The 72,089-nt window shown below is 41.5% G+C and overlaps 1 protein-coding gene across 5 annotated transcripts; it reads right to left on the bottom strand.

Moving 5' to 3' along the window:
- Positions 1–18,271: 18,271 nt before the first annotated feature.
- Positions 18,272–71,212, bottom strand: LOC127568176 (MAP kinase-interacting serine/threonine-protein kinase 1-like). 5 transcript variants are annotated; one of them, XM_052011616.1, is made up of 13 exons: positions 70,556–71,212; positions 57,092–57,203; positions 55,775–55,876; positions 47,958–48,055; positions 41,645–41,724; positions 37,011–37,084; positions 31,350–31,454; positions 29,808–29,863; positions 26,779–26,874; positions 25,059–25,253; positions 22,812–22,976; positions 21,660–21,703; positions 18,272–19,933 (listed from the first exon to the last, which is right to left on the bottom strand). In XM_052011616.1, exons 1-13 carry the CDS (start codon positions 70,604–70,606, stop codon positions 19,687–19,689), a joined length of 1,425 nt encoding a protein of 474 aa, XP_051867576.1. In that variant the 5' UTR covers positions 70,607–71,212; the 3' UTR covers positions 18,272–19,686. The 5 variants fall into 5 exon arrangements, with proteins under 5 accessions (XP_051867576.1, XP_051867577.1, XP_051867578.1 ...); XM_052011617.1 differs by having other exon boundaries at positions 22,875–22,976; XM_052011618.1 differs by lacking the exon at positions 70,556–71,212 and adding an exon at positions 69,830–69,948.
- Between the last annotated feature and the right edge of the window lie 877 nt (positions 71,213–72,089).

Raw genomic sequence — 72,089 nt, 5'->3', positions numbered from 1 at the left:
AAGGATATCTGCAGTGTCCTCTATGGTGAAGACTGATAGAACAAAATGATCTAAAATACCTCCATTTCTTTGTTTCCCATTATTAATTCACCAGCCTCTTTCTCATGCACACCAACATGAGGTTCCCACACTAACCTTATCTGCCTTCTTCCTGTTTACATATACATAGAAAGTTTTGCTGTTTGTTTTGACATCACACACAAGTTTTCCCTCAAAATCAATTTTCTCCTTTCTTATGAGGTTTTTAGTCTTTTGCTGCAGGATCCTAAGAACTTTCCAGTCCACTGGATTACCACTCATCCTTGTCACTTTGCATGCCTACTTTTCAATTTAACATTATCCTTGACTTCCTTTGTTAACCACAGATTGTGCCTTTTTCTCATGGAATCCCTCATTCTACATGGGATAAATTCCTGCGAACTGTTATGGACCAGCTGTTTGAATATCTACCACTATTAATGACACTGCTACCAACCTGTCTCTTAGCTTATTTTCCTAGTCCACCTTCGATAACTCTACCTTCCTACCATTATAATTGCTCTTATTTAAGTTGAAGACAGTCACTATGGTCCTGTGGTGTTTACCCGCAAACTGGAATCTGGAAATCTATCACATTGTGGTCACTACCTTCTCGGGGATCTTTAACCACAAGATCTATTAATCTTTCCTCATTACTCATGACCAAATCTGAAATAGCCTGTTCCTGGGTAGGCTCCATAACATACTAAGAAGCCATCCCAGACACACTCCACAAATTCTTCTTCTAAGATACCCTTGCCAGTTTGTTTCATCCAGTCAGTATGTAGATTAAGATCTGCCATGACCATTGCAGTTCCCTTCAAAAATGCTCTAGATATTTCCCCATTTATGCTCCACCCTATCAAGAGTTTTGGGGGCCTACAGACAACTCCTATCTGTATCTTTTTTCCCATGCTGATCATGATTTCAACTGAAAACGAATCTCTATTGCTATCCACTGCCTCTATATTATGACTCAACACTGATCTGATACCTTCCTTAATTAACAAGGCTACCCCGCCTCCTTTCCCTTTTGGCTTGTTCTTTTGGAACATCATATAACCTGGAATATTGAGCACCTAGTCCTGGTCACCCTGTAATTAAATCTGTAAGAGTTATTAGATCATACTCATATCTTGCTATCTGTTCCTCTATTTTATTGCAAATGCTATGTGCATACAAATAAATACCATTAAGCTTTGATTTTTTACAGTTTTTGCCAACTCTGGATTTGGTCTATCTACTTTTGTTTACATCTTCTGCCCCAGCCTGTCACCCTTTGCTTATAAATTTCCACCTCATTATCTCATGCCTCCGCTCTCTCATTTTCTCTTAATTTATTAAGCATCCGGTTTTTGGAGCTCTCTCCCCTACTAATGAAAGTGACTGAATGGCAATATTGGCAAAATAGATACAGACAATAAGGGGCACAATAAGTGTCAATAGTGTAATGGCTCAAAGATAATGTTGTATCAGTAAGAGAATATAACAGGAGTGCAGAACAACTGTAGAATCTTTTTAAATCAAGATGCAAAAGTACAGACTTCTGTTAAAGATGAGGTAAATAAACGACAAAAAGCTTCAAACTGGCATTAAGAGAAAACAGAAGTATACTAAAATATTAAATAATGCAAAGAATTTTCAAAACAAAAGAACATTAGAATTATCAATCACACAAATTATTTCCCTTCAGTGATGATCTAATTTCTTTCTGAAAGTCCTGATTGACTCTGTTTCCATCACCCTTACAGGCTGTGATTTCCAGATCACATCCAACATGAGAAGATAAAATAACTCTTCAAGGAGCACAGGAAAAACTAAGAGAGAGTGCTAGTAAAATATTCAAAGAACATCAAAAAGTATGGTGAAGTATTTTACAAGTGCATCAGTAAAAAACAGAATTGCTCTATGAAAGGAGAGAATTATCAACTTGAGCAAAATGATCAAAAAATACCAGATGTATTTGATAAGCATGTTACCAAAAAAGGTGTCAGAAGTGAATGCTGGAATGGCTAAAAGTGAGATGAGTAGCATTATGAATAAATTGAACATTTTACTTTCTGAAGTTGGGCAAAAAGGATTTAACAGTGTCAGAGTGGCAGAATATATGCTAGGTTCACAAGGGAAGAAATTGTCAAAGAGCTCGCAATTATGTTTATTGGTTCTACTGAGGGTTTATATGTGCCAGAGAAATGCAGAATGGCTATTGTAGTCCCCAGTTTTAGAAAGGATGTCAGAGGTTATTGACTGTTTAAATCAACTTCTGTGCTAGGGAACATATTCAAATCTTTAAAAAAGATGACATTTCCACATATTTGTACAAGGAGAAAATATAAGTGAATGGCAGAGATTGAGGTTGGTAAGCTGATGTCAATGGTTTCTTCAGATATTTGTGATCACATATTTTGGATGATGCAAGCAGACCACCACCTGCCAGGTTTGTTGCCTTGGTAATTTTTGCAGACATAGTCATCAGAACTAAAGGGATAAGTTCCCCTTTTCTTCACACCATGCATTTCCAGGGCAGCAGCAGCAAACCTGGTGATGTGATCATTGTTCAGACAGTTTGCAGCCCAACTTTTCTGCCCTATTGCTCCACTCAAAAGCCAACCATTTAATTGCTGCTAAAACTCTTTACTGGAGCCTTTACTGCTTGTCTTGCGTGAACATCCCCTTATACACATACTGCTGCAATTAATAGATAAAATATGCTAATATCAGCTATCAGAGGCAAATGCATTTGAATATGAGATTTTTTTCAGTTGATTCATTTTCTGGGCATTACTGGAAAGGCCAGTATTTATTGTCCACCCCTAATCGCTTTGAGAAGATGGTGGTGAATCACCTTCTTGAATTGCTCTAATCCTTCTAGTAAAGATGCAAGGAGAACAACCACCACCTCCCCAGTAAACACCTCTTGCCTCACCTGTAACAAAACCTACATAATGTGCCAGGGTCAGAGACATCTCAGATCCAGTCTACAGCATTCTTAAGGGGGACGGTGAGCAGCCAGAAGTCGTGGTACATTACATATATTACATATACATGACGTATAGGAAAAGGGTCCTGAAGAGGGAATATAGGGAGTTAGGAAGGAAGCTAAAAAGCAGGACCTCAAGGGTGGTAATCTCTGGATTGCTGCCTGTGCCATGTACCAGTGAGGGCAAGAATAGTAAGATATGGCAGATGAATGCATGGCTGAAGAGTTGGTGCAGAGGGCAGGATTTCAGATTTGTGGATCACTGGGATCCCTTCTGGGGAAGGGATGACCTGTACAAAAGGGATGGGTCACACCTGAACTTGAGAGGGACCAATGTCTTTGCAGGTAGGTTTGCTAGAGCTATTGGGGAGGGTTTAAACTAGGTAGGCCTGGGGATAGGAAGCAGAGTGTTAGGTCAGATGATGGACCAGTTGGTGTAAAGGTAGACGCATTATGCAGAGAGACTGTGAGGAAGAATAGACAGTGGATAGGTCATAAACGCAGTCAGTTGGTTGGGTTGAAATGTCTTTACTTTAATGCAAGAAGTATTAAGAATAAGGGGGATGAATTCAGAGCACGGATCGGTACGTGGAATTACGACGCTGTGGCCATTACAGAGACTTGGCTGTCACAAGGGCAGGATTGGCTGCTTGATGTTCCGGGGTTTAGATTTTTCAAAAGAGGTAGGGAAGGAGGTAATAGAGGTCAGAGGGAGTGACATTGCTAATCAGGGATAGTATCACAGTTGCAGAAAGGGAGGATGTCATGGAGGGATCGTCTACTGAGTCAGTGTGAGTGGAGGTTAGAAACAAGAAGGGAGCGACCACTCTATTGGGAGTATTATATAGGCCCCCCAAAAGCCACCGGGACACTGAGGAGCAGATGAGTAGGCAGATTTTGGAAAGGTGCAAAAATAAGAGGGTTGTTGTCTTGGGAGACTTCAACTTCCCTAATATTGATTGGCACCTCCTTAGTGCAAAAAGGTTTAGATGTGGGTAGAATTTGTTAGGTGTGTCCAGGATGGATTCCTGACACAGTATGTGGACAGGTCGACTAGAGGAGAGACCATACTGGACCTAGTACTAGGCAATGCACCTGGTCAGGTGACAGACCTCTCAGTGGGCAAACATTTTGGAGGTGGTGACCACAACTCCCTGATTTTTAGCATAGCCATGGACAGGAATAGGAGCAGACAATATAGGAAAGTTTTTAATTGGGCGAGGGCTAATTATGACGGTATTAGGCAGGATCTTGGGAGAATAAATTGAGAACAAATGTTCTCAGGGAAATGCACAGAAGAAATGTGGAGGCTGTTTAGGAAACACATGGTTTCTGGATAGGTTTATCCCACTGAGACAGGGAAAGGATGGTAGAGTAAAGGAACCATGGTTGACAAGAGAGGTGAGATATTTAGTCAAGAGGAAGAAGGAAGTATACTTAAGCTTTAGGAAGCAAAAATCTGGCAGGGCTCTGAATTATAAAGTAGCCAGGAAGTAGCTTAAGAAGGTTCTTAGGAGAGCTAGAAGGGGACAGGAGAAGGCCTTGGTGAGTAGAATTAAGGAAAACCCTAAGGTGTTCGACACATATGTGAGGAACAGGAGGATGACTAGACTTTGGTAGGACTGCTCAGGGATAAAGGGGAAAACATGTGTCTGGAGGCGGAGGAGGTAGGGGAGGTCCTTAATGAATACTTTGCTTCAGTGTTCACTAGGGAGAGGGATTTTGACAAATGTTAGGTCAGTGTAGAACAGGCTAATGTGCTGGAGCATGTTGAGGTCAAGAAAGAGGTAATGTTGGAGCTTCTGAAAAACATTAGGATAGATAAGTCCCTCAGTCCAGATGTAATGTACCTCAGGTTACTACGGGAGGCAAGGGAAGAGATTGCTGGGGCATTGATGATGATATTTGCATCCTTCCTGGCAACAGAAGTGGTACCTGAGGATGGAGGATGGCAAATGTTGTTCCCTTGTTCAAGAAAGGTAATAAGGATAATCCTGGGAATTATAGACCAGTGAATCTTATGTCAATGGTGGGAAAGATATTGGAGGGGATTCTTAGGGAAAGGATTTACAAATAGTTGGCGAAGCATAGTCTTATTAGGGATAGTCAGCGTGGCTTTGTGAGGGGTAGGTTGTGCCTCATGGGCCTAATTGAGTTTTTTGAGGAGGTGACAAAACAAATAGATGAAGGTAGAGCAGTGGATGTGGTGTTTATGGACTTCAGTAAAGTGTTTGACAAGGTAGGTTCATCCCCATGGTAGGCTCATCCAGAAAGTCATGAGGCATGGGATCCATGGAGACTTGGCTGCGTAGATTCAGAATTGGCTTGCCCACAGAAGGCAGAGGGTGCCAGTAGATGGGGAATATTCTGCCTGGAGGTCAGTGACCAGTGGTGTTCTGCAGGGATCTGTTCTAGGACTCCCTGCTCTTTATGAGTTTTATGAGTGACTTGGATAAGGAATTGGGGGGACGGGTTAGTAAGTCTGCAGATGACAAGAAAGTCAGAGATGTTGTGGATAGCGTAGAAGGTTGTCATAGATTACAACAGGATATAGTCAGGATGCAGAGTTGGGCGGAGAACTGGCAGGTGACTTTCATTCGGAAAAGTGTGAAGTGATACACTTTGGAAGAACAAACATGAAGGCAGAGTACAACATTAATGCAGGATTCAGAGCAGTGTGGAGGAACAGAGGGATCATGGGATCCAAGCCCATAGATCCCTCAGAGTTGCCATGCAAGTTGATAGGGTGGTTAAGAAGGTGTGTGGTGCGCTGACCTTCATTAATTGGAGGATTGAGTTCAAGAGTCGCGAGGTAATGTTGCAGCTCTATAAAACTCTGGTTAGACCACACTTAGAGTACTGTGTTCAGTTCTGGTCACCTCATTATAGGAAGTATGTGGAAGCTTTAGAGAAGGTGCAGAGGAGATTTACCAGGATACTGCCTGGATTAGAGAACATGTCTTATGAGGAAATGTTGAGCGAGCTAGGGCTTTTCTCTTTGGAGTAATGCAGGATGAGAGGTGGCTTCATAGAGGTGTATAAGATTATGAGATTATTAGAGTGGACAGCCAGCACCTTTTCCCCAGTGTGGTAATGGCCAATACCACAGGACATCCATTTAAGGTCGGAAGAGGAACGTTCAGAGGAGATGTCAGAGTTAGGTTCTTTACACAGTGAGTGGCGGGTGCCTGGAATGCACTGCCTTGGGTGTTGGTGGAGGCTGATACAATGGGGACATTTAGAAGGCTCTTCGATAGGCACATGGAAGTAAGAAAACTGGAGGGTTATTGGCTGTGCAGGTTGTAAGGGTTAGGTTGATCATGGAGTAGGTTTAAATAGGTTGGCACAACGTCGCCCAATGGGGCCTGTACTGTGCTGTGCTGTTCTATGCTCTATAATGACCTCATCAGTCAGCTCAGAATGCACAGAACTGGAGTGAAAACAAATCATCCTTGATCCTGCCTAAGAGGGAAAAAATAAAGATATTCCAACATTGCTGTTGGAAAAGGAGTTTCAGGATATTTATCCAGTGATAATGACGGAATGACAATATGTTTCCAAATCAAGATTTTCTGCAGCTTGGAGAGGAACCTGCAAGTGCTGGTGTTTCCAAGCACTTGTCTTTGTATTTCGTGGTGGTAGAGATCGTGGGCTTGGGAGGTGCTGCTGCAGTAGCCTGGGCAAGTAAATGCAGTGCGTTTTGTAGATAGTCATTACGTACTGGTGAGGAAGAGAATAAATATTCAGGGTGCTGGCTGGTGTGACAGTTAAGCAGGTTGCCCTGTCCTGGATAGAGTTGAGGCTCTTGAGCTGATCGAGCTCCAAGTATAGAGTATTCCATCATGTACTTCATTCATGTCTTATAGATGGCAGAAAAGACTTGGGGTGTCCTGAGTTAGTCAATCATTGCAGGAAACCCAAGTTCTATAGCATTGCCATTTATGAGGCTGGCCCATTTGAGTTTCTGGTCAATGGCACGTCTGTCTGAACATGGTTGAGAATCCATTGGCACTCATATACCATGCCTGGCCAGCACTGAGGATGGGAATGTTAAAGTCTCCTGTTCTTATAATTGTCCACCACTACTAGGTATGCTGGGCTGTGGAGCTTTGATCTGATTGGATGGTTGTGAGATTGCTCAGCTCCATCCATTGCATTCTGTTCTTTCTGTTTAGCACTGTGTCGCAGCCTCACCAGGCTGCCCTCAGTTTTAGAGATGCATGGTGCTGCTCCCTGCATGCCCTTCAGCACTCCTCATTGAACCAGCTTGATTATATGGCTTGATAATGATGGTAGAGGGAGGGATGTAGCAGTTTGTGCCATTACAATTTGCTGTAGTGTGCACATCTGTTGCGGTGGATGATCAACAGCACCTCACTGATGTCCAGTTTTGAGTTGGCAGCTCTGTTCTGAGTCTATCCCATTCACCATGATCATAGTTTCACGCAATATGATGCAGGGCATCCTTCAATGTAAAGGTGGGACTTTATCAGCTCCTCAGACAGTGGTGTCACCAATAGACACTTACTCCCCCTACACCCCTCCCCCTATAGTATATTTTATCCACTGCTGTCAGCTGAGAAAGGACGTTGATGGTAATTAGAAAGAGACTTCTTTGTCCACTTTTGAACTAATGCCATGCAACTTCCTAGGGTCTGAAATTAATGTTGAGTGTAGATGGACAAAAAGGTTAGCATGGACGTGGTGGGTCACAGAGTCAGTTTCTGTGCTGGACAACTCTATGACTCTAAGACTATGACTTCCAAGCCCACCCACAGGTAGTTAATCTTTGGAATTCTCCACCCAACAGGGCTGTAAAGAATCAGTCACAGAATGCATTCAGAACAAAGATATTCAGGACTGTTAGATATTAGAAGAATCAAGGGATATGAGCATAGTGCTGAGGTAAACGATCAGCCATGATCTTATTGAATGGTGGAGCAGGTGCGAGGAACCAAATGGTTTACTCCTGCTTCTATTTCATATGTTCTTAAATAAAGTTTATATCCATGTTGCCATTCATCTGAATTAATCCCCAAGTGACTCATAGAACAGGTATTGGAAACAGATTTCCTGACATCTGTCTGATTTTATAACATATCTCAAACATTATTTACAGCTTTTCTCAATTAATTTTATCATTTCTAATGTATCAAAACTATTGTCCCTCAACTAATATATTTATGGAGTTTAACTGGATGTCCCATCACTGTCTCCTACGAATTCTAATCTCTGCTCACTCATTTTCTAGGCAATTTTACAGCAGAGATCAATGGATAAATGAAATTCTCAATGGACTGAGCAATGAATGTACTGAGAAGGTATGTAGAAATATTAAAGCCCACTGTGTGATACATTTGCCTCAGTTCCTGATCTCCCCTTCTCTAAGTTATTTCATTTTCCTTCCTTAAAAACATCAACATAAACTGTTTTTCCAGAAAATATAATTATTTCTCCATCTTACAATTTTAAATTGAACTGGGAGGGATGACTAAGGAATGAGCAAGTACCTCCCTATTTTGATTGAATTTCTGAAAATATGAATTGGAGATCTAGTCCATAGTTTATGTAAATTTTTAAAAATTTATTCTTTGCTTTTGCAATAGTTTAAAAGATATAGTTTTATTATTTAAGCTTCTGTTGGCTCGAATAATAACAGTGTCATATATTGTGTGATTTGCACAGTGTTAAAAGAACAGACAGTTACCCAATTGGTTGCCATGGCAATGGGTTACCATAGCAATCAACTTAGCAGGCCATTGGGGGATGATGGTGTTGTTCTGCAAATAAACACAGTGGTATGCCTCTTGGAACATTTCACCAATCTCCTCTAAATGTCCATGGGGAGAAAAGAGAAAAATAAATACAATTCCTCTAATTTAAAATATTATCCATACAGAAGGCTGCACTAATAAAATCAAAGGCTATGTTTTTGCCATGAAAAATGTTCAGTAGTTAATCAATGCTATTGCTGAAGTCTTGGGTTAAGCATGTAAACATTGTTTGAAGACTGACTGCACATCTATCCTTGCTCATTAAAAACAAACTTGTTGAATTCCAAGTCGAAAAGTCCATACAATTATAGAGAAAGACTCCAGAACCAGCCATGCATCTTGTCAAGCCGCACCAATACAATAGTGGCATCTACCCGACAGTATGGGAAATTGCCCAGTTTTGTCCTGTTCACAAAAAGGAGGATGAAGCCAATCTAGCTATTTACCATGTAATCATTTACTCTCAATCATTAACAAAATGAAGGTGCCATAAACAGTGCTGTGAAGCAGCACTTACGCACCAGTAACCTACTCCCTATGGCCCAGTTTACATTTCACCAAGATCATTCAGATAAGACAAGATAAGATATTTATTTATTAGTCACGTGTACATCAAAATACACAGTGAAATGTGTCTTTATGCATTACTGAGAATGTGCTGGGGCAGCCTGCAAGTGTCGCCACTTTCCGGCACCACCGTAGCATGCCCACAGCTCCTAACTTGTATGTCTTTGGAATGTGGGAGGAAACTGGAGCACCCAGAGGAAACCCATGCAGACACGGGGAGAACGTACAAACTCCTTACATTCAGCGGCAGGAATTGAACCCGGGTCGCTGATGCTGTAATAGCGTTACGCTAACCGCTACACTACCGATCCAGCCCTCATCTCATCCTTGGTGCAACCATGGACCAAAGAGATGAATTCCAGAGCTGAGGTGAGATTGACTGTGCTTGACATCAACACAGAATGGGATCAAGTGTGCAATCAAGAAGCCCTGGTAAAACTAAGGTCAATGGGTATCAAGAGGAAAACCTTGGAGCTAGGTATAGCAAGGCTGCACAGTGGCTGCAATATGTACTGTTTACAAAATGTACTTCAGCTACTTCTTCAGGCTACTCTACAGTACCTCCCAAAGCCACAATCCTCTGCTATTGAGAAAGATAAGGGCATCAGGGCACGTGGATACCCCACCGTATTCGTGGAGACACAAGAGGGTGCAGATGCTGGAATGTGGAGCAAAAAATAACTGCTTGAAGAACTCTGCAGGTCAAGTAGCATCTGTGGAAGGCAAAGGATTTTCAAGCAACACCACCATATTCAAGTTCCCCTCCAAGTCACACAATGTCTTGACTTGGAAATATATCACCTTACCTTTATTGTCATAGGGTCTAAATCCCAAACTCCCTACACAGCTTCAGAAGAAGGACTACAGCAGTTCAAAAACACAGTTCAACACCACCTTCTTGAGGATAATTAAAGATGATCAATAAATGCTGGCTTCACTGTGATGCCCAGATTCAGAAAGATGAATAAATAAATCAAAATATGGAACTAAAGCTCTGAAATCCTCTAAAACATTGAAACCGCTTATGCACAATTGAACACTGCTTATACTTTGCCATGCTCTCCAAAGCACGTTATATAAAGTTGAAGAGGGAGACAAATAAGGAGTGCACTGCTTGAAAATGAATCTCATTCCAATGCTTTAAGGATTCTATGTATTGTACACCAAATATGGGCTGCTTCAACTCACCTTCCAGAGTGCTGTGCTCTTACTGTTGTAAGGCACGATATAAAGAGGAGCAAGCAGTGGTCTGGCAAATCCTTACTCCTCAACATTTTGTTACTTATCTTGTTGAAGATAATGGGATCTTGCTGTGTGCACATTGGCTGCAGCAATACCCTATATCACAACAACAACTAAATTTCAAAATATTCCACTGGCCCCGAATCACATTTTGATGCCCTGAGTTTTTAGAAGTCTCAAGAGAAATTTTAAGTTATTTTTTAAAATAACTCTTGCTTCACTGAGCTCTTCATTTTTTTAAATGAAAGCAGAAAATGCTCGAAACACTCAGCAGGTCAGGAGACATCTGTGGAGTTATTTATAACAAAAGACTTCAGCAAGGCATTTGACAAGGTTCTGCATGGTTGGCTGGTCCGGAAAGTTAGATCACATGGGATTCAAGGCGAGATCGCCAGTTGAATACAAAATTCTCTTGGTGGAAGGAGTCAGAGAGCGGTAGTGGGGAGTTGTTTTTCAGACTGGATGCCTGTGACCAGTGGTGTGTCACAGGATGGTGCTGGGTCCTCTGTTGTTTGTCATATATAGAAATGATTTGGATGAGAATGTAGGTGGCATGATTAGTAGGTTTATGGATGACACCAAAAGTGGTGGTGAGGTGGACAGTGAAGAAAGTTGTCTAAGGTTTCAACAGGATCTAGATCAACTGGGAAAAGGGCAAAGGAATGACAGATTGAACTTAACTCAGACAACTGCAAAGTGATGCATTTTGGGAAGTTATACAAGGGCAGAACATCTGAAGTGAATGGCCCAGGCCCTGGGGAGTGGTGTAAAACAGAGAGACCGAAGGAGTGAAAGCACATAGTTCCCTGAAAGTATTGACACAAGGTGGTGAAGGAGTATGGCACACTTGCCTTCATTGGACTGGATTTGCGATATCATGTTACAGTTGTGCAAGACTTTGGTGACACCACGCCTGGGATATTGTGTGCAGTTCTGGTCACCACACTATAGGAACTATGTTATTAAGCTAGAGATGGTGCAGAAAAGATATTGCCGGGACTGGAGGAGTTGAGTTATAAGGAGAGACTGGATAGGCTAGGACTGTTTTCTCTGGAGCGATGCAGGCTGAGGGATGACAGTAGGGGCAGGCACAGGAGTGCAGGAGCAGGCACGGTAGTGTAACGGTTAGCATAAAACTATTACAGCACCAGCAACCCGGGTTCAATTCCAGCCGCTGTCTGTAAGCAGTTTGTATGTTCTCCCCATGACTGCATGGGTTTCCTCCAGGTGCTCTGGTTTCCTCCCACATTCCAAAGACGTATGGGTTAGGAAGGTGTGGACATGCTATGTTGGTGCCGGAAGCGTGGCGACACTTGCGGGATGCCCCCAGAACATTCTACGCAAAGATGTATTTCACTGTGTGTTTCGATGTACATGTGACTAGTAAACAAATCTTATCTATCTTAAGTATTGAGGTATATAAAATCATGAGGGGCATAGGTAAGGTAGGTGGTCATATTTTTTCCCAGAGTAGGAGTGTCTAAAACTAGAGCACATAAGTTTAAAGTGACAGGGGAAAGATTGAAAGAGAATCTGAGGGACAAGTTTTTCGCACAAGGTGGTGGGTATATGAAATGAGCTGAAATGCTTAAAAGACATTTGATAGGTACATGGATAGGAAAGGTTTAGAGGGATATGAGCCAAACATAGATAAATATGACCAGCTCAGGAAGGCATCTGGGCTAACAAGGACGAGTTGGACCAAAGTGCTTGTTCTGTGGTGTGTAACTCTATGACTAAGAGGAACAAAGTTAATGTTTCAGATTGAAGATCCTTCATTGGAACTAGGGTAAAGAAAAAAATAGAGTTAGCTTTAAATTACAGAGAGGGTGGGGATGGATGGATAGGAAAAAGGAAATATCTCTGATAGGGTGTCAGGGTTGCCAATAGGGATAAGCTGTTTGAAAGTTTGATAAGGTAAATTAGAGAGAGATAACCTGAACAAAGAAACTTAAAAGCTGTGAAATGAGGACAATTAGAGAGGGAAATCACAAACAAAGAATTCAAAACCTGCAAAGTGCAGACTTGTCAGGAATGTCAATCTACCTATCTGAGACTAATTTTAAGAAAGTGCGTTTTGGGTTTCACAGGAATTGATATATTTGGGAAGTTATGCTTACCTTTCACTTGCTTTCTTATCTAATACAGGTGAGGAGTCAAGCAGAATTGAACTGGAAATTGAGTTTGCGAATTGGGGGCAGCAATGAGGTAGACAGGGTTGGGGGTGGCAGGCGACAGATGATTGGAGATTGAGTGCCTAAGGTGGTTCACAGAGTTGAGTGATAGATGTGTTGGAGTATCAGGAGTAATATCACTGAATGGGTGGTGGAGATGGCAGTGTCAATTTAGTATGGCATTGGGAGGACCTAATTTCTGAGGAATGCCCTTCAGTGGCTGCATTTGGCACATCTTGGTGTAAGTTTCCCAATAATACTCCAAAAGTAACATTTGTGCAGGAAATGTCGTCACCTCATGTGTCCCTTACACAGAAATCATGCCATGGCCGTAAGCGTGACTCACAATTGGAAACATCTGGGCAAATGCCTGAGATAAACAACACAATGAAATTGAATTTCTCAGCCAGTATGTCAAGAGGTCTGGTTAAGACTAAGACAGCAGTTATGGTGGTGGTGGAATGATTGATTAGGATTAGTATCTGGCCTTTGTAGAGAGCATAGAGATAAGGTGGCAAATGGGGACTTAAGACACTTAATGGTTCACTAAGCAACCACTGAATGGCTTTCCTCAGAAATTAGGTCCCCCAAAATTATGAATGTCATCATAATTTGTTTCAAACTGAAAGAAAGTGAGTTTAAATTGCATGACGCTGAAAAACAAGACAATGAAATTGAATTGCTCAGCCAGTAGGTCAAGAGATCTGGTTCAGACTAATACAGCAGTTTTGGTGGGGGTGGAATGATTAATTAGGGTTAGTATCTGGCCTGTTTAGAGAGCATAGAGATAAGGTGGCAAATGGGGACTAAGACACCTAATGGTTCACAAAGTCTTCCGGTGAATTCGGAGGATTTTGTAGAAACACTACAGGTTATTTCTCCTCCATGCCACGGATACACAATACATGGTAAGGTATCAAGAAGTCTAGAGAAACAGAGGGATCTTGCATTGCAGATCACTGTTGGTAGAAAAACAGGTGGAAAGATGATTAAGCAGGTTTACAGGATACTTGCCTTCATTGGCCAAGGCATGGAACACAAGAGTAGGGATGTCACGCTCGAACTGTATGCAGCTGTACTTAGGCCATAGCCAGAGTACTGTGTACAGTTCTGGTCACCACATGATGGTAAGGTGTGATAGAAGACAAGACTTATGAGATTTAGCAAGATTGGAAAATTGTAGTTGTGAAGAGAGGATAGGCTGGGATAGCTTTCCCTGGAAATATGGAGCAGAGATTTATCTAAGTTGTTTAAATCATGAGAAGCCGAGACACGGTAAACAGAAAACATACTTCCCTTTGCAAAGAGGTCAGTAAATGGGAACTTAGATTTAAATTAATTGACAGAAGGATTAAAGGGAACTAAGATAGAATTACTTCACTCAATGAGTCAGTGGAGTGCATGGGGACTATTCCCGGGACTCACTCCCTAAAAGGACGGTGGAAGTAAATAACCTCACCACATTAAAATGTAGCTGCATGAACACATGGAGCCATGACTTGTAGGGCTATGGACTAAGAGTTGGGATGTGGAATTAACCAGAAGCCCCTTTTTGTTTGGTATGGACACAGTGTGCTGAATGATCTCCTTCTGTGCCATAAATTTCTAGAATTCTACAATTGACTTTGGTTTTCCCAATGTTTAATTAAAAGAGATTCCAGCTCTTTCGGTATGGATATTAAACAAGCCATCCACTGACCCAAAGAGTTTGTAGGAGTTAACAGAGGTGGAAGCACAAAATTCCACATATCTGTGAAAGTTAACATGTCAGGTGTCACCGAGGGCCTGCAGGTATGTGGACAAGGTAACTACCACAGTGCTAAGGATAGATCACTGGGGTCTCCAGAGTTAACTATTCAGGCGTAAAAAAAATGGAAATCTTCAGGCTGGGGAGATATTTAAGAATGGAGTGAAGGAAAGGAAGTCACACTGGCAATAGAAAAGAGAAGAGCAAGAAGGTATTGGTATTGGTTTATTATTGTCACTTGTACCGAGGTACAATGAAAAACTTGTCTTGCATACCGTTCGTACAGATCCATTCATTATATAGTGCTTTGAGGTAGTACAGGGTAAAACAGTAACAGAATACAGAGTAAAGTGTCACAGCTACAGAAGAAGTGCAGTGCAGGTAGCAAAGTCATAACAAGGTAGATTATGAGGTCAAAGGTCCATCTCATCTTATAAGGGAATAGTTCAATAGTCTTATAACAGTTGGATAGAGGCTGTTCCTGAGCTTGGTGGTATGTGCCCTCAGGCTCCTGTATCTTCTGCCTGATGGGAGAGGGGAGAAGAGAGAATGACCAGGGTGGGTGGGGTCTTTGATTATGCTGGCTGCTTCACCAAGGCAGCGAGAGGTATAGACAGAGTCCATGGAGGGCTGGTTTCCGTGATGTGCTGGGCTGTGTCCACAACTCTCTGCAGTTTCTTGCGGTCCAAGGCAGAACAGTTGCCTTACCAAGCTGTGATGAATCCAGATAGGATGCTTTCTATGGTGCATCAATAAAAGCTGGTGAGTGTCAAAGGGGATATGCCAAATTTTTTTTAGTCTCCTGAGGAAGTAGAGGTGCTGGTGAGCTTTCTTGGCCGTGGCATCTATGTGGTTGGACCAGGACAGGCTATTGGTGATGTTCATTCCTAGGAACTTGAGGCTCTCAACCTCAGCACCATTGATGTAGACAGGTGCATGTACATCGCCCCTTTCCTGAAGTCAATGACCAGCTCTTTTGTTTTGCTGACGTTGAGGGAAAGTTTATTGTCATGACACTATGTCACTAAGCTCTCCACCTCCTTCCTGTACTCCAACTCGTTATTTGAGATATGGCCCACTACGGTGGTATCATCTGCAAACTTGTAGATGGAGTTCGAGCAGAATCTGGCCACGTAGTCATGAGTATATAGGGAGTAGAGGGCTGAGGACGTTAATGGTGTGCTTTAATTACAGTCATGGTGGTTGACATTTGTTAAGTTTATTTGGGCTCTTTCAGTACTGTGGCAAGGAATAAAACCTTAATGGATCTGTTCAAACTTTGGGGAGAAACAGAATATTAAAAACGATACAATTATTTCTAGCCAGGTTTACACTTTGTAATGTCATTTTTGCTTGGAAGAGTTCTGCATGAAACCTTAAAAACTGGACACTCTATGCAAAAAAGATAGCTTCATCTGATACTGCCTTTGAGCAGCAGTTTCTAAATGCCACAGATCTAAACCACTTTCAAAAGGTTGATGAGCTCTCAAAGCTTTTCACTAACATATCGAAGTCAGCTGATATTGTTGTTTATGTCAGCTATAAAGTAGCAGGGCACACATCCCTCAAAGCTACACTAAATTAGAAAGCATTTTCTAAAGTTTAATCAGAATTATGGAACATACAAGTGGAGAATGCTAAATAACACAGACTGAAGTGGGTCAGAGTGATTATCTTATTCTATTGATCTGATACTATTAGGGGATTTGAGCACTTCATTTTGTAACTTCAATTAATTGATTTAATGAATTCCTGCAAAATTTCTGTAGCAAATTATATTTACTGAGGGCCTTATTGAGCCAAATCAAGCTGGCTCCCCCGAAGCCTCTTTACATCCTCCTCCCTACTCACAATCCCACTTAGTTTTGTTTCATCAGCAAACTTGAAAATATGACATCAGTATTCCTCAGCCAAATTGTTAATATAGATTGGGAATAGCTGGGGTCTGAACATCAATCCCTGTCGTACCCTACAGGTCACAATCTGCCAACCTAAGATAGACCCATATATTACGTCTCAAGATGGAGTCTGACCCATGCTTGATATATAATGGATTACTGAGGGTACTAACAATCTTAAAACAGTGGCCAAAGAAAGATGCTAACTCAATGGCCCAGTTTCTGAATCCCATAACTGGATCTGTACTATGCCCACCTTCCAGAAGAGGTACAGCATTAGAAAACAAGTCATTTTCTTGAACATATCAGGGCACTGAAAATAGCAGTACCATTTTAAATACCTCTGCCCAGAAATTGGATTGATCTTAGATGGGAGCGCAAATAGTCTGGTTAACCCAGGCCCATTCATGTCCGTGCAGCTCAAAGTTTTGAATTGCAATTGTGGTGAAAATGTGAAGGCTCATTTACAGTGCTCAATGCTTCCTTCAGTTGAAAACTGTGCACATTCCACCAATTATTCCTTTACTTTAGGAAAACTTCCAACATGTTCTAGTACCAGTTCATATTAAGATCCCAGCCTTTTAAAGGGCTAAACCACAGAACTGCTGCCGATGTTGTTGCTACTGGCTGCGCTAGTGGCTAGTAAAAGCAATGGAGAAAAGGGAATATGCACATATTTCAAGAACCATGACATGTCATCTTTCTTGATGCAGTGGAGCAGAGGAGGCATGTCCCCTGAGCCAGGGGCTACCAGGAAATCACCAAGAGCAGACGAAAGGAATTAGTAGGTATCAACTGAACTCTCTGTGTAGTGAGTCACCATGCACCCAGAAGCAATGTAGTGATTCCATGACCTGACAAATTAATCATGATTGGTGTTCTAACACTTGTAACTCTACCTTTCTTACATTGCCTCGGCTGGAACAATCACAGCCCTTGGACATCAACAGACATGATGGTATTGCTTCAGTAAAACCATTTTACTTCAACATTTTGTTTGCCATGAAAATTGTAATTGCAACATCTGGGAAGGTTTACAAGAGATGAAATAGTGCATATTGCAATGAGACCATCCTTCGGAAACTTTATTATTCCATTATTTGTCAAATGTACTTGAAAGGAGTCACACCATGTAATTAAATCTATTACTTAATTATGTGCCAAACATTTCAGCAGTTTTCCCATCTACTACTTGAATGAGCTAGAAGGGTTATGCAAGTTATCCAGCACGTGTAATAAAAGCGATTAATGATAAAGAAGTTGCACCAATACCAAGACTTTAAAAGTCTGGTAATAAAGGTCCATCTTCCCTCCAATCTACTACTGGCAGATTGTCTCACACTACTTTGGTGAAGCATGTGCTGCAAAGTCATCCCTTGGCCCTGACCTATTACTGAGGCTTCAACAGAAAGTTAGATATGGACTACGATTTCATGGAGAGAGAAATGAAGAATTGCGAAGCCTGGATGAGCTACCATAACTGAGTCAAATATGAATTTTGATGTTGCTTTTACAGGAAATTAACTTTGGCTTTTGAAGAGATGAATGCTGAGAAAGTGGATTGAGCAATGTTGCCCTGTTTGAGGGCATACAATGGAAAATTAATGTTTCTTAGAGTAAATTACAAAAATGCAGGTTTTCCTTCACAATCATTCAGTTCAGGAAATTTGTCCGATCATTTCCATTCAGAATGCCTGCTTAATGTATGACGTGTAGATTGCATTTTTCCAGGACTATCTACAGCAGACCCTCATATTTGACAAAGCTTTGCTGTAGGTATATGTTAAAAGACTCATTCTCCAAATCTACTCAGTTGGCAAGAGCTCATCCATCCCACATTTATTAGTGTTTAAATACAAGAGTGAGAACAGTCTCCTTAAACCTGGATGAATTTCTTTATTTTTAAAATCTTCACCGTAATTTATATTTCATTAGAAAAGCACATTTGGTTACATTTTAATACAAAGATGGTTGATGTCTTTAGTCTCAATAAACGAAGCCATAGAAATGGTTGTAGTTAATTGCCATGGCTGAAATGAATATATGATTGAACCTCCACAAACATTTCATTAAAAAGGTCCTTACTTCATCATCCTTTCATCAGACCAGTCAAGTGTGTCAGGGTTGCCACAAAATGGTAAATTATTGGCTTATACCCCCCAAATTCTGATTTCAGCCATGCTGTTATTTATTTCACAAGGCATGGGATGAAAGAAAGGCACGAGGAATTCCTGAGAAAACAAGAAATAGAAGTAGCTTGTTCTTCTATTCAATAAGATCACATGCTTCAACTTTGCTACCCATTGTCCATATCTCTGATTCCCTTGTCTAAAATTCTACTGATTTCAGCCTTGAAAATACACAAATGACTGAGCACGCAGAGTTTCATGAGGTAGAGAATTTTAAAGATTCACAACCATCTGCCTGAAGAAATTTTCCATCCATTGATGGCAGATCCATTAGCCTCAGATTCTGCATCCTTGGTCTGGGCTCTACTGCTAGAGTGAAGGGCCTCACAGCATCCTAATCTCTCTCATAATCTAGTATGTTTTAACTGAGACCACTTCCAATTCTTCCAAATCTTGTGCATCTATAGGACTAGCTTATTAGACCTATTTTCATAGGTCAATCCCTTTATCATGAAAATCAACCTCAAATCTACACAGCACCAAAAAGTCCTATATATCCTTCCTTTGGGAATGGAGACCAAAATGCACACATTACTCAAAATAAGTACTCACCAAAGCCCTGTGCTATCTCAGCAATACTTCCAACCCCTCGCAATAAACATCTTTAGATGTTTTAACCTGCACAGTGTTTTATTTAATTAAATGTGAAGAACTACAATTATGCAAATACGTACTTCACACTCACCTGAAGAGTTTACTCCTTCTTTCTGATAATGTACATACTTCATTCTAACTTAAGAGTTATCTCCTCCTTTCTGAACTGGCATCTATATTTACATTTATTAGGCAATTTATAAGATACAAAATATTTCAATATGATGCATATATGAAAAATAAATATATTATAAACCCCTTTCATAACAATCTGCATGCAGTTTAAAAATATAATCACACAAGGGTACCTTGTACAAAAGTATTAAAATTAACTGCAGGGTGCCACAAACTGAGCAGCATTATTGTGTTTTGTTTAAATAAATATTTCCACAGCCTGAAGTATAACAAACCCTGTGTCAAGTTCCATATTAACACAAGCATGGTTTTGATTCCTGCACTTGGTACATAATGTTATGGCAGCTCTATGTTAGATAAAACATAAATTATGAAGCACCATCAATGACACTCATTCCTGAAGTAGATAACTGCTGTTGGGGAGATTTTGCAGCCTGCGTCTTGGCCCTGCGTTTAGCAAGCCTGGAACTGGAGGGAGGAGAAAGTCTCATGGAACAAACAGTCTTGATGATGGCTTCCTGCTCTCCCTGCATCTCCTCATCCTGCTGTGAGAGCTGCCTGTTGAAGGCAATGGCTTCTGCAGCAAAATGAGTCAGGTCCTTTGTGCTGTTGTTCCTGGGGAAGAAACATGCCAATCACTTACATCTATAAACTGGTGAACAATACTACTAAAACTGCACAATGTGATCTTAAAACACATGTAAGAGGTTTATTAATTCAGTAAAGGATATAAACATAAATGACATTAGGAATACTGTCCCATCATAACAATCATTTGTATTAAGCCATGTCAATTTTCACATATGTTCAGAAAGTAAGAAATCTGCTTCAGTGAGCATGGAGTCAGAGAAGATACAAGTTCCAAAGCAAATGCAAACAGGTTTGAAGCAAAGACTAGGCAAAAACAAAAAGATCATTAATATTTCAAATTAATACATTTTTGATATTTACTCATTCATGGGATACAAATGCTGGAAAAGACTGCATTTATTATCCATTCCTAAATTCCTTGGAACTGATGAGGGAGTTAAGAGACCACTGTGCTCGGATACCCTACACAAGGGAGGGTGAGAACAACATCCTCTTGCTGCACAGAGATAAATCAAGCAACATTTAATGTAATTTAAATGAAATTTAGGGAAACCTTAGACAGACTAAGAGCTCCCAAACAAAAAAAAATCTCCAAACTAAACCTGCTAGTCTTCTTGGAAGAAAATTCATACAGCACTGTTGATAATTATATGGGGAACTGCTTAACGCTGGGAGGTTCCAGTGAATTGGAAGCATGCCTGCATAGATGGCCATTTTCACAAAGGCTGGAAAAAAATACAGTCAACTACAACTTTAGTTTTGCTGAAATACTATATGAAACATGGACATGTAAAATTAGATAAAGGAGCTCAGAAAATACTTATGCATTTTAAACAATTGGTTTTGTAAGTACAAAGTACAGCATGCAAGAAAAAATGCAAGACAAACATATATATGAATGGCATTAGGATAAAGATTTGGTTAAAAATGCTTGAAGCATGATGCATGTGATACAACACTCCATCTGCTGGGTGACTTGCATAACCCCTTTCAAAATTCCAATCAATTGGGAAGCTGCCTTAATGTTTGGCATGCAATCAAATAGTGGGTTTAACTTCCTATTATGTCTTCTAATAAAATATAGAACTACAGGCAGACCCCAGGTTACAAAAGGGTTTTGTTCCTGAGAACTGTTCGTAACACGAACTGTTCATAAGTCACAAATGAATAACGGCGTGTAAGAGAGGATCACATGACCATCTGTGATGGGAGAGCGAACAGGTGTGAGATGAGCAGCCACCAGGTGGCCTCACTGACTCAGTGAGTTAGCAAATGAGTCTGCTTAGCGCTCCCAGCTCTGCTCGACCCAGTCCCTGATTGTGCACCTCAAGTGGGGGTGGGGGAGGGGTTGTGGGGAGAGAAGGAACACAAATGCCCCATTCTGCTCCCACCTGGCAGACGATGCCTGCAGCCCTGCAGTAGCCAGCAAACCCATCCTGCTGGTCTCCCAAATGCTTGTTCATAAGTCCATAAGTCAGGCATTCATAACCTGGGGAGGATCTCCACATACAGTAAATTAAGTCAGAGAACATTACATCAAACTATATGGTGCTCTGGCTATTTCACACCTGGTTGTCTGTCTTATTTTTGTTCCAAGACAGACAGAACATAGAACAGTACAGCATAGCAACAGGCCCTTCGATCCACAATGTCCATGGCAGGCGACATGGATTCAAGTGATTGAAGCTGTGCAAAGGACCATAATGTTATTCCCATCTGAGTTAATGTGAAAGAATAGAACATTACTTGCCTCTGCAGAAGTTGTGGTGTGGGCAGACGTCTTTCTGGGGCATTCTACAAGGAAAAAGATAATTAACACTGGGATGAATAAAATTACAAAACTGTTTTAATTCCAAAAGCTTTTTTCAAAATAACAAAGAAATAACATTTTAAATAAAGCAATACAAAATTCTAGCAAAATTGAATGTAAGGATGTATTATATGAGTAAAATATTGGTTTTGATATGTTTTAATACTGAATAATGAGAGGGATACAGTTACAACAACAGCCTAAGGCGGTTTCTCAAATTATGTTAAGCTTAGGGGCAAGTACAGTAGAATAGAGCTGTAGTGATTAATTTGGTGATCACTGCAATCAAAAGCAGCAATTTGATTGTCTTGGGATCTCTGATGTATTTATGTGGCAAAAGATGTAAATGCTTCCTGACATCAACAAATGTTTCAGTTGTTAACTGACAAAATGATTTGTGATCTGTTTAGAAAAAAAGCATGCTGTTTAATAGCAAATGTTTTTGTTTCACTACAGGAATAGCTAAAGGATGGAAAGACTAGAATTTATATAGTGGCTCCCACAACTTCAGAACATGCCGAAGTGATTTATAGCCAATAGTCACTATAGTGATGTAGGACAGGCAGCAACCAAACTGCATAGCAAGTTTTCAGAAATAGCCGATCATCTGTTCTAGTGATGTTGATTGAGGGATATTGTTAGTCCAAAGACTAGGGATCCTTAATCTGTTCCGCTTTGAAATAATATAATGGGATCTTTTATGAACATTATCTTACCACTTATACATTCAATTACACAAAACTTGAGGAGCCTTAAACCAAAAATTATGGATGAAAAGATCATAATTTCACTGATTATTACCAATTATGGAATAACTTGGAAAATGCGATTTCAACAGCAAACAATGGCCTATATATTGAAATAATGTAGGATATGGTATGTTGTGAAATAGTAAATGTGAAACTTTGGTTATGGTTATTCACCTACTGGTCTTTAAATTGTCTTTAAATGTGGCATTAATAAAAATCACAATGAAACCAATTAAAATCATCTGACACATTTTTCTGACCAGATTCAAAAAGTTAAATGCAGTGTCCTAAACAATTATATCAAATAATCCCTTATAACATAATGTTATTCCTTTAAACTTACCCCCTGGACCCATGAATGTTGAAGAACTTGAGCAGCACTGAGTCTATCCTTAGCATCACGTACCAACAACTTGCAAATCAAATCCTTGGCGCCATTGGAAATATGTGCCCAGTCCTTTTCCGGGAAGTCATATTTGCCTTCCTGTATACTTTCAAACAGTATGTTCTGTTGGCAAGAAACATTCATCATAATACACCTTGGTATTATATACCAACAGCAAAACAAATGTTCTTCCAGTAGCTCAATTAATAATCTCTGAGTGACTAAGTCTCAGAAAATCAGTTCCTGCCAATATTGTTCCATCATCTTAAAGGGAAGTTGTCATAAGATATGACAGCTTCCTGCTAAGATCAGGCTAGTAAAGGCTCTGGAAGGGTGTTTTTTAGGGGTGTGGTACAGTTGGGTGGTGGAGGATGTGGGATCGAAGGACAGAAAAATCAGCTCCTTCTTTGTTCAATATCTAGTGATTCCTGCAGGGACTTGCATCATCAGCAACATCAGTAAGAATCCACTATGTAGTGGGTCTAGTACAATCTACTGAAAATACGACACAAACCTTCAATATTTAAGCACATGAACAAAAAAAAATGACCAGCTGGATGAAGTATGTAATTGCTCTGCTAAATAACACATCGAACAGAAAGTAGAGGAAATTGATAAAAGTATGCTTGCTTGAGATCCTTATATAAAACACGATACGTTGGTAAACATCTGCTATTGAACATGTGACTGGAGCTACAATTGAAATTTTACCAAGAATAACGCAGATATGAAAAAAATGCCTAATGCTTCTAAATAAAGGCAAGGTTTATTTTAGCAGTGCTCCTTGATTGGCAAAACATTCATATTTTCATTGCTCCTATCATCACTCTATTACTATTCATTGTATTTATTTATGGACTACATCAGGTCATGCTGGCATTGTTGCATTGATTTTTCCGTTACCGCACATTAATAATATCCTGCAAGTAACATTGAAAGCATACTTACCCAGTTAAATTGTAGGCAAGAGACCGAGTGTAACTGGGGAAATGGAATCCTGATAAATTCTAATCTCTACGAATTTCTTTAGGACTATTAATTTGTCCTAAACAATAGAACATAGAACAATTACAGCACAATTTAGGCCCTTCGGCCCACAAAGCTGTGCCGAACATGTCCCTACCCTAGAAATTACTAGGCTTACCCATAGCCCTCTATTTTACTCAGCTCCATATACCGATCTAACAGTCTCTTGAAAGACCCTAACGTATCAGCCACCACCACAATTTCCAGCAGCCCAATACTTTTAAAAGAAAATGTTTAAACCTGATAAAATATTTCTTGACTCAAGTTACAACCATGAAATCAATTTACAGGCCAGACATTCCTGAGAGTTGCACAAAAGCTTTGCAAATGTACTAAGTTTCTGGTTCCATAGGAAGTACTTGGTCTACATTTAAGGCTTGAATACCCAAGGAGACATCTACCTCCAAAGGATTCAATCTCAGATTGATTTCAATTTTTAATTTTACCAAGACTGTTACTATTTCTGGTATTGTTGCTGTGATTTTCTTAATTTTAGTCAATTTAGTTCAATATATTTTCTCATCTGTCTTTTCAGAATAAATGGTAAAACTGATGGGTTAAAACAAAGTTACAATCAAAGTCTCAGTGAGAAAATCAGTGAAAATCAAAGAGGCAAGCTAATGAATTTACACCAAAAATTATTGTGTGTTTATATGAGGTCTGTGGAAGTATCACTGGCAAACTAGTGAAGAACATGGTGGGAAATACAGGCTATTGTGAACTTGTTGTTAAAACAAGGACTCGCATCATGAAAAGAAAGGAGACTCTGCATCTATAACCAAATTAACAAAAAATTGGGAGAGCAAGTTGTCCAGTAGGTAAAAAGTGAGAGACGACAACCCCCTAGTGTGTGCAGAATGGTTGTTGAAGTAACTGAAAATGAGGAGGGGAAAAATATTTGCCACATTATCCAGTTAAAATGCACCTCAGCCATTGTCAATTCCTGGAAAACAAAGTACTACAGTTAAAAGTGTGGTATTGATCTGATTGAGAAGTGCTTACTGGAATACTGGGAAATCTGCACCATTGAACTCAAATGAGAATATTCACACCAGGCACAGCCCCATTCTGTTGTAATGACATTCTTCAGCTTCATCAACAATTTTCTCTTTTACAAATAAATCATGTTCTTAACAAATATGACAAATTATCACCTGCAGATTTAATGTACTGTCTTACCTGACAAGCCCTGCAGGCCTCTCCTCTGTCCCAGCCACAGTCTGTTCCACAATTCCCCACGAAGGGTGGGTTTCCACTCAGCATGATGTACAGAATTACTCCAAGACTCCACAAGTCACAACGCTTATCATAAAATGATGCTTCCTCTGTAAATGTCTCTACCACTTCAGGAGCCATGTATTCCACAGAACCACACTGGGGAGATTAGTATTGTCATTAGAAATTAAATGCCAAAATAATTAAGCATTTATTTCTAAATAAGACCAGGTTTGAGTAACTCTAAACTACATTAGTATTTTTGGTGTTTGAAACGATAGACCCCATGGATAATTTTTTACTCAACACACCTGTCATATAGATGATTAGGATTATATATAAATTTGTTTAATACTTTACAATATATCTAGTAAACTGAATTTGCAAAAACAATATCTTAACAGAGCTGTATTTAATTTATCAAAGGAATATGATTTCTCCCACAGTTGGCTCAATCATGCATGAATCAGCACCACAGGGTATTTTGACAGAATGAAGTCTGAGAGAAAAATCTAAAATTAGTTTTGCATCCAAAAGAAAACAGCATAAAGACAATGAACTTTATAACTAGTTACGAAATGCCATTGCATTGCAAAAACTGATTCTTCTACTGGAAGCCCTTAGATTAGGAGAAAGAGGTAACTGACCATGTTTTGTGGTCAGAGGTTGCATGAATGGCATTACCTGTTCATCACACTTTTACATAGACACATCCTGTAAACTTTTCTAGTAGAGATTGTGAGACACCCATAGCAGAGTGATTTTCTCTGAAGGGAATCTAAGATCCATGTGAACAATGACTTAACTAATTAAACTAAAGAATCCTAACTAACATGTATAGGGGGAAATGCAAACTAAAATAGTTAATGTAATGCCAAAGCATGTATGGAGAGAGTTGGAGAGAGAGGAGGAAAAAAACAGATTAAGAATATTAAAGAGACAGGAAAAAGTAAAACATTTGAGATAACTCTTTAAAAATCTCTATAATTAAATGTGAATGACTGAGATGCCACATATGTACAACATTCAGTGCCAGGGCAACTATTTGGAACTAATTAAGAATCAGCATATTAAAATTTCATTTGTACTCAAAGGCACAAGCAACAAATTGTCGGTATGTTCAGTGGTAAGTATCACAACTTCACACTGTTCTAACATAATTCAATGCCACGCCTTTGGGTGAGATAAAGTTATAGTAAAGTGTTTCTCAGAGAAGGGCATCAGATAACAACTACCTGATTTCCATGTACATGTATGCCTGCTGAAAGTTACTATCTGATTTACTTTTCATTTGAGGCTACCGACATTACTATTTTTCACCATAAAGTCTTGCCCACACCTCATTTCTGACAGCTCGTATAGTTACATTCTCTGCTTCATGATAGTCTCATTCATCTTAGTCACTGGACAATCCATTCAACATGACAGCACATACTTATTACAGATTTCCCCAGTTTCAAAGGTGAATGAGTCTTCAGCGCTTTTACAAGGAAATATTTGAAATAAAGTGTAATTACATAGCATCATTAAGGAAGTGCTGCATGTCCCTTCCTTGAATGGATTACAGAGAATGAGTCATTATTACTGTTGAAATAACAATGAAATGTCTACGCTGAAAGTCAGACAAAAGTTCAGGAAAATACTGCACACATTAAAAGTAGAAAATGTAATTATGTTTACGTACCGGAGTCATCAACTCAGGAGTGGTTATAGGAGAACATGCACTGCTTAGCTTCACCCCACTACCAAGATCAAAATCACAAATTTTCACTGGGGATATCTGTGGGAATGGAGGGAGAAGAAGATGGTATGGCAGTTTATTATTTAAAATTGTCAAAATGGCATAGTTCTCAGCAGGAGTTGAGAACGACATGCTTTTAAGTTCAAGCAGCAGCATCCAAAAGTTGACTATTATAGGAAAGACATTATTAAACTGGAAAGAGTGCAGAGAAGATTTAGGAGGATGCTGCCAGGACTCAAGGGCCTAAGCTACAGGGAGAGGTTGGGACGTTCCTCTTGGAACACAGGAGATTGAGGGATGACCTTATAGAGATGTATAAAATCATGAGGGGTACAGATAGGGTGAATGCACACAGTCTTTGTCCCAGCGATGGGGAACTAGAAACTAAAGGATATAGGTTTAAAGGCAAGAGGTGAAAGATTTAAAAGGGACCAGAGGAGCAACTTCCTCACGCAGAGGGTTGAGCGTATGTGGAATGAGCTGCCAGGGAAAGTGGTTGCAGTAGGTACAATAAAATCATCAAAAAGACATTTGGATAAGTACATGGATAGGAGGGGTTTACAGGGATACGGGCCAAATGAAGGCAAATGGGATTAGTTTGGGAGGGTGTCATGGTCAGTATGGATGAGTTGGGCCGAAGGGCCTGTTTCCATGGTGCATTACTCTATGACTATGCACAAAAGATGAAAATTCCAGCTCAGATTAAAGACAGCCCACCAGAAAGGGATATGGACAGGAGATCTCACACCAGTACCTCTCTTAATTCTCAGGATGTGTTCCCAGGAATGAAGGTGCCAATGGAATTAGTACTAAAATGGGTCAGAAATCTGGCTGAAGCTCTTGCCCTCCCCACTCTGCGCCAGAAACCTGGTTGAGAGCTCAGCCCTCCACTGATGCTCCCAAATCTATGAAATGGTTACAGTGATCTCATCACCGCATGGCTCAGTGTAGAATGCACCAACAAGGCAACGTCCATTGGCTATCAGCGAGGGCTGGTGTTAGGCAGGCTGGGGCCAGCAGTGAGATCAGACAGCAATTGTAATGTGGGGAGAAGGGCTGCATCCTGGCTGGCATGATGAGTAGAGGCATTGGTGAGAACTTTTAGTGGCTGCTTCATCTGTTCACAGACCATTGGATCCTACTGGGATTGTCATCAATGATAGAAGCTGGTTTAATCTCTCTCTGCTTGACTGCAAGGTTCTCTATGGTAACAAGCTCTTCTACCAAAGTTCACACTGTCTCAACCAATTCCCTTTTCACTCTTCCATTATAATTAAGTACTCAATGCTTAGGTATCAGTGCCAATTGAAATTTTATGCAAAAACTGATCCTTTGAGGCTAACGTAGCTAATTTATTCTCCCAAGAAAGACAAGATCTTAGAAAGAATTAAGCTTTCTTCAATAGCACAAAGTACTCACTAGACTAGAAAAGCAGTGATCTTGGATCCCCCGCAAAAGAAAATCTAGCTTTGAAGATATTTCAAAGTCACATTATTAAAAATGAGAAGCAATTCACATTTGCACATTCCTTACCCACCTGCATTCCCTCTGGCTTCTAAGCAAAAGCGGTGACAAAAATGAAGAGACCACAGAATACATGCAAAAAACAAACTGCTGGAGGGACTCAGCAGGTCAACAACGTCCTGTGGAGTCAAAGGGATGGTCGACACTGAATTGAGATCCAGCATCAGGACTGCTTGAGATTCCCATATGCACTCTCTTGCATTACCAAATACTGTACCTGATTTCTTGGAACAATGATGTAGGAAAAATCATGCTGGTTTTATTTGGAATGACATTTAAAGATGCCACATAACTCCAAATTGTCATGACATTCACTTAAACAAAGGCATTCATGCAAAGGCTAGCTAGTTTTAAATCATTGCAAACAAAATACTGTACAGATGTCCACCATTGCTGAATATTTTAGCTAATGTATTTTAGTAAATAACTTTAGTTAGACTGCATCTGGAGTACATTCAGTTCTGGTCGCCCTATTATAACAAGGATGTTGCGGCTTTGGAGAGGGTGCAGAAGAGGTTTACCAAGATGCTGCCTGGATTAGAGAGCATGTGTTATGAGGATTAGTTGGACAAACTTGGATTGTTCTCTCTGGAGCAGGGGAGGCTGAGGGGAGATCTGATAGATTTATAACATTATGAGAAGCATAGGTAGAGTAGGCAGCCAGTTATCTTTTCCCCAGGGTTGAAATATCTAATACCAGAGGAAATGCATTTAAGGTGATAAGAGGCAAGTTCAAAGGAGATGTGCAGGGCAAGCTTTTTTTGTTACACAGAGAACGGTGAGTGCCTGGAATGCGCTGCCTGGGGTGGTGGTGGAGGCAAATATGATAGGGGTGTTCAAGAAGCTCTTAGGTTGGCACATGAATGTGAGGGAAATGGTAGGATATGGACATTATATAGGCAGGAGGGATTAGTTTAGTTGGGCATTTTATTACTAACGTCATTCGTTCGGCACAACATTGTGGGCCGAAGGGCCTGTTCCTGTGCTATACTGTTCTATAGAAATTAATTTTATAGAAAATGGGTAAAAGATACCAATTAACTATCATCACTTTATTTAATCCAATACACCTGGAAGATCTGGTACAATGTTTCAGCTTGCTTTGAAATTGTTGCTATAAAGTCTGTCATGACCTGGCAACGCTGCAATTTTCCCGTCACTAGTTTCCTCACTTTTCCTTCAAAGTGGTCTGCCTCATTCAATATTACACAATCTTTTTTGCAATTCCTTCTGCCTAATTTTTTAACTAACCATATCTTCAGCAGATATCAGTCGTGAAAATGAGCAATAAGGAGCAGAATATTGATGCATTTCAGAATGCAAGCAACTGTCTCAGCCTTCCAGAAGCTCTCAGTGACGCAAATAAATAAGCAGCATAGACCTTATTAAAATGTACCTAGTATGATACTATGCCATACAGCTTAATATAGGTACAATAGACATTTTACCTTTTCTGCAAATTCACAAAGGATGTTCTCTGGCTTCAAATCCCTGTGTGCTATACCTTCACAAGAATAACAAGAAGTGGATTACATAAGAGGAAACCAGTCTCAGAAACGCAGTTAAAAATTTTCGAAGTTTTTACACTGCATGGCATATATTTCTCTACTGCAAGAGTGAAATCTGCAAAAGATCTGACCATAACCTTCCAATCCTCTCTGGATATTTTGAATGGTCCACCAATCTGCATTATTATGGTCAAACTCATCAATATTTTGAATTTTCCTCCAGCATTCTACAATTTAAAATAACCCTCCAGGGAAGAAAAAAAATACTTGTCACCATCAGTGTATTTTTCCATCTTGGTTTTAGAGGTTGTAGCTTTAGGAGGTGTTGTCAGAGTAGCTAAGGTGTGTAACTACAGAGCATATTTTATATGGCATACACCACAGCCACTGTACCAGTGACGGCAGGAATGATGTTTAGGGTGGTGGATGGCGTATCGATCAAGCAGGCTGATTTGTCCAGGACGATGTTAAACTTCTTGAGCATTGCTGGAACTGCACTCATTCAGGAAAGTGGAGATTGTTTCATCACACTTTGTACCCTTGTAGATGGTGAAAAGGCTTTGGGCTGTCAGGAGGTGTATCACTCCCCACAGATACCCAGCTCTTATAAGGTTCATGCTCTCATAGCCACAGTGTTTATCTGGATGGTCCAGTCAAGTTCGGTCAGTGGTGACCCCCGAATGTTGGTGGGGGACTTCATGAGGAATATTAAGGATGGTGATTGCACATTCTTATTAGAGAAGGTTAGTGCTTGGCACTTCTGTGGTGTGAATGTTATTTGCCACTGACTAAATGTTAGTTGGATCTTGTTGCATGCCACCATGAACTACATCATTTGGTCAGAGGAACTGGACAAGGCATAAATCCATGAATAGCCACATCTTTGAACTTAAGAATGAAAGAAAGTGACTGATGAAGCAGGTGAAGAGGGTTGGACATCAAACACTGGCCTGAGGAACTCTTACAGTGATATCCTGGGACCTACAATAACAATAACCATCTTCCTTTGTGTGAGTTATGACTCCCAACAAAAACAGCATGCAATAGCCAGAGTTATCACAACCAATAGATCAGATCAAAGCTCAGTTGCCCTTAACACCTCTGGTCATGGATGGTAGTGGTGAGTTAAACAGCTAACAGGAGGATGAGGCTCCAAGAACATCCTTTTCCTCCCCAATGATGGGACAGAGTATGTGAGTGCCAAAGGCAAGAATGACATATTTGCAACTCATGTTCAATCAGAGGTGCCAAGTTGATCATTCATCTCAGTTTCATAATGAGGTCCCTGCCATCATAGAAGCCAATCTTCAGCCAATTTGATTCAATCCTTCTGACATCAAGAAACAGTTGAGAGCACTGAACATAGTAAAGACTTGGGAGGTAGCCAATAACATGGCTGTAATACTGAAGGCTTGGGCTCAAGAAATTGATGCATCTCTAGCTTAACACTGGCAGCTCCCTGACAAAATTGGCATATCTTACCTTTGGTGTGCAGAAAATCCAAGGCAGTTGCAATCTCTTTCACAACAATACTTGCTTCTCTTTCATTAAAGTGCTTTCTTCTTTGAATGTGTGTCAGGATGGAGCCTAGGAGCCAGAGTTTATTTTTAAAGGTTAATTTTGCATGAATGCCACTTTTCAAAAAGCAAAATAGGCTGCACTTCAGTTTTAATTGCATGTAACACTAACTTCCCAGTCCAAACTCCAGCCCCCAATTCCCAGAAGTTGAACCTACTCATCTTCCTCACACCATCTTCCCGCACTGATCCTTAGCAACCAAACCCTCTACCAAACAAACCCTCTACCAACCCATGACAGACCAACACTTACAAACCGCCAGCAGCCAAACCCATTACCAATTCCTGGCAATCAAACTCTTACTGTCAGCAACAGCTAAACCATTTGTCTCCTTCTCACTTCCCACCACACCCCTTGCCCCTGAACAATGCAAGGGCTATTCATTAGAATATAATGCCTTAAGAAATAAAATTAGTTTCTTCCAGCCACTTGAACTCATTTATATTCATTTTACAATATACTTAAAAAGGATTAGTCAAAAGTATCATTAGATTCAGCAATATCACCTAAGATGGTGAACAACTTTCTGTTGTGTCTATCATTCTTTTGAGTTCTAGCTCAACTAGTGAGTAGTGCATCAAACCTTACATTCTGTCTGTGGAAAAACTGATCTTCTACATACAGATTGTTATCAAACATATATTCCAATACAGTAGCTGAATGACTTGCTTAGGAACAAGTTTGTTACTGCCATCACAAGACATTACTGGAAGAAGAAACAAATTACAATAATTACAAAAGCTATAAATCAGATAAGGGGACTAATGAATATGTTTAAATATACAGAACACTCCTCTACTGAAGCATTTGATTTATGTCATGAACCACAGTTGCAAAGCTGAGCAATTATCATCTAAAGCCCAAAATTACCCAGAAATAACTTGATGATCACATTTTTTTTCCCATATGTATAATGTAATTTTTATGTGGCTAAGCTACAGCATTTGGCTAATTTACTACCAGAGCTTTCAATCCATCTGCTGAAACCTTCTATAAGTAGGAGGGAGAAATTTATGAGTACTAATTTCTAAGGAGATACATGCCCATAAGCAAAGAAAAATAAGTCTTCATGTTTTATGTAAACAAGAGAGCAAAATGAAAGCTAGTTTATAACATTTTCTTCTCAACCAAACACCACCTCAATTCAGCCCAATACATCCTTTAGCCAACAGAGAACACACATTAGGTTTAGCAATGACTAGTGGGAGAGTCTTGAAGAAGGGGGCATAGTTTCAAGATAGAGGCCGATCAATAAAAACTGAGATCCATAGAAATTCCTTCTTGCAGTGGGTGGTGAACCTCTGGAATTATCTGCCCCAGAGAGTTGTGGAAGCCAGCACATTAGAAATTTTTAAAGTGGAGGTCACACAATGTTAAGAAAAGGCCATCAAAACAGATCAGACAAGCATCAATAGTGTGAGGCCCAAGGATTGCAGATTAAAAAGTATGAGAAGGGGTCATGTGATGCTTTGGGGGACTGTGGGAGACAGATCCCTTGGAGCTTTGGGGGAGCACAGGAGAGAGAGTGCCATGGAGCTTGGAGGGAGAATAGGAGAGGGACAATGGAGCAAGAGGGAAGTGTTGGAGAAGAGGGGTGGTGGGGTTGCAGATGAAGAGGGGGCTTTGGGGAATTATGGGTCTGCAGAACAGAGAACTCCATGTCCTGCCTCTGCCCTGTTTACTCTAACTTGCCCAGCTAAAAGTATAACAGCACGCAACAATGAAAGACACACACACCCCTTTCCCACTGCTACCTTCACTTCCCTCTCACCCACCTCCCCTTGACCCCTCGCACTTGCAGTCCTCCCTGTTCCCAAACCCTTATAAAGTTTCCATCCCAGTTCCCATCTGACACTCATCAGCACACTTGGCCCTGTTGAAGGCCATGCTTCATTCACACACCTGGACCCATTCCAGCCATGCTCCAACTGTACACCTGCCCAAGTTCTGGCACTTGGGAGCCACACTCTTGGTCCATAGGAGCTACCACTGGCTCACCAACTTTGTAAATGAAGAACAGTGTCTAGAGAATCTGAGGTTGCAAAGGAGGTTGAGAGAATATTAGGGAGAGATGTACAAACTCTTGATATGCTTAGATGGGTAAATAAAGAGAAAGTGTTCCAACTAATGGAGGGTCAAGTACTAGAAGACATAGATTTAAGGTGATTTCAAAAGCGATTTCAGGGATAAGGTGTCTTTATTAGTCACATGTACATTGAAATACACAGTGAAATGTATCTTTCCAATAGTGTTCTGGGGGCAGCCCGCACAGGTTGCCATTGCTTCTGGCGCCAACATAGCATGCCCACAACTTCCTAACCTGTACGTCTTTGGGATGTGGGAGAAAGTCAGAGTATCCGGAGGAAACCCACACAGACATGGGTGACAGGTGGAAAAACAAGGCCAGTCTTTATTGCACATCGCTTATTGCCCTAAGCTGGTGGTGAAGAGCGACCGTCTTGAACCACTGCAGTCCTTCTGGTGAAGGATTTTGCACTTTACTGTTGGGTAGTGACTTCCAGGATTTAGATCCAATGACAATGAAAGAATGACACCATATTTCTAACTTAGTGTGCAACCTGGAGTGGAACCAGCAGGTGGCAGTATTCCCATATGTCTGAAGTCCTTGTCTTTCCACTTGGTAGAGGTTACAGGATTGGGAGGTTCTCTCAAAGTAACCTAGGGAAGTAGAAGTTCAATTTGTAGATGGTACATACTACAGCCACTGTAAGTCAGTGGTGGAAGGAACAAACATACAGAATACCAGTTAAGTGGGTTGTTTTGACCTGGAAAGTATCGAATTTCTTGATGGTTTTCAGAATTACAGTCATCCAGACAACTGGAGAATATTCAATCATGTTCCTGACTGCTGTTTTACAAATGGTGTAAAGGCCTTGGGTTGCTAGAAGGTGAGTCTCCTATAGCCACAGTATTTACGTGTCTGGTTCAATCAAGTTTCTATTAATGGTGACCCCCACACCACCCCCCCCCCTCCCCCCGGATGCTGATGGTAGGAGACTCACTGATGTAATGCCACTGAATTTCAAGAAAAAGTTGATAGATTCTGTCTTGTTGGAAATGGTAAATGACGGACACTTTTGTGGCATGAATGTTACTTATTAGCCCATAATGTTCTCTTGGTCTTGCTGCCTTCAAATATGGTTTGATTCACTTGCTGAGGAATTACAACTAAAACTGATTATTGTGCAATCATCAGCAATGACTCCCACTTCTGAGACTTCCAAAAGTGATTGAAGAAGTTTGCAGCAGTGCCCAGGGACTGGAATGATGGACTTCCAACAACCTCACCTATCCTCCCTTTGTGTGAAGTATAACTCCAAGCATTGGACAGTTTTCCTCATGATGCCTACTGACTTTAGTTTTACTGGGGCTTCTTGATACCACAGTCCACGAAATGCTACCTTGATGATATCACAGTCACTTTCATCTCACCTCTGGAATTTATCTCTTTGGTCCATGTTTTGACCAAGATTGTGATCAGGTATGGAGCTAAGCAGTCCTGGCACACCCCAAAGTGGGCCATCAGTTAACAGGTCACTTGGGAAAAAGGTCACAGAAAAGAGCAGGAGTAGATGACTCAGCCCTGCTCTGCCACTTAATTTGACCATGGCTGATTACCTTTATATGGTATCCCACTCTTTCCCCATACCACCTGATACTTTTCTCATCTAGAAATCCATTCTCTTCTTCCATTTATTAAGCATCATTCCATGGTAGAGAATTCCATAGGTTCATGATCCTCTGCATGAAGAACTTTCTCTTCATCTCATTCCTCAGTGTCTTACCCCATAAGACACCATTCCAGATATCCAAGCCAGGGGAAACATACCATTTCTTTTCTTAACTGCTTGCTTAACCTGCAAGTTTGCTTTCGATGAGTAGTGTACAAGATTACCTGTCTCTTTGTATGTTAACATTTCCCAAAGTATCATCATTTAAATAATACTCTCTCCATTTCTATTTTCTTATCAAAGTGGGTAACATCACATTTATCTATCTTATACTGCACTGCCATCTATTTGCCTGTTCACATTCAATTTGTCTATATCATCTTAAAGCCTCTTTGCATCCTCCTTAGCTTTGACTCCAGGACTTTAAGGAAGTATGTGAGAAAATTGCAAATATCACAATCACAATTCTCTAAAATTCACTGATTCAGGAACTATTTCATTGAATCTGAGATGCGAGTAGGACACTCTGCTGTTTAAGAAAGCTCTTCTAATTAAGGGGGGGGGGGAAATCTGAAAATTGTTATTAAAATTATTAAATCAGTTATTGGAGTTTTCTATTAAGGAGAGAGTGACAGAAGAACATTTTCAGTTGATCAAGTTTTAAAGGATAGATCATGCCTGATACACTTGACTGAATACTTTGAAGATATGATTAAAGCAGCAGACAGTAGATTGTCAATGGATTATAAACAGGTTTTACAATTGACAAGAGATGATAAGCAGTGTACTATAAGAATCAGTGTTGGAGACACAAATATTCACCAGATTTATTAAAGACAGATGATGTGACAGAAAGGCACAGAGATTGTCAGTGACACAAGACCATCAGCATAATAAGTGAAGAAAGAAGCATTAAATTGCGAAATGAGTAAGCAAAAGGACAAAACTGTGCCAAACAGAGTTCAATGATAGATCAGAATATTCTCTAAATTATAAAACTAGCAGTGGAAGCCTAAAAAAACAATGTAAAAAGACTATTGAACCGTTCCCTTATACGATGAGATGGACTCTGACCTCATGATCTACCTTGTTGTGACCTTGCACCTTATTGCACTGCACTTTCTCTGTAGCTGTGACACTTTATTCTGTACTGTTATTGTTTTTACCTGTACTACCTCAATGCATTCTGTACTAACCCAATGTAACTGCACTGTGTCATGAATTGACCTGTACAATCGGTATGTAAGACAAGTTTTTCACTGTACCTCGGTACAAGTGACAATAATAAACCAATACCTCAATTATTCAAGTAAAATAGACCGGTACAGAAAATCATCAAAAAGGCTAATGGAATGACGGTCTAAAGGACTATACTACAAATGGTTAAAAATTAGGATGCAGACGTACAAAAACCTGGTCAGACCACATCTTCCACACTGTGAGCAGCTCCCTGTTATGACAAACATATTATGAAAGTCTTCACATACAATTGTTTTAAAGTGCAGTACAGAAAGAATGCAACAGTGAAGTTTTACAGTTTTTCCCCCAAGGAAAGGCATTGGTCAATCAAGAACATTTCTTATTCTTTCATTATTGCCTTGCAACTTCAATATCCACCCAACAAGTAAATGGGACAAGGGCAGAATAAATGGCTCTCTCCATTGCTTCCTGTAAAAACCACCAATCACTACTTTGAGTTTAACCTCTCCTTCAAAGGAGGTCCACAAATGGAAACTAGAATTGAGCAAATGGTGAAGTTCACAAAATAATGTTTTGCCCTACCATAAGATCTATTAATTCATCCACATTGCCACCAAGCAATAAGCAATAACATTTCACTGTACACTATTTTCTAGAGAAGTAACTGACCTACCTCCACGCATTTTTTCGAACACCAGATAAAACTGTGCTTCATCCTCAAAAAATTCAATCAGCTCTAAAATGTTCCTACAAAAAATGGGAAATAAACTTTAATCCAAAGAGGCCTTTGTACACAAGGTTTAAAAAAAGAAATCACTCCTATTGCACCTGGCCCCTAGTTTTAATCCAGCCACAGCAGGTGAATCCCGAAAGGTCTCATTCAGTTAAACAAAATATGCAGCTTAGGTGAGTTTTTGTTTATTTTTTCTTTATTTCAATTTATGGTTTTAAAAAATTACAGCAGTTTCATGCGCTTTCAACTATAAACTATTTTAATTTTTCTTTTAAATAATTTTAACCATTTTAACTATTTAGCTTCTCAATAGCTTTCAAATATCAGATTGATTTGGAAAGTGAAAAGGACTTCTGACAGCACAAACTAAGGGCTGGGCCTTTGATTCTGCGACTCGTTGCCTAATTGCTGCTTGTGGTCTGCATTACCACATGGAAAGCCACAGGCAGACATGTCAGCAGTGTGTAGGGAGCTGCACAGCCACATTAAATCCTTGAGGTATAGATCAGGATCAGTGCAAACATGCCAACATTTCATATTATAGTAATACTCAAGAATTAAAAATGATATAGCTTTTACTATATAAAATTTCCAAGAATAGTAAAATGCACTAATGATTAAACAAAGGAAAACGTCATTCTATCATTACAATAATTGCCAAAAGAAAAATGACATTATAGGAAACAGAACAACACTGTGGAAGTTAAAGTACTGAGCAACCAATCCTTTTATTTTAAATTCATGGACAAGAGGGTTTTTGACCCCTCTGCTAAAAGAAATGTGTCTTTCCTATTTACTCTATCTGGGCCCCACCTAACTTTATACACCTCCATAGTTTCCCTCAGCCTCCCAGTTTATCCAATCTTTCCTCATATCCAAAACTTTCCAACATTCTTGTAAACCTCCTCTGTACCTCTCCAATGCAATTGTATCTGTTTGTAAGAGGTAGCTTAAACAAATACAGCAGTAAAATGCTTTAAATGCCTTATTATAAATTGTCACTGATGTATCTTAATGTTGATACTATTGCTGCAATGGAAAGGTGCTGTAAAGATTGTTAACATTAAGATAAAGATCAAGTAAAACTCCAGTAATCCACTATCCCATTGTTCAGAAATCCCGATGGATTGGCATCTGGCTCAATGCTGCCCCATTCCCAGGCTTCTTGTATACTCACTGGAGACCTGTTCCCATGTTTCCCTAAAGTTCACCAAGATTTGTTTTTTGCATTTTATTTAAACTCAGCTGTTTATTTCAAAACATATTATGCTACAGGGTCACATCTAAAAAAAGGTGAATTAAAAGTGTGTTAGTGTATTAATAGGAGTAAAATCCAATAGTCCTGAAAATCTAGCACTAAAGTCCTGATGGTGTTAGATTACTGGAGTTTTACCATACAGTGTGTATTAACATTGTATTTAAATGGTGTAAGGTCAACAGCAAAGTACAATGATCAGATAAGTCAAAAATAGTATTAACTGCAAAGAATGTGCTGCAAAATAATTAGGTTTAAAACTTGCAGTATGTGGCAGTCAGAACACTAACTGAGACTTGTTGTTTGAAGCAGACAGATATCCTGGGACAGAACACATACATTAAATCTACTGGGCTCATGCCAACAAAGTGTGGGACTTGAAAAGATTAGGGCCAGAATATTGATCGAGTTAGGACAAAGGATGGGTTGAAATATCCAAAGGGCCTTATTTAAGTGATCTGAGCATTGAAGGAATAACTGAGTCTGTGAGATGAAACAAGGATATGACTCAATCTTCAAGAGACAAGATTAGTAACAAATAAAAATAAATGTATTTTCCAAGGATTAGTGTAAAATAGCACAGGAAAGTGATAGGATGCAAGATCAAAGAGAAAGCTTCTATTAAGGAGTGAGAGGGAGCACCAAACAGGTGTGTGAGAGAGAGAGAGAGACAGACAGAGAGAGGGATGGGGTGGGGGTGGTTGAGGAGCAGCAGGAAAATCACAAGGAAAAGAACCTGCAGTCAACAGGGCACAGCAGGAGGAAAAGAGACACATGCCACAGTCACTCAGAAGGCAAGCCACTGAGGTTCTGAGGAACAGACTGTGATCATTGTCTTTGATAAGTATTGTTCTTGATAAGTATGATTCTTTGTACTGGATTCAACTTACATCTATTGTGCTTATAACCAATCTATCTGTTCCACAGTGAATTGTTGTAACAAACAAACCCCCTGAGCTAACTTAAATTAAATCTTAAAAGTAAAAAATTATGAATCCTGCAATATGGTGACCAGAATGTCTGCAGAATTCAACTGTAATCTAGTTATTGCTGCATTAAGTTTTAGCATAACATCCATGCTCTCATTTTCTGTGCTTCAGCTAATGGAAAGCATCTCACATGCCTTTTTAACCACCATAATCAACCCCGTCTTGTTACCTTTATGGACAAACACTCTAAGGTCCCACTGTTCTTTCACTCCTTTCACTATCCTTCCATTTCCTGTAATATTCCCTCGATTTGATACACTTCCCTGAATGCATTACCTCGCACTCCTTCAGATTAAATTCCATTTACCACTTTTCTATCCAAATGTCCCGTCCATCTATATCTTCCCACAGTCAACTTTTATATCATCTGCAAACTTTGTTATTGTGCTCCCTAGATTCAAGTCCAAACCATAAATGTATACCTCAAAAAGCAAGAGATTGCATGCAGAGGGCTATGAGCCTTCCTTAGTACAGCCTCCCAGTAGCAAAAATATTCCTTGACACTTGGATTCGCTCTTGGATCTCATGAGATTTTTTTTCCCTTTTTTGACTGGGCTGCTATGTGAAAACTTGTCAAAGGCATCACTAAAGTACACATAGACCATATTAACTGACCCTTCTTGTTACTGCCTTAAAAAATTTAATCAAGCCAGTCTGCCTTAATAAAGCAATGCTGACTGCACTTGATTAACCAATGTCCTTCTAAATTAAAGTTTCTACTGTTCCTCAAAGTATTTTGCCTGGGACTGATGTTAAACTAACTGGCCCGTAATTATTTGGGTTATCCCTTTCATTTTAAAAATGGCTCAACATTAGTCCTTCAATCTTCTTCAGAGCAGAGTAAAAATTGATGGTCAGAGCGTCCACGATTTCCCCTCATTTCTTTTAACAGCCTGGGATACATTTCATCTGGGCTCGGTGAGTCATTCACTTTCAAAGATGCTAAACCCCTTAATAGTTTCTCTCTCATAATCTGCACCACATCCAATATTTCATACTTCCTTCTTAACTATAATATTGGGATCACTGCCCCTCTTCTGCGTTTCTTTATGTTTCTGCAGATATAAAGGCCAGCATTCTATTAACCTATATTTTTGTACCATCCATCTATCTTTGGTGCTCTACTGCTTCTGTTTTTTCACAACTTATTAAGTCCTCTGTCCTATCCATTTGAGGTCCCAAGAGCATGACCTCACACCTGCCTGCAATGAAATCTGTTTGCCATAGTTTTGCCCTATTCATTGGTCTATTAAAAGTATGTTTGTAATTTATTGCTTCTATCTTTACTGCTCACAATGCCACCTCTCATTGTAGAAGTGAAACTAAGAGGATTTTCCTGCAGTTGGCAATTAGAAACTGTAACCAAAAAAGCAAAAGATTAGAACAGGAGTAAAGGAGAGACAAAAGAACAAGAATTAGACCCACCAGTCCTGCAAGCCTGTCTGCTCTCAATAACTTGATGTCTAATCCTCTACTTTGTCTTTGTTCCACCTGATCCCCATATCCCTTTAGTATATAAAACAAATCATGCTCAGCCTTGAATATTTCTTCACTGACTGAGCAATCACAAACTCCAGGGGTAGAGCATTTCTAAGATTCAAAACTAAGTGAAGAATTTCTTCTGAACTGCTAATGCTGGGACTAAAGCCGTCACCCGCTGAGCTCTACACTTTCTAGCTGCAGGCTTTCAGCGGCTCATCAGTCAATCATTTTCAGAATCTTACTTTAATGATATTTCTTCTCAATTTTCCCTAAACACTATTGATTCCCTTCCTTACTTTTTGACTTCTTAATCACTATTCTACCTTTCAACCTGTAATCTTGAATCATTTTTCAATCTGTACCAGCACGTTAATTTTCTTGCTTCATCTATCAGCAATCTCACCTGCACTAACATTAAAAAGTTAGAATGCACTAACTTTCTCACCATTTAAAAAGTACTATTCTTCCATCTTATCATGTGCCTCCTTTTCCTGCACTTACCTAACATATCTACATTCCTCAGCAGATTTTTTTGTGTCTTTCACACCACTCATGTTTAGCCCAGCTTTAAGCTGTCAGCAGGCATACTATATACTCTCCTTTTATCCCAGGCATTCATTTGGATTCAAAATAGCAGAGGGCCCACCACTGATTTCTGTGGCACCCCATCATTAACAGGCCACATCTATAAAATGATCCTTTATTTCCAATTTGTTTTCTTAACTTTCAACTACATTATCTGAAATAATGTGCTAATATTACTTAAGATTGTAAGTACAATTGTCATAGTACATCAGTCCCATAAGACACCACTTTGTAACTCTTATATGGGTGGACTTGAAACCTACTGGTTTCCCTGACATTGATATAAAGTCTCAACTTCACGGAACACCCTGCTTCGGCTCAGATCGGACTTCTTCTCAATGACCTGCAAGGAAGAACACAATGTGCTTTGAACCGTTCCAAGCATTGCGAAAGAAACAAATAATGTACCATTCTACATTTTCTCACATTGGGAGAGGACCATTTGAAGGTCCCTATCACAATAAGAAGACTTCATCAAAAGTATTAATGCCCGTGTTTAGCTGACATTGGAGGATACAAGCTTAAGAAAATCACACTAGCTAAATATAAAAAATCTACTTGTGTAACCATTAGGCAAGTAAATATTTTGTGTTTAACAACAAATTTCACGACATATGTCAGGTGATAACCTGATTCTGGAACTAATGAGAAATACATATCTCAGAATAAACCTAGGTAATAACATATGCTTAATCTGTGAGTTTACCAATTGTTTGACATGCTTCACCCAAATTACAAAATAAAATGCAAGGCAATGTGAAGCAGGATAGTGCACAAGATGTATCAGACTGAGATTAGAATACAGTAATATATTAGGAGCAGAAACATGCCACTTGACCCTGATCCACTATTCAATTAGATAATGGCTGATCTGACATTTTTTACATTTACAGACTTCTGCTGGACCATATGATAATTGTCAACACAGCCATTATAAGTGTAACTGAAAAAGGACATGTAATTGACTGTGTGCATGGAAAATCTAACATATTCAACACCCAGAAACATTAAACTGATGGAGTTTTGTTTGTAATGAACATATTAGAATTGCCCAATGCTAATTACATCAATATGGCAATAGAATAATAAAATCAAATGCAAAGATCACATGCAGAGGCTTGAGGGACAAGGGTTCAGCATACTGCACAAGGCCAGTCAGAAATGCAGAACTAATCTTTTATACAGAGGTTTCCAAATAGTTACAATATTGTTGGAAGACAGCCATGCAGTGAGGACCAAAAAGTGTGTAAAAACAGAAGATTCATTGCTGGACCAGCATTACAAGGGACTTCTAAGTTTGCTCATGGGTTCTGGCAACTTTGAAAATACTTATTCAGATGTGGTGAGGATCACTGACAAGGTCAGCATTTAGAGAGTACCCCTATACTGAATTTCAGGGGACACTTAAGAATCTAGGTCACATGTAAGCCAGATTGGGTAAATTTGGCAAATATCCCTCCTTAAGGACATTAATCAATCCGATAGATTTAAACAACATCGTAGTCACCATTACCTAGACTAGCTTTTTATTTTGGATTTAACTAAATGTAAATGCCTCAGCTGCCATGCTGGTATTTGAACTCAAATTTTTGGATCATCAGTCGTGGCATCTGCAGTAACTTAACCACTATACTACCATACCTCTACATTCGACATGTATCCCAGATAAAATACAGTAGGCACATTGTAGAGGAGAAAGAAAGAAAGAAAATAAGTTATCTTCTCAAAAGTAAATAAGTAAAGTAAAACAAATTTCAATTCATTCCCTTTATTCCAACTTTCCAATTATATCTTTCTAACTGGTTATCCTTATTCTCTTCATAGAACTCATCAAGTGAGTTGAATTTCTGTTTCCATGACTTCAATTAATACTATTGGTCTCTTTGTGCTATGTTTCCATTTTCTCTCCCTTGATTTCCTCAAAACTTTATTCAGCATGACCCTTTGGATCAGGCCTTACGTCAAAAAGGCAGCACGGTAGTGTAGCGGTTGGCGTAGTGCTATTACAGCACCAGCGACCTGGGTTCAATTCTGGCCACTGTCTGTAAGGAGTTTGTACATTCTCCCGTGTTTGCGTTGGTTTACCGTTGGAGCAGCATGTCTCTAGCAGGTAGGGGCTGAGTACTTAAAACAGAGTTTGATTGGTTAATTAGAGGGAGTGAGTACTTGAGATAATCAACACGGACAAATATAAGGAGGGGTAACTGAAGAGGAGTGGTCAGTGTGTGAGTGGCTCAGGGTAGGAGTGAAGCTCTGAGGCTTTGGCGAGCAGAGGCTGAGGAAGAGCTTGCTCCCAGTGAGGTAAGGCTGGAAAATCCCTTTAATTTAATTAATTTGGAGTAGGTAATGAAGGCAGCAGTTAGAGCAGTTGTGTGCTCTGTATGCAGTATGTGGGAAGTCAGGGACAGCACAATTGTCCCTGATGACTACACCCGTCAAAGGTGCATCCAGCTGTAGCTCCTGACAAACAGTGTTAGGGAACTGGAGCAGGAGCTGGATGGACTTTGGGTCATTCGTGAGGCAGACATAGACAGGAGTTTCAGGGAGATAGTCACCCCTAAAAGTCATGAGGCAGGTAGCTGGGTGACTGATAGGAAGGGGAAGGGGTATAGACAGAAAGAGCAGAGCACCCCTGTGGCCATTCCCATCAACAATAGGTATACCATTTGGATAATGCTGGTGGGGACGACCTACCAGGGACAAGTTGTAGTGGTCATATCTCTGACACTGAGGTGGATCCTCAGCTCAGGAGGGAAAAGAGGAGAGCAGTAGTGATAGGAGATTCGTAGTTAGGGGGACAGATAGGAGGTTCCGTGGGAGAGATCGAGAATCCCGGACAGTCTGTTACCTCCCTGGTGCCAGGGTCCGTGATATCTCGGATCAAATTCTCTATATTGTCAGGAGGGAGGGTGAACAGCCAGATGTCATGGTCCATGTAGAGACCAATGACATGGATAGGAAGGAAGAGGAGGTCCTGCAAAGAGTTTAGAGAATTAGGTGCAAAGTTGAAGGACAGGACCTCCAAGGTTGCAATCTCAGGATTGCTACCCGTGCCACGTGCTAGTGAGGCTAGAAATAGGAGGCTCACGCAGCTAAATACGTGGCTAAGGAGATGGTGCAGGAGGGAGGGCTTCATGTTTCTGGACAATTGAGCTTTGTTCCAGGGAAGGTGGGATCTGTTCCGAAGGGATGGTTTGCACCTGAACTGGAGGGGGACTAACCTACTTGCGGGTAGGTTTGCTAGTGCTGCTCTGTGGGGGTTTAAACTAGACTTGCAGGGGGAGGGGAACTGGAGTGTTAGAGCAGATAGTGAGGTGGAGGAGGAAAATGGTCATGCGAGGACTGCAGGAATAGACAGAAATCAAAGGTTTGTATGTGATAGAAATGTTCTCAGGTGCCTCTATTTCAATGCAAGGAGTATTGTAGGTAAGGCAGATGAGTTTAGGGCATGGACTGGCATGTGGGATTATGACATTATTGCTATTAGTGAGACTTGGTTGCAAGAGGGGCAGGACTGGCAGCTTAATGTTCTGGGGTTCTGTTGTTTCAGACGTGATAGAGGGGGAGGGATGAAAGGGGGAGGAGTGGCATTACTAGTCAGGGAAAATATCACAGCTGTGCATAAACAGGACAGCCCAGAGGGCTCGTCTACAGAGGCCATATGGGTGGAGCTGAGGAACAGGAAAGGTGTGGCCACAATAATAGGTTTGTATTATAGACCACCCAATAGTCAGAGAATTGGAGGAACAAATCTGTAGTGAGATAGCAGACTGATGTAAGAAACAGAAAGTTGTAACAGTAGGGGATTTTAACTTTCCACATATTGACTGGAACTCCCACATTGTGAAAGGGCTGCATGGCTTGGAATTTGTCAAAAGTGTTCAGGAAAACTTTCTAAATCAATATATAGAGGTACCAATGAGACAGAATGTAATACTTAATCTCCCATTAGGGAACCAGACAGGTCAGATGACAGAAGTATGTGTAGGTGAGCATTTTGGGTCCAGTGACCATAATGTCATTAGTTTCAAGTTAATTATGGATAAGGATAGGTCTGGTCCTCGAGTTGAGGTTCTAAATTGGAGAAAGGCCAAATTTGTGGAAATGAGAAAGGATCTAGGAAGAGTGGATTGGGATAAGTTGTTTTCTGGCAAGGATGTGTTCAGTAAGTGGAAGGCCTTCAAAGGCAAAATTTTGAGAGTGCAGAGTTTGCATGTTCCTGCCAGGATTAAAGGCAAAGTTAACAAGCATAGGGAACCTTGGTTTTCAAGGGATATTGGTGCTCTGGTTAAGAAAGAGAGAAGTGTATGGCAGGTATAGGCAAAGAGGAACAAATGAGGTACTTGAAGGGTATAGAAAATGTAAGAAAATACTAAAAAAGGAAATCAGGAAGACAAAAAGAAGACATGAGGTTTCTTTGGCAGATAATGTGAAGGTAAACCCAAAGGGTTTCTACAAGTATATGAAGAGTAAAAGGATAGTAAGGGACAAAATTGGTCACCTCCCCAATGTGTGGAGCCTCAGGAGATGGGAGAGATCTTAAACAGTTTTTTGCATCAGTATTTACTCGGGAAACTGGCATAGTGTATATGGAAAGAAGGGAAACAAGCAGTAGTGTCATAGAACATATAGAGATTAAAGAGGAGGAGGTGCTTGCTGCTTTACAGCGAATAAAGGTAGATAAATCCCCCGGGCCTGACAAGATATTTCCTCGGATCTTGAGAGAGACTAGTGTAGAAATTGCAGGGGCCCTGGCAGATATATTTAAAATATCCTTAGCCACGGGTGCAGTGCCAGAGGACTGGAGGGTAGCTCATGTAGTTCTGCTGTTTAAAAAAGGCTCTAAAAGTAAACCAGATAATTACAGGCCTGTGAGCCTGACATCAGTAGTAGGTAAATTATTGAAAGGTGTTCCGAGAGATCGGATATACAAATATTTGGACAGCCAAGGGCTGATTAAGGATAGTCAGCATAGCTTTGTGCGTGGTAGATAGTGTTTAATGAATCTTGTAGAGTTTTTTTGAGGAGGTTACCAAGGAAGCAGATGAAGGAAAGGCTGTGGATGTTGTCTACATGGACTTTAGTAAGGCCTTTGACAAGATCCCACATAAGAGATTAGTTCAGAAGGTTCAGTCGCTAGGTATCCATGGAAAGGTTGTAAACTGGATTCTAAATTCTCTGTGTGGGAGAAGACAGAGTGGTAATGAATGTTTCTCAGACTAAAGGCCTGTGACCAGTGGTGTGCCTCGGGGATCTGTGCTGGGGCCATTGTTGTTTGTTGTCTATATCAATGATCTAGATGGTAATGTGGTGAATTGGATCAGCAAGTTTGCTGATGACACTAATATTGGAGGTGTAGTGGACAGCAAGGAAGGCTTTCAAAGCTTGCAGAGGGATCTGAACCAATTGGAAAAATGGGCCAGAAAATGGCAGATGGAATTTAATGCAGACAAGTCTGAGGTGTTGCATTTTGGAAGGACAAATCAAGGTAAGACGTACACAGTAAATGGTAGGGCACTGAGAAGTGCGGACGAACAAAGGGATCTGGGAATTCAGATACATAATTCCCTGAAAGTGGCATCACAGGTAGACAGGGTTGTAAAAAAGGCTTTTGGCATCCTGGTATTCATAAATCAATGTATTAAGTATAGGAGTTGGGATGTTATGGTGAGGTTATACAAGTCATTGGTGAGGCCAAATTTGCAGTACTGTGTGCAGTTCTGGTCACCTAACTACAGGAAGGATATCAGTAAGATTGAAAGAGTGCAGAGGAGATTTACTAGAATCTTTCTGGGTCTTCAGGAGTTGAGTTACAGGGAAAGATTGAACCGGTTAGGACTTTATTCCTTGAAGCAGAGAAGAATGAGGGGAGATTTGATAGAGGTTTACAAAATTGAGGGGCATAGACAGTTAATGCGAGTAGGCTCTTTCCACCTAGATTAGGAGAGATAAGTACGAGAGGACATGGCTTAAGGGTGAAAGGGGAAAGGTTTAGGGGGAACTTCTTCACTCAGGGATGGGAGTGTGGAACAGGCTGCCATCTGATGTAGTAAATGCAGTCTTACTCTTGAGTTTTAAGAATAAATTGGATAGATACATGGATGGGAGAGGTCTGGAGGGGTATGGACTGGGTGCAGGTAAATGGGACTAGCGGAATAACATTCCAGCACAGTCTAGAAAGGCTGAATGGCCTGTTTTCTGTGTTCTATGGTTTCCTCTGGGTGCTCTGGTTTCCTACCACATTGCAAAGATTTATGGGTTAGGAGCTGTGGGCATGCTATTTTGGCACTGGAAGCATGGTGGCACTTGCGGGCTGCTCCCAGAACACTCTATATAAAGGTGCATTTCACTGTGTTTCGATGTACATGTGACTAATAAAGAAACTTTATCTTTAAAAACTCCAGGATAAAACCCACATATTATAAATTAAGGATACACAACCTCCATGGATTCATAAATAATGTAACTACTCAATAATTAACAAATAATGACTCAGTATGGTCTAATTCCAATATATGACAACCTTCAGAAGCAAAGTCCTCCATAAACACCAGTGCATTAAAGAATTCTCCTTACCTTTACAGCGCATTCTCTTCCATTGTGAAGGTTAACACAGCCTTGGACCTTTGCATAAGTCCCCTCTCCTAATTGTTCACCAGTCAACCTGTATAAATCTTTCAATGCATTTGAATGATTCAATAAACAATTACTTCAGAGCAGTTATAATATTTTCTGTTCATTATCAAGGGAAATCGTACTGAAGCAACGAAAGTGAGGTCAGAATGTAAATATTCACAGGCAATTGGAAATTAAAGGAATAGCTTAGATCAAGCTCTGATATAATGCATTTATAACCAGTCTGGACTTGCAAAATAAAAATTACCTTCAATCCTTGGCTTTTTCCTACATGCAATTATAGTAACAGCTTTGGGTAGTGCAACAAAGACAGATTGAAGACTCCCCTTTCTAAGTAGACATCTTAGAAACTAAGAAGGGCAAAATGGCCTTATTCAATAACTCTGATAAACTCATTATCTTGCAAAAAGACTCAAGTCATCTGAAATTGGATGGTTGTGTTATCCTCAACTAAATGTTCACCATCTTACTTTATTTCCCACAACATAAAATGCAAAATCATTATTTATTTGTGGTTTTATATTGCTACATGGGCAGCTGTTAAGAGAAATGAGCGAGAAGAGTACAATTAAACAAAAAGCTCATAACATTTGGTTGGGTTTTAAGTAATTTTTGTTTGATTTGGTTTTAAGTTGTGAATTATCAGTATTTGATTAAAATTATAGGTAAAGTTTTAGAGAAGTGACAGATGGCAGAAAACCAGATCAAATATTCCTCAAAGGCCTCTTGACTAAAAGCATTGTTTACCTGAATCAAATGGATGTGGAAATTTGAAAATAAAGTTGAATGAAATTTGAAGACTTTTTGCAATATGTACTTGATCTGGACTAGAACCATGGGATGGTATCTACAAAAATTCAATGACATAGGGCAGCAGATAGTTGCTTGCAAGATGATGAAATAACATTCACAATTAGAAATTAGGAAGAATCTACAGTATATCAAGGATGTTCAAGCATCTCCATTATAATGTTACTTCTCAGATATGGACATAACTCTTGAATGAATAAGATACTAAGGTAGAAGGAAAAAAACTCAGTTGTAGTTCACAGGGCAAATGATTATGTAGGTAAAAGTAGAGTAGAGGTTTTAGAAAATGACTTCTGGAAAAACTAAAAGGGCTAGGTAACATACTACTAGGTAACATGCTACAAGAACAATGTGTTTTGCCTAACATTTTCCTTCTAGGGCTCAATCATTGTCAAAAAAAATTAACTGAGCACCAAGATAATCACAAAAATGGACTATCAATGTCTAGCCAATTTACCGACTTTTTTCTTTAAGTTAGAGATCTGATGCACGAGACTGAGATGGTTGGGAATTGTGTATTTAGATTAAGATCCTAACACTTCATATCCTGCTGAAGAGCTCTTGGTTCTCAGCAGAGACCAGAAGTGGTACAGAAGTAAAACATCTGTCACAATATCAAGCGAAGAACAAGCTCACTGAGAACCCAAATGCAGTGCACTGGTACGAGACTGGAGTCTGGATGCTTCCTCAGAACCAAACACAGGTGGCAACCGGAAGGAATCTTGCCTTGGAGCTCTGGGGTGGGGTCCCAACACAAAGACTGGATATCCTAAGAGGAACAGTGAAACCGGCACTGCTCTAGAGTTGACAACTCTAAGCAGCCAGGAGACAAAGTATACCCAAAGGTTGACCAATACTCTGGCCACAGTGCTAGTGAAACCAGGGCTCTTATGCTATTCTCCTGATGGGGCTCAGGTGTGTGTTGTTATGCAGTTAGTAGTGCATGGACCATGTGCTGCACAACAAGGCACCATCAATGGAGCTGAATCGAGGGCCAGCACTCGGAACCATGACTGTACCCCACCCACAACAGGAGCCTCCAGGCGACCCATCGGGCTTATCTGGATGGTTCCGATGGAATTCCTGAATGAGGGAGGGGTCCAAAATGAAGGAGCAAGGAACTCAGGAATGTTCCTCCGGACCGTATCCCTCCCAATCCACCAAGTACTGCAGGCCCCTACCCTGGCGGCGTACATCCAGTAAAGGCCGGGCAGTATGCCGGGTGGTCATCAACAATCCGGGGCGGGGGCAGGGAGCAGAGGCAGAGGGGGCTTGGCTGGAGGGCACAATGGACTGCTAGCCACTGGCTTCACCTGAGACGCGTGGAAAGTGGGATGTATCCTCAGAGTTGTAGGCAATTTGAGCAGGACCGTTGTGGGATTGACGATCTGCTCAATTTCAAAAGGTCTCAAGAAGCAAGGAGCCAGTTTCTTGGGCTCGTCCTTGAGGGGGATGTCCTAAGCAGAGAGCCAAACCTTCTGCCCAGGCTGGTACACCGGTGCGGGAACCTGCCAACAATCAGCGAATCTCCTGTTGCGGTTGGCAGTATGGAGCAGGTCCGCGTGTGTCCTCCCAGACCTTGCAGCAACAGCAGAGATGGTCCTGAACTGAGGGCATGGCGATGTCCCCCTCATGGACGGAGAACAGAGGAGGTTGGTAACCGAGTGAGCATTCGAAGGGGGATCTTCCAGTGACGGCGCAGACCAGAGATTTGTGGGCGTACTCAACCCAAGCAAGGTGAGTGCTCTGTCGACAGGTCGTTCGCCATTATGCAGCGTAGTGCTGTTGGCAAATCTTGATTCGCCCTTTCCATCTGGCCGTTCATCTGTGGATGGAACCCGGACGATAGGCTTATGGATATTCCGAGGGCCTGACAAAAGGACCTCCATACTGCAGAGAAAAACTGGGGACCCTGGTTGGAGACAATGTCTTCCGGGATTCCATGGAGGTGGAAGATGTGCTGGACGACCAGGTCGGCTGTCTCCTGAGCTGTAGGGAGTTTGGGAAGGGCCACAAAATGCACTGCTTTGGAAAAGCGGTCCACTACGGTGAGGACAGCAGTGTTCCCGTGAGAAGGGGGCAGTCCTGTGACAAAATCCAGGGTGATATGGGACCACTGATGGCTAGGTACAGGTAAGGGACAAAGCAGTCCAGCAGGTGGTCAGTAGGAGGCTTTTTCACAGGTGCAGACAGCACAGGCAGAAGCAAAGGAACGAGTATCAGCGTCCATGGAGGGCCACCAGAAGTGTGTCTTCAGGAGGAAAAGTGTCCTATCAATCCCCAGGTGGCAGGCGAAACGAGAAGAATGTCCCCACTGCAGAACCTGAGACCGCATGGACTCTGGTACAAAAAGGCAGTTGGGTGGTCTGTTACCTGGGTCAGGTTGGGTCTGTTGGGCTTCCTTCACTATGGCCTCTATCTCCCAGGTGAGGGCTGCCACCACAGGACCGGGAAAGGATAGTCTCAGTTAGGATGGTCCTCTTCGGTCGTGTATTGCCGGGAGAGAGCATCGGGCTTCCCATTCTTGGACCCAGGACGATATGTTAGCGTAAACTAGAACCTGCCAAAGAATAATGCCCACCGGGCTTGACGGGAATTCAGGCATTTTGCAGTTTGTATATATTCCAAGTTCTTGTGGTCTGTCCAAACGATAAACAGATGTTCCACTCCCTCTAGCCAGTGCCTCCACTCCTCTAATGCAAGCTTGACTGCCAGTAACTCCCAGTTCCCCACATCGTAATTAGGTTCGGCAGGGGACAGCCGGCGAGGGGAAAAGCACAGGGGTGCAGTTTCTGATCCAAATCGGAGCACTGAGAGAGGACCACTCCCACCCTGGAGTCGGGGGCGTCAACCTCCACAACAAATTGGCTGGAGGGGTCTGGTTGGACCCAGATGGGGGAGGACATGAAGCGTTTCTTCAGGTCCATGAACACTGAGTCAGCTTCAGGGTTCCACAGAAAAGGGGTCTTAGGTGAAGTGAGTTGAGTAAGGGCCGCCGTCACCCAACTATAATCCCTAATGAAATTCGCAAACCCCAGAAGCTGTTGGAGTTGCTTGCGTGTCGTGGGTCTAGGCCATTCCGCCACTGCCTGGATCTTCTTGGGATCCACCCTTACTCGTCCACTCTCAATGATGTAACCCAAGAAGCTGATGGAAGGGACATGGAATTCACACTTCTCGGCCTTGACGAAGAGCTTGTTCTCCCAAAGCCTCTGGAGAACCTGACAGACATGCTGGGTGTGTTCCTGGAGACTACTGGAGAAGATCAGGAGGTCATCCAGATAGACAAACACAAATCAATTTATGAAGTCCCGTAGGACATCACTGATTAGAGCTTGGAAGATGGCGGGAGCATTGGTGAAGCCAAATGGCATTACTAGGTATTTGAAGTGGCCGAGAGGGGTATTAAATGCTGTTTTCCACTCGTCTCCCTCCCTTATCCTGACCAGATGGTAAGCGCTTCATAAATCAAGTTTAGAGAATATGGTGGCCCCGTAAAGAAGTTCAAACGCAGAATTGATGAGCGGCAGTGGGTACTTGTTCTTGACGGTTATGTTATTTAGGCCCCGGTAGTCAATACACAGAAGCAATGAGCCGTCCTGCTTCCCCACAAAGAAGAACCCTGCGTCTACTGGGGAGGATGAGGGACAAATAATGCCTACCGAGAGAGATTCATTGATATACTCCTCCATTGCTTCCCTCTCTGGTCAGGACAAGTTATATAGTCGACTGGTAGGTAGCAGAGCTCCAGGGAGAATGTCAATTGCGCAACTGTATGGCCGGTGTGGGGGCAGGGAAAGAGCCCTTTGTTTGCTAAATACTTGCCCCAGGTCATGATACTCCGCTGGGACCCTGGACAAGTCTGGGGTTTCGGTGGCCGACGAACTAGCAGTAGCCCGTACCAGAGAAAGGGCCGACTGGAGACAAGTGGAGTGGCAGAATGGACTCCAGCTTACTATCCTGCCCATGGCCCAATCGACGTGGGGATTGTGGCGGCTCAACCAGGGGTACCCAAGGACCATCGGCATCTGCGGGGTGTTTCAGGTGAAATTGGACCTGTTCCCGATGGTTTCCAGAGATCAGCAACGACAGCAGAGGTGTACAGTGCATGACTCAGGTCAACAGTCTGCCATCTAGTGCCCGAAATTCTAGAGGGGTACTCAGTGGCTCCCGAGGAATCCTGGCCCAGGAGGCTACGTCTTCATCCAATAGATTTCCCTTGGCGCTGGAGTCCACCAAGGCGGAAAGGGACAGGGACTGTTGGAAGTGTCTTGTGGTAGCTGGGATCAGTGTCCGGTTCTGGGAGACCATAGGGAAAGTTGCCTGGCTCACCAGGAGCCCCCCTCTCTACTGGTGAGCCTTCTCCTCTTGGCTGAAGGGCGCAAGTGGCAAGAAAATGGCCAGGCTGGCCGCAATAGAGGCAACTCCCAGCTCTTAACCTCTAACGTTGTTCGGAGGGAGAAAGCCGGTTCCATCCCAGCTGCATTGGTTGCTCCCCCAGGGTGGTGCAATTGGCTGGGTCAGAGCACCCCTAGGAGCGAAGGAGAAGAAGCAAAGAAGCTCAGGTCAGGAGAAGCTGGCAAGGTGACCCTGTGGGGTGAATGGAGGCGTTGGACGAATCTCTGTGTCTGTCTGTCATTCCTGCAGTCGGTTGTCCAGCCTGGTAGCTAGGGAGATCAACGCATCCAGGCTAGTTGTCTCATCTCGTGCCACCAACTCTTCCTTTATCCTGTTGCAGAGGCCTTGCCGAAAAACCCCCTGGACAGCCTCCTCATTCCACCCCAAGTCAGCCGCTAACGTCCGGAACTCCATGGAGTACTCTGCGATGCTGCGGGAGCCCTGACGGAGAGTGAGTAGTCATTTGGCTGCCTCCTTACCCCGAAGGGATGGTCGAAGACCTTTCTCATTTCCTCAATGAAGGTGTGAAGTGAGGAGCAGGTCTCTGGCTGATTGTCCCAGATGGCGGTGGCCCATTCCAGCGCACTTCCTCGCAACAACCCCACGATAAATGAGATCTTAGAACTCTCAGTGGTGTACGTGGAGGGCTGCTGCTCAAATACTAACAAGCATTGTAGTAGGAAGGACCGGCACTTTCCCAGATCCCCAGTATAGGGTTCTGGGTCAGGTACATGTGGTTCCTTGGGTGGTTGGGTCATCGAACCATAGGGTGATGCTCCTACAGATTGTCTGGGCTGGTCAGACAGAGTTCTCAGAGTGGAGGAGGTAAGAAGAGCGGAGACTCGGCTGATCCGTTCGCTGACCTGCCCAACATTCACTGCTAGGGTACAGCAGTCTGCCATAACCTCCCAGAGCTGCTGGTCGTGCCAGCCCAGAAGTGAGCCCTGGCTGGTGAGGGCTTCATATAGGGGATTCATGTCTGCTGGGTTCATGGAGGCCAGAGTATTCCGTCAAAATGTTGAGCGAAGAGCAAGCTCGCGGAGAACCAAATGCGGCGCACTGGTACGAGACTGGAGTCGGGATGCTTCCTCAGAACCAAACACAGGCAGCAACCAGAAGGAATCTTGCCTCGGGGCTCTGAGGTGGGGTCCCAACATGAAGACTGGATATCCTAAGAGGAACAGTGAAACCAGCACTGCTCTAGAGTTGACAACTCTAAGCAGCCAGGAGACAAAGTATACCCAAAGGTTGACCAATACTCTGGCCACTAGTGCTAGTGAAACCAGGGCTCTTATGCTTTTCTCCTGATGGGGTTCAGGTGTGTGTTGTTATGTGATTAGTAGTGCATGGACCATGTGCTGTACAACGAGGCACCATCGATGGAGCCGAATCGAGGGACAGCACTCGGAACCATGACAGTATCGGGTTGAAATTGAATGGCCAGTGTATTGTCACAAAGGTTAATAAGAAAACCATCTATTTATAATCTTTAAAAATTATTTACATTATAGAACATAGTTTGATGATATCCTTCATGCCTCAGACAATGTGCAGTGGGAAGGATTGCATAAAAAAGAGACCCTGACATATCAAGTCAACTTGTTGGAGAGTAAACATTGCAATTTGATATTAATAGATTCTATTTTCTTCCAGCTGATAGCATATCTAAGTTTAAAAAAAAACAATTTTCATTACAGTGATACAATATTAGTCCATTCTTCATCAAACATCAGGTCATTTCCAGATGGCAAGTTTCAACATAATATGAAGCGTCACTGAGGAATACTCAGTGAACCAGTACAAAACCTGTCAACTGTCTAAGGATCTCAAAAATAAATATTGGCCTAAAAACTAGATGGGTACATTAATCAGCCATTACATGCTACCACATGACCAAGATAGGCCTGCCACTTACAAATTCAGTAGCATCTGAGGCCAAAGCATTTAGCACCACTGAATAGCCCTTGCACATTTTCAGTCACGTATTTATAGTGGAGTGCACAAAGGCAACTCCTGAGGTGGGTCTGGGTCAAGGGGAAGGGAGTGGGGAGAGAGGCCCAACAATTTTGGATTGGGTCACTGACTCAGGACTTTGAGAAAACGAGGTGGGGGGTGAGGTGGGGGGTGGACTGGGGCCTGGCTGTGGGCTGATGGGTGGACTGAAGAACAAGGTGGGGATTACTTCTTGTGGTAGATAAGTAAATGGGGACCTGCATCCAGGGGCAGGGCAGACTAGGAGCTGTTCCCGGAGATTTTAAATCTCTGCTGCAGTGCTATTAAAACCTTGCTGTTATGAGTGTGTTGAACACCAGGCACACAAGGTCATGTGAGCCAGTTTCCCCAGCAGCATCTAAAAGTATGATGCAAGGAAATAACATCAATAGCTGCATGCCCGATGTAGAAAATGTCTCATCCACATAAGCATTACTCATGACCAGAAGTGCCCACACAAATTTCCAGATTTTCGACTAAATTTCCACACGTCCAAATCTCCAGGCACGTGATACCATCTCTGCTGAAAAATATTATAACCAATTAAAGTCACTAACCTTGGAATCTCCCAGTAAAACTGTCCAACGTTTTAGCTCTTCTCTTTTTCTTGTTGCGTTTGCCACTGTCGACAATATTGACTGGCTGACTTGACATCATTACTATTACGAAGTAAAATACAGAAAAATACTTGTAAACAGACATTTATTGCACATGCTATTTCTTAAAGAGACAGGCAGTTGCACGTACTGGCCGGGTAGGGTTTAATAGAGGGACAAGCATGATGTTGGGGGATCAAATGCAGGGACATCAACAGGATGGAGCAGCATCAAAGGATAGACCAGCATCTGAGGGTGAGGCAAAGATACAAATCAGAAGATGGGGGAGAAAAAAATTGGGGATACAGTTCAGACCAGGAGTTCACAACACTTACAAGACCTTGGCAGTAAGGTGGGCAGATTGAAGGGCACAGAAACAAACAATAACCCAATAGTAGAAAGATACCATGACAACACTGCAGTACTGAGTGGCTGCTTCATTAAAGCAATCTTTCAGAAAATACATTAAACCTAGGCTTCTTTTGTCTCCTCAGATAAATGCAGAAGCTTTAGCTCAGCAGGAAGGGAAGAGGGAACAAATGATAGGGGAGTTTGGGCAGGGGTGTCCTAAAGGTATTTACTTCCTTCTTGCTGCAGCTACTGCATTTTCCAAGGCCTGGGAAATGTGGTTGCCCATAGTAAAGTCTGAAAAGACGTTTCAATGAAAGACTTACCATCCTTATGGGATGGCACAGTGCTGCTGCTGGTAGAGCCACTGCCTCACAGCACCAGCAACCTGGGTTCAATCGTGACTTCCAGTGCTGTTTATATTGAGTTCTCCCCATGACCACCTGCGTTTACCCCAAAGCTCCAGTTTCCTCCCATATCCCAAAGACATGCAGATTTGTACATTAACTGATCAATGTAAAATCTGCCCCTACCACGCGAGCTGATGTGGGAAGAATAAATACGATCAGTGGAAATGGGTGCTTGTTGGTCAGATGCAGACACAACAGGCTGAGGGACCTACTTCTATGTTGCACAAATGACTATGACTCATTACCAAAAATGCCATCCTCCTGCTGCTTACCCATTTGTCCCACCTCAGTATCAAACAGAAATTGTTATGCAGGGCGTTTTCTAGTCGTGCTGTCAGATTTAACCCTGCACACCTGCTCTCAGCCCCTCTTGTACCTGAAGACTAAAGTTCCCTCCATTTGTTCTAACCATGGATGCAGCATGACCCACTGAATGTTTCCAGCATGTGCCATACATCGTTTCAGTTCAAATGTAAAAATACTTCCAAATGGAAAAATAAGTACTTTATGTTTTTGATACCTGGTCTTTTCTGAAAACTCTGGGTCAATACATCAGGACAGTTGGTTGTTTGATGAATAGAGCAGCTGGTGTTCTTCAAATCATTTACAGGGATCGGGGTAGATCGTACACTCTGCAACAAAGTAGCCATCAATTATAAATTATATTGTTAAGTGTTATAACAACACAAGGAAATAAAAGTAGGACTAGGTCATATCACCACTGAAACCTGCTCACCATTCAATTCAATAACAGATCCTGTTTTTTAAGTCCTCCTTCCTGCCCAGTTCTTTTGCACCCAGATGTCTGTCAACCTCAACCTTAATTATACTCAGTGGCTGACCATCCCAAGCCTGATATACCTTGTTATGACATTTTATTCTGCACTCTGTTATTGTTTTACCTTGTACCACCTCGATGCACTGTGAAATGAATTGATCTGTATGAACGGTATGCAAGACAAGTTTTTCACTGTACCTCGGTACAAGTGACAATAATAAACCAATTCCAAAGAATATCAGAATTTCAACAATTTACAATCCTCTGTGAAAGCAAATTTCTCATCTTTATACAGCCAACCCTTTAACTTGAGACTATTTCCAGATTTTACAGCATGCAAAAACAGTCTACCCTACCAATTCCTCTCAGTATTTTGTATATCTTATTCCAATCACCTCTCATCTTCAAGTTCCAGTGAGAAGCCTGTTTTGCTCCCTTCCTCTTGATACAGCAACCCCCTCATTCCAAGAATCATTCTCATGAAAAAAGAGAAATGATGAAAACATTCAGCAGGTCAGGCAGCTCCTGTGGAGTGAGTTAACATTTCAGATCGATGACCTTTTCATCAGAACTAGAGTAAGTTAGAAATGTAATATGTTTTAAGTTGTAAATGGGGAGGAATAGGGAGAAAAGAGGCAAAGTCTATGAAATTGAAAGACACAATATTGCCATTGGTGTAGCTAAAGATGGTGATGAAGGCTGATTAATTATAAGACATCTTTAATAGTCACATGTACATTGAAACACACAGTGAAATGCATCTTTTGCGTAGTGTGTTCTGGGGACAGCCCGCAAGTTTCGCCACGCTTCCGGCGCCAACATAGCATGCCCACAACTTCCTAACCCATACATCTTTGGAATGTGGGAGGAAACTGGAGCACCGGGAGGAAACCCACGCAGACAAGGGGAGAATGTACAAACTCCTTACAGACAGCAGCCAGAATTGAACCTGGGATGCTGGTGCTGTAATAGCGTTACACTAATGAGGACAAGGAAGGGAGAAAGAAATTGCTGGACTGAGAGATACAAAATACTACTGTTGCTGGAAACCCCAAAATAAAAAAAAGCACTAGAAACAACCAACAAATCAGGTAGCATCTGTGGAGAAAAAAAATACAAGGGGAATAACCTTTCATTAAAATGGCTAGGATATAAACCAGAAAGAATGGTTATCTGAAATTGTTGAATTCAACATGATTGTAACATGCCCAGTAAGATGTGATAGTGTTCTTTGACCTTACCTGGAACAGTACAAGAGGCCAAAGAAAGAGGTCAGAAAATGGTGGAGGAGGATGGTGTTGGAAGGGGACAAATTAGGTGTCTATTCAAGGAAGAACTTAAAGGCCCTCAGAACGTGCTTCTGTGAAACATGTAAAAAAGTGAAATAGAAGTGTATTTGGGAATTAGGAGGAGTAATACCCAATAGTCAGGAAATCAACTACTCCAGCTCTAAAGTCCCAAGGGTGCTGAATTAGAGTTTTGTTGCAGTTCCTTTTTTTATCCTTTTTTCAAGCAAAAGAAACAAGGTTGCTACTGAGGATTTGGGTGATGGTTGGCAGCAGGGACAGGGGAAATCTCTTGCCCTCCTATTTTGCACATTTGGGTCTTGTGTTCTGAAGTTCCCATCCACTGTACCTTCCCTTCCACCAAAGGGCACAAACAGTAGCTTCAATAACGTCACAGGAATAGACGTGCTCATTAACAGGCAACAAGCCACAACAGGCAAGAACACAGAGTGGAGTTCAGTAAGTGGGAAACAAATGTCAGTCGTAGAATCCTCCTTTTCTTATGACTCCACCGTTCACTGAAAACACTCACTGGGTTTAATATAAATTAAACTGTTAAAAATGTGGCAGTCATATCTTCACATGTAATCCCAATGGAAATAAATACCATAGTTTTGCATAGGATTGAAAACTTGAACTTCCTTTCATACAAGATGAATATTTGTGTTAATTGGTAAATTAACCATACGTGGGAACTTACATTGCACAGGGAGGACTATTTGATGACACGAGCACCACAGCCAAGCCAACTAGTCCTTACCCAAAATTCACAGAGCATATTTATAGTAAGGGGCAGATGAAAAAAAATCAAGAATAAGGATCAAGACCAACAAATCCAAACCCTAATTTAGAAACAACAATAACAATTAGTAGCTACAATTAAGTCAGTTTCAAACAATGTTAAATGCTGAAGGCTTTTTTTGAAAGATACATGAATTTACTAAATTACTTAATAATAGACAGGATATAAAATCTCAACCTACGTAGATTCCCACTTTGTATGTTTTCCAATTTTCTAAAGGACAAGTTCAATTCAGTTGTTATGCAGATATAAACAATTAGGCAGAATATTACCAGACTAATTATTCATTATATACAAAAGAAAGGAATTCTTTTGTATATAATGAATAACTTCAGGATTATTATCCACAAATACTTAACCCTTTCCTACTTTAGAAACTAGTGAAACTATTAATCCCAAAATGGAAGTGAAGTAAGGGGCAGGCTAGTTCTAGAAAGGAGAAGCCTTTAATATTTTGTTTTAATACATTAATAAGTGCTGGGTTTTTTTTACTAATTTGCAGATCTCCTTCAATTATAGAAAATATCAAAAGTGAGTCAAGACAATGTGAAAATTTTTTTAAAAACTGCAGATACTGAGAGTCTGAAATAAAAACAGGAAATGCTGGAAATACTCTGTAAGTCAGGTGGAATCTGTGGAAAGAGAAACTTTTAATGTTGAGAGGAGTGAGAGCAGGAAGCAGTTAACAGAGCAAGTCTCGTTGATTAACTAATTGGGCAGCAGCAGCCAATAAAAAGAAGGTAAGCTCAAGTGGAATGGCCATAGTAAGAGTGGCACCTTGAAGCTTTGGCGTGAAGAGGTGGAGGCCAAGGTAATGTTCTGAGAAGTTCTCTTTTTTTCCTTGTTATTGCACAGTTAAGAGCAGTGGGAATGGTGGTCAGGGCAGTAGATTTGCTCCTCTTGCAGGATGTGGGATGTCACAGAGTCCACTGGTGTGCCTGATGACTACACCTTCAAGGAGTGCTCCTCACAGACCGTGTTAGAGAACTGGAGCAGGAACTGAACGAACTCCAGATCATTCGGGAAACTGAGATGATAGACAGGAGTTACCAGAAGGCAGTTACACCTAGGTTGCAGGATGCAGGTAGCTGGGTAGTTGGGAAAGGGAGCAGGCAGTCAATGCAGGGTACTCCTGTGGCCATTCCCCTCACTAGCAAGTATATCATTTTGGATACTGTTGAGCGGGCATGACCTTACCAGGGGAGAGCCACCGTTTGGCCAGGTTTTCCAGCACTGAGGACTGCGTTACTGTGGCTCAGAAGCGGAAGGGGGGGGGGGGGGGGGGGGGGGGGGGGAAAAGAGAAGTGCGGTAGTGATAGGGGATTCATTGGTTAGGGGAACAGATAGGAGATTCTGTGGACGAGAATAAGACTCCCGGATGGTATGTTACCTCCCAGGTGCCAGTGTCAGGGACGTCTTGGATCGAGTTGACAGCATTCTTAAGGGGGAGGGTAAACAGCCAGAAGTCATGGTACACATTGGTACCAATGATGTATATGAAAAGGGATGAGGTCCTGAAGAGGGAATATAGGGAGTTAGGAAGGAAGCTAAAAAGCAGGACCTCAAGGGTGGTAATCTCTGAATTGCTGTCTGTGCCATGTACCAGTGAGGGCAAGAATAGTAAGATATGGCAGATGAATGTGTGGCTGAAGAGTTGGTGCAGAGGGCAGAATTTCAGATTTGTGGATCACTGGGATCTCTTCTGGGGAGGGTATGACCTGTACAAAAGAGACTGGTTACACCTGAACTTGAGAGGGACAAATGTCCTTGCAGGCAGGTTTGCTAGAGCTATTGGGGAGGGTTTAATCAAGGTTGGCAGAGGGATAGGAACCAGAATATTAGGTCAGATGATGGAGCAGTTAGTGTCTGGATGCAATGTGCAGGCAGACTGTGAGGAAAGATAGACAGTGGGTAGGGCAAAAATACAGTCCTTTGGGTGGGTTGAAATGTGTTTACTATAATGCAAGAAGTACTAAGAGTAAGGGAGATGAATTTGGAGCACGGATCAGTACGTGGAATTACGACGTTGTGGCCATTACAGAGACTTGGCTGTCACAAGGGCAAGATTGGCTGCTTGATGTTCTGGGGTTTAGATGTTTTAAAAGAGATAGGGAGGCAGGTAAAAGAGGTCGGAGGGAGTGGCATTGCTAATCAGGGATAGTATCACAGCTGCAGAAAGGGAGGATGTCATTGGAGGGATCGTCTACAGAGTCAGTGTGGATGGAAGTCAGAAACAAGAAGGGAGCGATCAATCTATTGGGGAGTATTCTATAGGCCCCCCATTAGCCACCGGGATACTGAGGAACAGATAAGTAGACAGGTTTTGGAAAGGCACGAAAATAAAGGGTTGTTGTCACGGGTGACTTCAACTTCCCTAATATTGATTGGCACCTCCTTAGTGCAGAAGGTTTAGATGGGCAGATTTTGTTAGGTATGTGGACAGGCCAACTAGAGGAGAGGCCATACTGGATCTAGTACAAGGCAATGAACCTGGTCAGGTGACAGACCTCTCAGTGGGAAAGCATTTCAGAGACAGTGACTACAACTCCCTGACCTTTAGCATAGCTATGGATAAGGATGGGAGCAGATGGTATGGGAAAGCTTTTACTTGGGGGAGGGCTAATTACTCTGGTATTAGGCAGGAACTTGGGAGCATAAATTGGGAACAGATGCTCTCAGGAGAATGCACAGTAGGGAAAGGATGGCAGGGTAAAGGAACCATGGTTGACAAGAGAGGTGAAACATTTAGTCAAGAATAAGAAGGAAGCGTACTTAAAGTTTAGGAAGCAAAAATCAGACAGGGTTCTTGAGAATTATAAGGTAGTCAGGAAGGAGCTTAAGTAGGGACTGGGGAGAGCTACAAGGGGACATGAGAAGGCCTTGGTGAGTAGAATTCATGAAAACCCCAAGGTGTTCTACACGTATGTGAAGAATACAAGGATGACTAGAGTGAGGGTAAGACTGCTCGGAGATAAAGGGGGAAAACATGTGCTTGGAGGTGGAGGTGGTAGGGGAGGTCCTTAATGACCTGTCTGTAAGGAGTTTGTACGTTCTCCCGTGTCTGCGTGGGTTTCCTCCGGGTGTTCCAGTTTCCTCCCACATTCCAAAGACGTACGGGTAGGTTAACATGGGTTTAAAATGGGCGGTGCAGACTCGTTGGGCCAGAAGGGCCTGTTACCACGCTGTAAATAATAAAAAAAATACTTTGCTGCAGTGTTCACTAGGGAGAGGGACTTTGACAAATGTAACGTCAGCGTAGAACAGGCTAATGTGCTGAAGCATGTTGAAGTTAAGAGGTGGTGTTGAAGCTTCTGAGAAACATTAGGATAAGTAAGTCCTCAGGGCCAAATGCAATATACCCCAGGTTACTACAGGAAGTGAGAGAAGAGATTGCTAGGGCATTGATAATGATTTTTGTGTCCTCCCTGGCCACAGGAGTGGTACCAGAGGATGGCAAATGTTGTTCCCTTGTTCAAGAAAGGTAATAGGGATAATCCTGGAAATTGTAGTCTTGCATCAGTGGTGGGCAAGCTATTCGAGAGGATTCTTAGGGAAAGGATTTACAAGCATTTGGAGAAGCATAGTCTTATTAGTGATAGTCAGCATGGCTTTGTGCGGGACAGGTCATGCCTTACGAGTCTAATTTAGTTTTTCCAGGAGGTGACAAAACAAATTGATGAAGGTAGAGTAGTGGATGTGGTATAGGGATTTCAGTAAGGCGTTTGACAAGGTTCCCCATGGTAGGGTCATCCAGAAAGTCATGAGGCATGGGATCTATGGAGACTTGGTTGCGTGGATTCTGAATTGGCTTGCCCACAGAAGGCAGAGGGTGGTAGTAGATGGAGAATATTCTGTCTGGAGGTCAGAAGCCAGTGGTGTTCTGCAGGGATCTGTTTTGGGACCCATGCTCTTTGATTTTTATAAGTGACTTGGATAAGGAATTGGGGGGATGGGTAAGTTTGCAGATGACATGAAAGTCAGAGGGGTTGTAAATAGCGTAGAAGGTTGTCATAGGTTACAACAGGATATAGACAGGATGCAGAGTTGGGTGGAGAAGTGGCAGATGCTGGGGTTCAATCCAGAAAAATGTGCAGTGATACACTTTGGAAGAATGAACTTCAAGGTGGAGTACAAGGTTAATGGCAGGATTCTGAGTAGCGTGGAGGAACAGAGGGATCTTGGGGTCCAAGTCCATAGATCCCTCAAAGTTGCCATTCAATTTGATAGGGTGGTTAAGAAGGCATATGGTGTGCTGGCCTTCATTAGTCAGGGAATTGAATTCAAGAGCCATGAGGTAATGTTGCAGCTCTATAAAACACTGGTTAGACCACACTTGGAGTATTGTGTTCAGTTCTGGTCACCTCATTATAGGAAGGATGTGAAAGCTTTAGAGAGGGTGCAGAGGAGATTTACCAGGAAGCTGCCTGGATTAGAGAACATGTCTTATGAGGAACAGTTGAGCGAGCTTGGGCTTCTCTCTTTGGAGCAATGCAGGATGAGAGGTGATTTGATAGAGGTGCATAAAATTATGAGGGGCATAGATAGAGTGGTCGCTAAAACATCATTTTCAAATCATTTTCAAAAACAACAAGCTTACATTGGTATTGGTTTATTATTGTCGCTTGTACCGAGGTACAGTGAAAAATTTGCCTTGCATACCAATCGTACAGATCAATTCATTACACAGTGCAGTCACATTCAGTTAGTACAGTGTGCATTAAGGTAGTACAGGTAAAAACAATAACAGTACAGAGTAAAGTGTCACAGCTACAGAGGAATTGCAGTGCAGGTAGACAATAAGATGCAAGGTCATAACAAGGTAGATTGTGAGGTCAAGAGTCCATCTGATCGTATAAGGGAACCGTTCAGAAGTCACAATGGGATAGAAGCTGTCTTTGAGCCTGGTGGTATGTGCCCTCAGGCTCCTGTATCTTCTGCCTGATGGGAGAGGACAGAAGAGAGAATGACCTGGGTGGGTGGGGTCTTTGATTATGCTGGCTGCTTCATCAAGGCAGTGAGAGGTAAAGACACGGAGGGGAGGCTGGTTTTGTGACGTGCTGGGCTGCGTCCACAACTCTCTGCAGTTTCTTGCGGTCCTGGACAGAGCAGTTGCCAGGCCAAGCCATGGTGCATCTGGATAGGATGCTTTCCATGGTGCATTGATAAAAGTTGGTGAGTGTCAAAGGGGACACACTGAATTTCTTTAGCCTCCTGAGGAAGTAGAGGTGCTGGTGAGCTTTCTTGGCCGTGGCGTCTACGTGATTGGACCAAGACAGGCTGTTGGTGATGTTCACTCCTAGGAACTTGAAGCTCTCAACCCTCTCAACCCCAGCACCATTGACATAGACAGGTGCATGTACACTGCCCCCTTTCCTGAAGTCAATGACCAGCTCTTTTGTTTTGTTGACATTGAGGGAAAGGTTGATGTCATGACACCATTCTACTAAGCTCTTTATCTCCTTCCTTTACCCCGACTCATCATTATTTGAGATGTGGCCTATTACGGTGGTCTCATCTGCAAACTTGTAGATGGAGTTAGAGCAGAATCTGGCCACACAGTCATGAGTATATAGGGAGTAGAGTAGAGGGCTGAGGATGCAGCCTTGTGGTGCACCTGTGTTTAAAATAATCATGCTGGAGGTATTGAGTCCCAGGTTTCGGAGTTTGGTGATAAGTTTGCTTGGAATTATAGTATTGAAGGCAGAGCTGTAGTCAATAAACAATAGTCTAACGTAGGTGTCTTTACTGTCCAGATGCTCCAGAGCTGAGTGTAGGGCCAGGGAGATGGCATCCACTGTAGACCTGTTTTGGCGATAGGCGAATTGCAGTGGGTCGAGGTTGTCTGGGAGGCTGGAGTTGATGCGTGCCATGACCAGCCTCTCAAAGCACTTCATGATGGTGGAGGTCAGAGCCACTGGTTGGTAGTCATTGAGGCATGTTACCTTGCTTTTCTTCAGTACCAGAATGATAGTGGTCTTTCTTAAAACAGGTGGGAACCTGAGACTGAAGCAGGGAAAGGTAGGAAAGAAAAAAAAGAAAAAAGCAGGAAAGAAAAAAAAATGTCTGCAAATACTCCCGCCAGCTGATCAGCACAAGATCTGAGCGCTCTGCCAGGGACACCATCTGGGTCAGATGCTTTCCTCGTGTTCGCTCTCCGGAAGACTGATCTTATGTCCTCGACCATGACCACGGGTTCAGTTGCATTGGAGGCTATCAGGGTGGGTGGTGACAATCCCCTTCTGTTCAAAATGCTCATAGAATGCGTTAAGCTCATCAGGAAGGGATGCGCTGTTGTTAACTATGCAGCCTGTCTTCGTTTTGTAGCCTGTTATAGCATATAAGCATAACTGATGACTAGTCTGGGACTATTTTGAGTCGGTATTGTCTCTTGGCATTCCTGATAGCTTTCCAAAGGTCATATTTCGATTTCTTGTACAGGTCAGGATCACCAGATTTGTGTGCAGCAGACCTCTCCTTCAGTAGGGAGTGGATCTCCCGGTTCATCCATGGTTTCCTGTTTGGGAACACCCGTATTGTCCTCTTCAGTACACAGTCCTCAACACACTTCTGATAAAGTCTGTGATGGTGGTGACATACTCATCTAGGCTGGTGGCTGTGTCTTTGAACACGGACCAATCCACTGACTGAAAGCAATTGCGTAGAAGCTCATCTGTTTCCTCAGACCATCACTGCACGACTCTGTACCGGATCCTCCCGCTTCAATTTCTGTTTGAATGCAGGGAGAAGGAGCACAGCCTGGTGGTCCAATGAAATATTCAGTCTGATTGACATGGATCTGGATAGATATGACAACTAATGGTTTCAAGCCTCTTTGATAATTGCCTGAACCTTGCGTAAAGCCATAGAACCATAGATCACCCTACATCATCAACCAATGACACTTTCAGTTACAGCATTTGTGGGAGACTCTTTGCAGTATCACACCTTTGCTGCATCAATGAAATGACATGGCCTCATTTTATCTGAAGCTGCATATCAATCACTTCATGTAGATGGTAGGATACCAACCAAACCAATCTGATAAAAATAATGCAATACCCATAATAGTTCTGTAGTATATTTATTCAAACCCTGGTGCCATCACATTATGGTCCAAGTTTCAAAAAGATAAAACAGTCACAGGGACCTCTCTGTAACTGGTAAGGCCAATTTTTCATTGTTGTCCAATTGCTGAATATTCAGATTTGATTAGAAAATAATCAGTATTGTACATGCACCAAACAATTATTCCCCCATGCTTCTCACTAGTTCTTCCTTTCCTATTGCATTAACACAGAATACTTAATACACCCTGTACTAAGGGCATCTATCTTATTTCCTGCTTTTTTTCTACACTATCTAAATGATGCAATTTCCTCTGCAAACATCCACAAGTAAGATTAAATCATGAGTTTTAGAATATCAGATTGAAGAAAAGGGTAGTTTGAGATTAAGGTCTCAGACACAGCACAAAGCTCATGGTACACCAGCTAGCAGTGATCCCTGCCCTCCCTGCTACTGAGACCTGAACTACATATAGCAGGCCAATCATCTCAAGACAGTGGAAAAATACCACTACTGTCTGAAAAATCTTCCAAATTCTCTGGAAGGTTAATGGAACCAACATCAGCATTCTCTCCTGGACCAACATCCCTAACCTTTGAGGCACTACTTACTCTTGGTTGGCTACATTGGGCAGGCCATGTTGTTCACAAGCCAGACTCCAGACTCCCAAATTTGACACTCCATTCCAAACTCTATCATGGGACGAGATAGCCAGGGAAACAGAGAGAAAGTCTCAGAGGAAGGAGCACACAACCTCACAAACTACCCACCCACCCCTCCAGTCAGACGCCTCCTGCCCCATTACAATTCAAACACAATTACCAAGCAGTAATTCTACTGAAGATTTCAAACAATTAAAATATATACCCTTGTACAGTTTTATCCTCTAGAGACATTCAGTTACAGAAATGTCTCCTCAGCTCCATTAAACAAGAGCATATGGATTAAACAACATTCAGTGAAAGAATTTATTTGATGCATATGTCTGCTGAGTTAGTTAAAATGTCATGGGGTGGGGGGTTGGGGGAAGTAAACAATCAGGATTCTCATTCATGGTCAGAGTCCAATAAACCCCTGCTGGATCAAGCAAGTCAGAGTCCAATTCAGTTGTGGCATCCCAGTGTCAATTTACCTGCCAACATATCTGAAAAATAAATATTTCAGGCAAGCTTGGTAACAGAAGCAGATTAATAAGATCCACACATTTTAATTTCCTCTTCACTCTGTGCAATGTCATAACAGTGTTGCCGCAGGGCTCATTATTCAGAGTAAAACATATTTGGCAATAAATTCATCACAGCAAGACTGCTGCAATTAATCAGCAGTTATATGTTATATAGCTATCAGTGGATATGTGCAATATAATCATGTAGCCAGTCAAATAATTCTGCAAGTAATTCTGACCCACACACACCAAATCTATGGTTCAGTCACTGTATTGTAATTGGAAATTTGTTCTGCCAGCAAATCTATATCCCTGTTTTTCAGCCTGTCTTCTCTTCAACTCTTGACCTCATGTCACAACATACCAGTAAAGATCAGTTAAAATTTCTTTCAGGATGGGAATCACAGGATAAAGTAACATGTCCTCATACTTGCTTCTGAGACCTGCACTACCTAATACGGGCATTTCAACACACTAGAAAAATACCACCAATGCTGTCTCAGTAAAATCCTTTAAAATTCACTGGTAGGATGGCTGAATCATCAGCAGCATCCTCTCCCAGGCTGACATCCCCAGCATTGAGACTTTAGTTAGTCTCAGTTGGTGGTTGGGTAAGCTGCGTCATTCACATGCTTAACACCAGCCTCCTAAAATAGACATTTTATTCCCAGCTCTGTCATGAGAAAAGATTACCAGGTGGACAGAGGAAAAGATTCAAGCATGTTCAAAGCCTCCTTGAAGAAATTCAACATCCCCAAGTACTCCTGAACACCTGTGACCCTTGACCATTCAAAGAGGAGAAGGAACATTTGTGATAGTACTGACAACCTTGAGGTCATCCACTGGGAATACCCAAAAACTTGCGCAAGTGTGGAAGGAGCACACAATCTCCCGAACCCATCGGCCACTCCTGCCCCATCTGTGGAAAAGAGTTTGTGATTCCCAGTGTGGTCTCATTAGCCATCTCAGAGCCCAAAAAAAAACAAAACTGGAAGCAAATCATCTTCTATCCCAAGGGACTGCCTAAGAAGAAGATAACTCTGTCAAGGGGTGTTTGGACTACCCTCAATATCAATGACAAATCGAGGATTAAGGCAGTTAAGTGGCAAATCACTTAGAGTTCATACAAAAATGTTCTACCATAATTACATTTCATGTAAACTGAACAGTGACAAGAATTGTCAATCAGATGAAAGAAACAAAATCTAACTGGAAAACTCTATTTTTCAGCAGAAAATCTCAAAGTGTTGCCCACAGTTCCAAAGTCCCAATGTTGTAAGTGAGGAACTAGGGAGTATATAAGAGAAAACAAAACTAATTGTAAGTAATTATTTATGCAATGAACAATATTGTTATGTGCCTTTCTCTTTACCTTTGACATGTATCATATAACTCTGTCACAAACAATGACTCTTTTAAATTACCAGATTGGCAATGATAAGTATAGATTTACACAGACTGAGCAAGATGCAAATCCCAAATCACATTGAGATCATAAAACTGAAGGAAATGAAATCTGATTCTTATCAGTATAAGTTTCATATCAGTATGAAGTAATTTGCACTGTGAACAGTCATCAAACTTCAGATCAGATGTCAAGCCTCAGCCCGATTCTGGAGTAAAGTGGTGTCAGGTACACTGAAAGAGTCCATGTTGAGGCAGTATTGACTGGTTGAAACTAGAAATGTAGTAATCCATCTTGTAGTCCTATAAAGTCCAGCGTAACATCAAACTGTATTTTGAACCTCCCCAAGTACTGCACCTTGCATGGTTTGTTTGGGAGATTATGCAAGAAATTTTATCTCCCTCTAACATCCTTTATAGGAATTACTTTTAAAATAGTAATTTAGATTCATTCAGTGGTATTTTTGATGGATCCTCTGATTGTTTATTTCAATACAACCCAGTTAAACAAATTCAATACAAACAGCAAACTTCAAATACACATTTTATTTTAGCTTTCTATCATACCAGTTAGCAGAAATATATCCTCAAAGCATCTTCTTCAAACCACTTTGTCATTTTCCCTCAGGGTCTGAAGTTTCAAGCACCTTGGAGCTTATCAGCAGCAAAACCAGTAATAAAACTTAAACGATTCCAAGGACATGAAAATTATAATTTAAATTGCAGATGCAGATTAGAATCACTGGCAGCTTTACTACCTGTTTAAAGTTTGAAATGCAGCATTCCGAGTGACTGACTGCAGCAGAGTTGCAACTGATGATAACTTTATTTTTGGGATACTGGTTCCACCGTGATCAAACGCACCGGATGTTAAAGCCCAAATGATGCAACTTATCAGACTGATGCAAGAGACTAAAGCCTACGTATGCCTTTTCCTACTGAGAACATGATATGAATTAACTATTTCCTATAACAGACCTGAGTGTTGGTATCATATATTACATCTGGCTCATTTCTTCCAATATAAATAGGATGAAAAAACACAGGGGCTCTTGCCACGTCAGTCATTGATGGAATATAGTTTTCCCCCTCCCACCTACAAACCAAAACAATAAATCATTTATTGTCAAAAAAGGTTGTGGGTTGCAGTAAATGCCCCACTGCCTGTGCATAGACTCTCATGACTCGCACGGCCTTTTGAATAGGAGACTGACTCAGCACAAGCAAGCAACATTAAGAGAGGTGCCTGCACACATTGCGTCCTTCCAACAACCCGGGCTCGGGGAGGAGGCGCCAAGTTTCCCACAGCAGAAAATACACAACCAGTTTTCAGAGCTGAGGCGAGCCGGCAAGCCGTTGTCATGGAGCCGGTCCCTGGGACTCATCAACTTCCTCCCCCTCCACCCCCGTCCCACAGCAGCCGTTCACACACCAACTCGGCCCAAACTTGAGGCAGGAAATCAACGGCGCCACTTTTCACTCACCTGCAGACTCCGGCTGTAAGGTCCAAACTCCGCGGTCAGTGCTTCCGCCATCTTCCATTTCCCACAGCTGGATCACAGCACCGACGGCACCCACAAGCCACCACAGCACCGCCATATCGGAAAGGTCAAGCGGGTGAAAATTGACCGGCCGTCGGCGCCACGTTGTTAAGGTCAAATTGAGTGATCTTGACATCTGTGAAAAAGGAAGTCCTCAGTTGCAATCCAAGCAACAGGAACTGGAGACGACACTATTAGATCAGCCTTAAGGTTTAAATGAATTACATCAAACCCTGAAGCACTGTTTTAAATTTGCTGTGGCTCACTCAAGTGGCGATTTGCTGTCTTCAACTAATGGGTATTTCTTCTGTTTAGAAGGTCTCAAAATCTAAAATGTGTTACCTACATAAGATCTTCAAGGGGGAGATTTTATGACCTTCAAATTGAACCCTCTAGGCACTTCCCTGTGGAGCTATAAATCAGTCCACATTGCTTATGATGAAATGAGTAATACTCTGCAATATTGCTTTAGGTCAGCAATGCCAAAATACTACTTTCTCCACTATTGATTGTTCTGCCACTTTTTTCTCATCTGCAACAAAAAAAACTTACTTGGACTACTGTAATCTGATTTGCTCAGTAGAAGGAATAATCTTCCAATAATTATTTTAAATTGGAAAGAGCTTGGCTGCTTTAGAAAGCTGACGTTATAGTTCATCCTATGACAAAGACTTAAAACTGCAGATCAAAATAACAAGATGAAGGAGCTGAAGCCTTTGTTTGCAACAGTAATCAAGAAAGTAAACTGTACTGAGATCCTTGCCAATATTAGAAAGACAGACATACAGCTGATTCATTTATTTCCTTATTGAAAATTGTACTTTCCAATGATAAAAAAAAACTAGCAGTAATCAGGATGTGTTGCTTTGAATTGTCTGCTTATATCACCTGTCAGAACTAAAATAATTCCCCTCTGGAGTAAAATAGATTATTTTTGTACTCTAAGTTGGAAAGTTGGAATAATCAATTAAATTTTGTATGATTGGCCATTTCAGAATAATGTTCTCTGCTATACTCTCTCAGTGATGCAAAGTAGAATAGAGGAAATAATCATTATATTTTAAAAGTAGAACTATTGCTAAATGATATTGAACCTAGTTTTTGCAAATGCTTTTTGCTTAGTTTAAAGAAATTAACAGAACATAAAACACAATCCTCAATATATGAATCTACAGATGTACAAATTGGGAGCAGGAGTTAGCCACTTGGCTCCTCGAACCTGCTCTACCATTTACAGCAAATCTCCAATAATCCACTATCCAACTGTTTGGAAATCCTGATAGTTTAGCGTTTGACTGGAAAACTTTCACCCCTCACTCATTGCGAATCCACCATTTCTGCCTTTAAAATATTCAAAGACACTGCTTCCTCTGCCCCTTGAGGAAAGGAATTCCAAAGACTCACAAACCTTTCAGAGAAAAAAATGTTTCATCTCTGTCTTAAATAGGTGACTCCTTACTTTTAAACAATGATCTCT

This window comes from Pristis pectinata, chromosome 3, assembly GCF_009764475.1.
Source record: "Pristis pectinata isolate sPriPec2 chromosome 3, sPriPec2.1.pri, whole genome shotgun sequence".
NCBI classification, from domain to species: domain Eukaryota; kingdom Metazoa; phylum Chordata; class Chondrichthyes; order Rhinopristiformes; family Pristidae; genus Pristis; species Pristis pectinata.
The sequence above is the reverse complement of the archived record's forward strand: the minus strand, read 5'-3'. Positions and strand labels throughout refer to the sequence as shown.

What these genes read in the sequence shown, in the direction of transcription:
- LOC127568176 (XM_052011616.1), bottom strand. Translation starts at nt 70,606, where the DNA reads ATGGCGGAAGCACTGACCGCGGAGTTTGGACCTTACAGCCGGAGTCTG. An exon ending in TTTGTGAATTTGCAGAAAAG is followed by an intron (nt 26,875 to 29,807) that starts GTAAAATGTCTA and finishes CCATTCCCACAG; the next exon opens with ATATCCCCAGTGAAAATTTG. An exon ending in AACATTCATGGGTCCAGGGG is followed by an intron (nt 21,704 to 22,811) that starts GTAAGTTTAAAG and finishes TTTTCCTTGTAG; the next exon opens with AATGCCCCAGAAAGACGTCT.